At 30.6% G+C, this 53,784-nt stretch overlaps 2 protein-coding genes across 2 annotated transcripts; one reads left to right on the forward strand and one right to left on the reverse strand.

Annotated features, from left to right (window-relative positions):
• The first annotated feature begins 238 nt into the window (after positions 1–238).
• Positions 239–19,331, forward strand: LOC135128726 (heat shock 70 kDa protein cognate 5-like). Its single transcript, XM_064055773.1, has 7 exons — positions 239–440; positions 667–716; positions 770–1,039; positions 1,089–1,397; positions 14,096–15,012; positions 15,073–15,260; positions 18,785–19,331. Exons 1-7 carry the CDS (start codon positions 339–341, stop codon positions 19,025–19,027), a joined length of 2,079 nt encoding a protein of 692 aa, XP_063911843.1. The 5' UTR covers positions 239–338; the 3' UTR covers positions 19,028–19,331.
• A 4,531-nt stretch (positions 19,332–23,862) lies between these two features.
• LOC135128912 (uncharacterized) lies at positions 23,863–50,006 on the reverse strand. Its single transcript, XM_064055991.1, has 6 exons — positions 49,909–50,006; positions 49,350–49,597; positions 49,028–49,166; positions 36,506–37,135; positions 24,463–24,871; positions 23,863–24,410 (listed from the first exon to the last, which is right to left on the reverse strand). Exons 1-6 carry the CDS (start codon positions 50,004–50,006, stop codon positions 24,012–24,014), a joined length of 1,923 nt encoding a protein of 640 aa, XP_063912061.1. The 3' UTR covers positions 23,863–24,011.
• Positions 50,007–53,784: the final 3,778 nt, after the last annotated feature.

Genomic DNA, 53,784 nt, shown 5'->3' on the forward strand with positions numbered 1-53,784 from the left:
GAAAGCCATCTACAAAATATAGTGTAAAAGTACCAAAAAACTATTTTTTTTGTATATTTTTATTAATTTCTTACAGACGACAGACGCACGGTAAATAAAATTTGCATGTTCGTGTTCCACGAACGCCAAGAGACCATTACTCTGCACGTGACTTTTTTACAATCCTTTTTTTAACGATCACTCTAGCAGTAAACGTGACAACGCCTCAAAATCGACCCTCTCACTTTAACTATACCACGTTCTCTTTCTCACTGTCATTCGAGTCTTACTTCGACGCACGTGAAGTTCAAAGTGCTCAAAGCTCTTTCGTCGGCAAATTCCACCCGAATTTCGAAAAAATGTTGTCTGCGGCCCGTATTTTCAGTCGTAAAGCCGTCGAGTGTTCCAAATTGAGCTTCGACATCACCGGCAAAAGGAATTTCAGCCATTTAACCAACAACGTGAGTTCAACTATTAAACAACCTTAAGTTAAAATTACCCGATCTAACATTGCACTTTAAACTTGAAAAGTGTTCTATTTTTACTCTCGAGTCACTATCTGCACCGACAACCCCGAATTAAACCCTCAAATTCCGTTCTGAATTTTTTTCCCGAAAGTGAGGTTATGTCGCCGGCGATGTCGATAATGTTGCGTCATATTCACGTTGTAAAAAATCTCATTTTCAGGCCTCTTCGTTTTCTCTACACCCCAAATATGACATCCAAACCCGCTTCAAGTAAGTATAGTCACAGTTCTTGGAATTGAAAACCCACTAAACGATGTTTTTAGATCCGAAGGCGTCAAGGGCGCCGTTATTGGCATCGACTTGGGCACCACAAACTCCTGCGTTGCTGTCATGGAAGGCAAACAGGCGAAAGTAATCGAAAATTCTGAGGGTTCTCGAACGACTCCGTCGATCGTCGCGTTTAGTAAAGACGGGGAGAGGTTGGTGGGCATGCCAGCGAAAAGACAGGCTGTTACCAACTCCGCCAACACTTTTTATGCCACGAAGCGTCTGATCGGGAGAAGATTCGACGACAACGAAGTCAAGAAAGACATGTAAATCTTATCAGTTGCTTGTTGCACTGTTTTGAGATGTTGTTTGCAGGAATAATGTGTCTTACAAAATCGTGAAAGCGACAAATGGGGACGCGTGGGTGCAAGGAAGCGACGGAAAAATGTACTCGCCGAGTCAAATCGGGGCTTTCGTACTGACGAAAATGAAGGAGACGGCCGAGTCCTACTTGAACACGAAAGTAAAGAATGCCGTTATTACAGTTCCGGCGTATTTTAACGATTCGCAACGTCAAGCCACGAAGGATGCGGGGCAGATCTCTGGGTTGAATGTTTTGAGGGTGATTAACGAGCCCACGGCGGCGGCGCTGGCGTACGGCATGGATAAGACCGAAGATAAAATGTGAGTAATTTTCACAAGATAAAATTAACCATGAAACAAGTAATTTTTACTTCTCAACTATTTTTATGTTTTCTCGGGGTTTCATGATTCCTAAAGTACAAAAAATATGTCCCCGTTTCCGTCTGTTTGTCTGACGTCTAATCCTCCCCACCAACAATAAGATGAAGTCATCTCCATAGTTTACATTGGCAAATATTTTTTAAATTTGAAAAAATAAGGTACTCTTGCACTTGTGGTTTATGAATCCGTCTTGAGTTTTTACCTAGACATCCAGTTTTTTGAAAAAAAAAGTCAAAATTATGTAACATTTTCCAATTTAAGCTTGAAAGTTCAAAAGCGCATGCGCTTAAAAACATCCTTTAGGGTTTAAAGTAGCATGATTTGTTTTGAATTTTTATGCTAGATTTAAGAGATTTTTTGAAAACATTAAACTGTTCAATTTTTCGTTTTTATAAATTTTCGAATTTTCAAGTTTTCCATGTTTCGATTTCTCTATTTCCAAGTTTCATTTTATCAATTTTTCGATTTTTCAATTCCTCGATTGTCCAGTTTTTCAATGACTTAATTTTTCAATGTTTCACTTTTGGGATTTTTCAATTTTTAGATTCAATTTCTCGTTTTATGAAATTTTTCATTTCTCGTTTTTTCTATTTTTCGATTTTTAAATTTTTTTAATTGTCAATATTTTAATGCTGGGCGTTTCTAAATTTCCCATTTCTCAATTTTTCGATGTTTCGGCTTTCTCGAGTCCTCGATTATTCAATTTTTTTATTTCTTCAATTACTAGATTTTTCTATCTCGCCTTTTTTTTAATTTTTCGTCTATTAAATTTTACATTTTTCGATTTCTCGATTTATCGAGATTTCGGCGTTTCAATTTTTTTTATTCAGATTTTAATTTTCCGATTTTGAGCCATTTCGATTTTTAAATTTATCGATTTTCCAATTTTTGTCTTCTCGACTTTTCAATTTCCAGTATCGAAAACTCGAGAAATCGAAAAATCAATATGTAAAATAATTGAAAAATCGAAAAACGAAAGACTGGAAAAATTGAAAATGGAAAACTAACAAATTGAAAAATCTAAAAACTGAAGAATGGAAAATTTGAAAAATCGAAATTCAAAAAATCAAAAATCGAAAATTTGAAATATCGAAGAACTGAAATATGTATTGAAAATCGAGAAATCGAAAAGGAAACAAATCGAAAATTCCATGTTTCAATTTTCAGTTTTTTTAACTTGGGCTACTGTCTTTTTTTTTCATTGTTTCGACTTCTCATTTTTTCTAAATTTTAGTTTGGAGATTTTTTTTTACCGTTTTGGCTTTGTTAGATATTTCGATTCTTCGATTTAGGAAATTTCGTTTCTCGATTTATTTTTCGATTTTTGGATTTTCGAATTTTCGGTTTTCCGATTTCTCGGATTTTCGTTTTTTCGAGTACATATTTGTTTGATCGAATTTTCGTTTTTTTTCCGTTTTTCCATTCTTCAGTTTCTCGATGTTTCAAATACTTTATTTTTCGATTTTTCAGGTTTTTGATTCTTCAGTTTTTCGAGTTTTCGATTTTTCGATTTCCCGATTGTCCAGTTTTTCAATGACTTAATTTTTCAGTATTTGATTTTTGGGATTTCTCAATTTTTAGATTCAATTTCTCGTTTTTTGAAATTTTTCATTTCTCGTTTTTTTATTTTTTGATTTTTAAATTTTTTTAATTGCCAATCTTTTAATGCTGGGCGTTTCTAAATTTTCCATTTTTCGACTATTCGATCTCGGTTGTTTTCATTTTTCAATTATTCGATTTTTCAATTTTTCGACATTCGATTTGTAGATTTTTCGATATTTTGATTTTCCCATTACTCAATTTTTCGATGTTTCGGCCTTCTCGACTTCTCGATTATTCGATTATTCAATTTTTTTATTTATTCAAATATTAGATTTTTCTATCTCTCCTTTTTTTTTAATTTTTCGTGTATTAAATTTTACATTTTTCGATTTATCGAGATTTCGGGGTTTCGATTTTTTTTATTCAGATTTTAATTTTTCGATTTTGGACCATTTCGATTTTTAGATTTATCAATTTCCCATTTTTTGTCTTCTCGACTTTTCAGTTTCGAGTAAAATAATTGAAAAATCGAAAAACGGAAGAATGGAAACATTGAAAATGGAAAACTAACAAATTGGAAAATCTAAAAACTGAAGAATGGAAAATTTGAAAAATCGAAATTCAAAAAATCAAAAATCGAAAATTTGAAATATCGAAGAACTGAAATATGTATTGAAAATCGAGAAATCGAAAAGGAAACAAATTGAAAATTCGATGTTTCAATTTTCGATTTTTTTTACTTGGGCTACTGTTTTTTTTCATTGTTTCGATTTTCATTTCTTCTAAATTTCAGTGTTGAGATTTTGTTACCGTTTTTAGATACATATTTAGATTCTTCGATTTAGGAAATTTCGTTTTTTTATTTTTCCATTTTTCCATTCTTCAGTTTCTCGATCTTTCAAATACTTTGCTTTTCGATTTTTCGGTTTTCGTATTTTCGGTTTTTCAAGTTTTTCGATTTTCAATTCTTCAATTTTTCGATTAATCAGGTTTTTGATTCTTCAATTTTTCGAGTTTTCGATTTCCCGATTTTTCAATTTTTTGATATCTCAGTTTTTCGACTCTTCAATTTTTTAATTTTTTGATTCTTCAATTCTTTGGTTTCTTAAATTGTTACAGTTTTCTATATCTCCTGTTTTTAATTTTTTAATTTTCGCCTATTAAATTTTACATTTTTCGATTTATCAGTTTTATTAATTTTTCGGTTTCTCGATTTATCGAGGCTTCGATGTTTCGATTTTTCAAATTTTAATTTTTTTATTTTCGATTTTGGACCATTCGGTTTTTAAAATAATTGAAAATTCGAAAAACTGAATGGAAAATTTAGAAAATCGAAGAACTGAAACATGAATCCGTTTTGAATTTTTATCTTCCGCTTCGAAATTTTTGAAAAAAATCAAAATTGTACAATTTTTCGTTTTCCCAATTTTTCAAATTTTTAGTTTCGTTTCTCGATTTTTTAAGTTTTTTTTTAATTTTTCGGTATTTCATTTTTAGAATTTCAATTTCTCGATTTTTTTATTTTTCAATTTCTCTATTTGCTGATATTTCAATTTTAGGATTTTTCAATTCTTTCGAGTTGTAATTTTTTCATTTTTCAAAATTTCAATTTTTGGCGTTTTTGAAGTTTCGATTTTTTCAACTATTCGATTTTTCGGTTCAGTTCTTCAGTTTTTTGATGTTTTATTTTTTCAATTTCTTAAATCTTACCCTTTTCGATTTCCCGTTTTTTGATTTTTCAGTTTTAAAATTTTTCGATTTTTCAATTTGTCGATACATATTTGGTGTCTTGGGATTTCTCAATTTTTCGATTTTTCAGATTTTTGATTTTTTAACTTCTTGATTTCTTAAATTTTAGATTTTTCGATTTCTTTTTTTTTTATTTTTAGATTTTCTACTTTTCAATTTTTCGTTTTTTAAATTTTACGTTTTTCAATTTTTCAGTTTTTAATTTTACGATTTCTCAGTTTTATGTTTCGATTTTTGAATTTTTCGATTTTTTTTTAATTCCAATTTTTTGATTTTTCGGTTTTCGACCATTTCAATTCCTCGATTTTTAAGTTTATCAATTTTCCATCTTTTGACTTCTCGACTTTTCGATTTCTTGATCTTTTGATTTTTCGATTTCTCGATGTTGAAAATCGAAAACTCCAGAAATCAAAAAATCGAAAAGTAAAATAATCGAAAAATTGAAAAACTGAATAATGGACAAATTGAAAATCGAAAAGTAAAAAAATTGAAAAGTCTAAAAACTTAAGAACGGAAAAATCGAAAAATTAAAAAAAACAAGTCGGAAAAATTGAAAAATCGAGGAACTGAAAAATTGAGAAATCGAAAAGGAAACGAATTGAAAATTCACATATAGAAAATTAAATGTTTCGATTTTCAATTTCTCGGTTTTTCAAATTTTCGATTTCTCGTTTTTTTTTATTTTTCGATTTCTGTATTTGCCGATATTTCAGTTTTACGATTTTTCAATGTTTTCGATTTTTTAATTTTTTTAGTTGTCAATATTTTAATGTTGGCCGTTTCTAAATTTTCCGTTTTTCGATTAATGGATCTCGATTTTTTTCATTTTTCAACTATTCGATTTCTCAATTTTTCGATATTTTGGCTTTCCCGACTCCTCGATTATTCAGGTTTTTGATTTATAAATTTTTTGATATCTCAGTTTTTCGACTCTTCACTTTTTTAATTTTTCAATTCTTCAATTTTTTGTTTTCTTAAATGATTAAATTTTTCTGTTTTTCCTTTTTTTGATTTTTTAATTTTTCGTTTATTAAATTTTACATTTTTCGATTTCTCGATTTATCGAAATTTCGGTGTTCCGATTTTTTAAATCAAATTTTTCAAATTTTAATTTTTCGATTTTGGGCCATTTCGATTTCTCATTTTTACATTTATCAATTTTCCATTTTTTGTCTTCTCGACTTTTCAATTTCTTGATCTTTTGATTTTTCGATTTCTCGATGTTTCAATTTCGAGTATTAACTCGAGAAATCGAAAAATCAATAAATAAAATAATTGAAAAATCGAAAAACGGAGGAATGGAAAAATTGAAAATGGAAGAGTAACAAATTGAAAAATTTGAAACATCGGAAATTCAAAAAATCAAAAATCGAAAATTTGAAATATCGAAGAAGTGAAATATTGAAAATCGAGAAATCGAAAAGGAAACAAATTGAAAATTCGAATCTGGAAAATTCAATGTTTCGATTTTCGATTTTTTTTAACTTCGGCTATCGGTTTTTTTCATTGTTTTGATTTTCAATTTTTCGATTTTCCAATTTTTCTGAATTTCAGTTTTGAGATTTTTCCATTTTTCAATTTTTCATGTTTTTTTTTAATTTTGCATTTTTTGGTTTTACGATTTTTTAATTTTTTATACGTCAATTTTTTCTTTTTTTCTAATTTTCCATGTTTGGAGTCAATCTGGACTTGTTGGATGTTTAATGTTTAAAATTTCAAGATTTCTGGATTTTTTTTAAGTTTTCGGTTTGTCGATCTCTGGATTTTTTGATTTTTCCATTTTTCGACTTCGATTTTTCGATTTTAGAATTTGCGATTTTACCGTTTTGCTTTTTTGACCTTCGATTTTACGAAATTTCGTTTTTCGAATTTATGATTTTTCAATTTTTTTTTTTCAATTTTTCAGTTTTTCCATTCTTCAGTTTCTCGATGTTTCAAATACTTTGCTTTTCGATTATTCGTTTTTCAAGTTTTTAGATTTTCAATTCTCCAATTTTTCGATTTTTCAGGTTTTTGATTTTTCAATTTTTCGAGTTTTCGATTTCCCGATTTTTCAATTTTTTGATATCTCAGTTATTCGACTCTCCAATTTTTTAATTTTTCGATTCTTCAATTCTTTGATTTCTTAAATTCTTAAATTCTCTATTTCTCCTGTTTTTAATTTTTTAATTTTTCGTCTATTACATTTTTTCGATTTATCAGTTTTATTAATTTTTCGGCTTCTCGATTTATCCAGGTTTCGATTTTTCAAATTTTCGGTTTTTTTGTAATTCAAATTTTTCAATTTTCGATTTTGGACCATTTCGATTTCCCGGTTTTTAAAATAATTGAAAATTCGAAAAACTGAATGGAAAATTAGGAAAATCGAAGAACTGAACAAGAATCCGTTTTGAATTTTTATCATAGACTTCGAAATGTTTGAAAAAATCAGAATTTTTCGTTTTCCCAATTTTTTAAATTTTCAGTTTCGTTTCTCGATTTTTTAAGTTTTGATTTTGAAATTTTTCGGTATTTCATTTTTAGAATTTTTCCATCTTCAAGTTCTCGATTTTTTTATTTTTCAATTTCTCTATTTCAATTTTACGATTTTTCAATTCTTTCGAGTTATAATTTTTTTCATTTTTCAATATTTCAATTCTTGGCGTTTTTAAATTTTCGATTTTTTCAACTATTCGATTTCCCGATTTTTCGGCTCCTCGACTTTTAGATTCTTCGATTTTTAGAAATTTTGATTTTACCATTTCTCGATTTTTCGATGTTTCGGTTCCCAACTTTTCTATTTCTCGATTTTTCGATTTTCAGAATTTCAGTTATTCAGTTTTTTGATGTTTTAATTTTTTAATTTCTTAAGTCTTACCTTTTTCGATTTCTCGTTTTTTGATTTTTCAGTTTTAAAATTTTTCGATTTTTCAGTTATCGATTTTTCGATTTTGGTCCACTCGGATTCTCGATTTTTCTATTTTTCTATTTTTCAATTTGTCGATATTTGGTATCTTGGAATTTCTCAATTTTTCGATTTTTCAGGTTTTTGATTTTTTAATTTCTTGATTTCTTCTTAGATTTTTCGATTTCATCTTAGATTTCTCGATTTTTCTTTATTTTTTTGGATTTTTTATTTTCCAAGTTTTCGTTTTTTAAATTTTACGTTTTTCAATTTTTCAGTTTTTATTTTTTTGATTTTTCGATTTTGGACCATTTCAATTCCTCGATTTTTAGGTTTACAAAACCACCCAAGGAAACAAATTGAAAATTCAAATATTTGTAGAAAATTCGATGTTTCGATTTTCAATTTCTCGGTTTTTCGATTTTTGGCCTTTTCGATTTATAATTTTTACATTTATCAATTTCCCATTTTTTGTCTCCTCCACTTTTCAATTTCTTGATCTTTTGATTTTTCGATTTCTCAATGTTTCAATTTCGAGTATTGAAAACTCGAGAAATCGAAAAATCAATAAATAAAATAATTGAAAAATCGAAAAACGGAGGGATGGAAAAATTGAAAATGGAAAAGTAACAAATTGGAAAGTCTAAAAACTGAAGGGTGGAAAATTTGAAAAATGGGATATTCAAAAAATCAAAAATCGAAAATTTGAAATATCGAAGAAGTGAAATATTGAAAATCGAGAAATCGAAAAGGAAACAAATCGAAAATTCGAATCTGGAAAATTCAATGTTTCGATTTTCGATTTTTTTAACTTCGGCTATCGGTTTTTTTCATTGTTTTGATTTTCAATTTTTCGATTTTCCAATTTTTCTGAATTTCAGTTTTGAGATTTTTCCATTTTTCAATTTTTCATGTTTTTTTTTAATTTTACATTTTTTGGTTTTACGATTTTTTAATTTTTTATACGTGAATTTTTTCTTTTTTTCTAATTTTCCATGTTTGGAGTCTGGACTTGTTGGATGTTTAATGTTTAAAATTTCTAGATTTCTGTATTTTTTTTAATTTTTCGGTTTGTCGATCTCTGGATTTTTTTATTTGCGATTTTACCGTTTTGCTTTTTTGACTTTCGATTTTACGATATTTCGTTTTTCGAATTTATGATTTTTGATTTTTTTTTCAATTTTTCAGTTTTTCCATTCTTCAGTTTCTCGATGTTTCAAATACTTTGCTTTTCGATTATTCGTTTTTCGTATTTTCGGTGTTTCAAGTTTTTAGATTTTCAATTCTCCAATTTTTCGATTTTTCAGGTTTTTGATTTTTCAATTTTTCGAGTTTTCGATTTCCCGATTTTTCAATTTTTTGGTATCTCAGTTATTTGACTCTCCAATTTTTTAATTTTTCGATTCTTCATTTCTTTGATTTCCTAAATTCTTAGAATTTTCTCTTTCTCCTGTTTTTAATTTTTTAATTTTTCGTCTATTAAATTTTTTAGATTTATCAGTTTTGTTAATTTTTCGGCTTCTCTATTTATCCAGGTTTCGATTTTTCAAATTTTCGGTTTTTTTGTAATTCAAATTTTTCAATTTTCGATTTTGGACCATTTCAATTTCCCGGTTTTTAAAATAATTGAAAATTCGAAAAACTGAATGGAAAATTAGGAAAATCGAAGAACTGAACAAGAATCCGTTTTGAATTTTTATCATAGACTTCGAAATGTTTGAAAAAAATCAGAATTTTTCGTTTTCCCAATTTTTTAAATTTTCAGTTTCGTTTCTCGATTTTTTAAGTTTTGATTTTGAAATTTTTCGGTACATTTTTCAATTTTAGAATTTCAATTTCTCAATTTTTTTTATTTTTCAATTTCCCTATTTGCTGATATTTCAATTTTACGATTTTTCAATTCTTTCGAGTTATAATTTTTTTCATTTTTCAATATTTCAATTTTTGGCGTTTTTGAAGTTTCGATTTTTTCAACTATTCGATTTTTCGGCTCAGTTCTTCAGTTTTTTGATGTTTTAAGTTTTTAATTCCTTAAATCTTACCCTTTTCGATTTCCAGTTTCTTGAATTTTCAGTTTTAAAATTTTCGATTTTTCAATTTTATCGATTTTTCGATTTTGGTCCATTCCGATTCTCGATTTTTCTATTTTTCAATTTGTCGATACGTATTTGGTATCTTGGGATTTCTCAATTGTTCGATTTTTCAGATTTTTGATTTTTTAACTTCTTGATTTCTTCTTAGATTTTTCGATTTCATCTTAGATTTTTCGATTTTTCTTAATTTTTTTAGATTTTTTATTTTCCAAGTTTTCGTTTTTTAAATTTTACGTTTTTCAATTTTTCAGTTTTTATTTTTTTGATTTTTCGATTTTGGACCATTTCAATTCCTCGATTTTTAGGTTTACAAAACCACCCAAGGAAACAAATTGAAAATTCAAATATTTGTAGAAAATTCGATGTTTCGATTTTCAATTTCTCGGTTTTTCGATTTTTGGGCTTTTCGATTTCTCATTTTTACATTTATCAATTTCCCATTTTTTGTCTCCTCGACTTTTCAATTTCTTGATTTTTTGATTTTTCGATTTCTCGATGTTTCAATTTCGAGTATTGAAAACTCGAGAAATCGAAAAATCAATAAATAAAAATAATTGAAAAATCGAAAAACGGAGGAATGGAAAAATTGAAAATGGAAAAGTAACAAATTGGAAAGTCTAAAAACTGAAGGGTGGAAAATTTGAAAAATCGGAAATTCAAAAAATCAAAAATCGAAAATTTGAAATATCGAAGAAGTGAAATATTGAAAATCGAGAAATCGAAAAGGAAACAAATTGAAAATTCGAATCTGGAAAATTCAATGTTTCGATTTTCGATTTTTTTAACTTCGGCTATCGGTTTTTTTCATTGTTTTGATTTTCAATTTTTCGATTTTCCAATTTTTCTGAATTTCAGTTTTGAGATTTTTCCATTTTTCAATTTTTCATGTTTTTTTTTTAATTTTACATTTTTTGGTTTTACGATTTTTTAATTTTTTATACGTGAATTTTTTCTTTTTTTCTAATTTTCCATGTTTGGAGTCTGGACTTGTTGGATGTTTAATGTTTAAAATTTCTAGATTTCTGGATTCTTTTTAATTTTTCGGTGTGTCGATCTCTGGATTTTTTTATTTTTCCATTTTTCGACTTCGATTTTTCGATTTTAGAATTTGCGATTTTACCGTTTTGCTTTTTTGACTTTCGATTTTACGATATTTCGTTTTTCGGATTTATGATTTTTGATTTTTTTTTTCAATTTTTCAGTTTTTCCATTCTTCAGTTTCTCGATGTTTCAAATACTTTGCTTTTCGATTATTCGTTTTTCGTATTTTCGGTTTTTCAAGTTTTTAGATTTTCAATTCTCCAATTTTTCGATTTTTCAGGTTTTTGATTTTTCAATTTTTCGAGTTTTCGATTTCCCGATTTTTCAATTTTTTGATATCTCAGTTATTCGACTCTCCAATTTTTTAATTTTTCGATTCTTCATTTCTTTGATTTCTTAAATTCTTAGAATTTTCTATTTCTCCTGTTTTTAATTTTTTAATTTTTCGTCTATTAAATTTTTTCGATTTATCAGTTTTATTAATTTTTCGGCTTCTCGATTTATCGAAGTTTCGATTTTTCAAATTTTCGGTTTTTTTATAATTCAAATTTTTCAATTTTCGATTTTGGACCATTTCGATTTCCCGGTTTTTAAAATAATTGAAAATTCGAAAAACTGAATGGAAAATTAGGAAAATCGAAGAACTGAACATGAATCCGTTTTGAATTTTTATCATAGACTTCGAAATGTTTGAAAAAAATCAGAATTTTTCGTTTTCCCAATTTTTTAAATTTTCAGTTTCGTTTCTCGATTTTTTAAGTTTTGATTTTGAAATTTTTCGGTATTTCATTTTTAGAATTTTTCCATCTGCAAGTTCTCGATTTTTTTATTTTTCAATTTCTCTATTTCAATTTTACGATTTTTCAATTCTTTCGAGTTATAATTTTTTTCATTTTTCAATATTTCAATTCTTGGCGTTTTTAAATTTTCGATTTTTTCGACTATTCGATTTCCCGATTTTTCGGCTCCTCGACTTTTAGATTCTTCGATTTTTAGAAATTTTGATTTTACCATTCCTCGATTTTTCGATTTTCAGAATTTCAGTTTTTCAGTTTTTTGATGTTTTAATTTTTTAATTTAAGTCTTACCTTTTTCGATTTCTCGTTTTTTGATTTTTCAGTTTTAAAATTTTTCGATGTTTCACTTATCGATTTTTCGATTTTGGTCCATTCGGATTCTCGATTTTTATATTTTTCTATTTTTCAATTTGTCGATATTTGGTATCTTGGGATTTCTCAATTTTTCGATTTCATCTTAGATTTTTCGATTTTTCTTTATTTTTTTAGATTTTTTATTTTCCAATTTTCGTTTTTTAAATTTTACGTTCTTCAATTTTTCAGTTTTTAATTTTTTGAATTTTCGATTTTGGACCATTTCAATTCCTCGATTTTTAGGTTTATCAATTTTCCATTTTTTGACTTCTCGACTTTTCGATTTCTTGATCTTTTGATTTTTCGATTTCTCGATGTTGAAAATTCAAGTATCGAAAATCGAAAAACTGAATAATGGACAAATTGAAAATCGAAAAGTAAAAAAATTGAAAAGTCTAAAAACTTAAGAATGAAAAAATTTAAAAAAAGTCGAAAATTTGAAAAATCAAGGAATTGAAAAATTGAGAAATCGAAAAGGAAACAAATGGAAAATTCAAATATTTGTAGAAAATTCGATGTTTCGATTTTCAATTTCTCGGTTTTTCGATTTTTCAAATTTTTATTTTTGGAATTTTTGATATTCGATTTTTTTTAATTTCAATTTCTCTATTTTCCTATTTTTATATCTTTCGACTTCTATTTTTCGTTTTTCGAATTTTTGATTTTCCATTTTCGAATTTTCGGTTTTCCGATATCTCGATTTTCGCTTTTTCGACAGTATATTTGATACTTCGATTTTTTGTATTTTTCAATTTTTTCGTTTTTCAGTTTTTCGATTTTTCAATTTTTCGACATCTCAGTTTTTCGAGTCTTCAATTTTTCCTCGGTTTTTCAATTTTTGGATATCTGAATCTTTAAGTTTTTTCCGTTCTATTTGTTGGTATTTTAAGTCTTTGAATTCTTACATTTTAAATTTTTCGATTTCTCGTATTTTTAATTTTAGACTGTTTCGAATTTTCAATTTTTCAGTTTTCAAATGTTTCGATTTATCAGTTTTATTAATTTTTCAATTTCTCGATTTATCGAGAGTTCGATTTTTCGATTTCGAGCCATTTTGATTTCGCGATTTCAATTCCTCGTTTTTTAGGTTTATCAATTTTCCATTTTTTGACTTCTCGACTTTTCGATTTCTTGATCTTTTGATTTTTCGATTTCTCGATGTTGAAAATTGAAAAACTGAATAATGGACAAATTGAAAATCGAAAAGTAAAAAAATTGAAAAGTCTAAAAACTTAAGAATGAAAAAATTTAAAAAAAGTCGAAAATTTGAAAAATCAAGGAATTGAAAAATTGAGAAATCGAAAAGGAAACAAATGGAAAATTCAAATATTTGTAGAAAATTCGATGTTTCGATTTTCAATTTCTCGGTTTTTCGATTTTTCAAATTTTTATTTTTGGAATTTTTGATATTCGATTTTTTTTAATTTCAATTTCTCTATTTTCCTATTTTTATATCTTTCGACTTCTATTTTTCGTTTTTCGAATTTTTGATTTTTCAATTTTCAGTTTTCCGATATCTCGATTTTCGTTTTTTCGACAATATATTTGATTCTTCGATTTTTTGTATTTTTAAATTTTTTCGTTCTTCAGTTTTTCGATTTTTCAATTTTTCGACATCTCAGTTTTCGACTCTTCAATTTTTCCTCGGTTTTTCAATTTTTGGATATTTGAATCTTGGGATTTTTAAGTTTTTTCCGTTCAATTTTTTGGTATTTTAAGTCTTTGAATTCTGAAATTTTAAATTTTTCGATTTCTCGTATTTTTAATTTTTGACTTTTTCGATTTTTCAATTTTTCAGTTTTCGAATGTTTCAATTTATCAGTTTTATTAATTTTTCAATTTCTCGATTTATCGAGAGTTTGATTTTTCGATTTCGATCCATTTTGATTTCGCGATTTTTCGATTTCTAGATGTTTCAATTTTGATGTTGAAAATTTGAAAATCGAAAACTCGAGGAATCAAAAAGTCGAAAAGTAAAATAATTGAAAAATCTAAAATCTGAAGATTGAAAAAATTGAAAATCGGAAAGTAAAAAGTTGAAAATACTTTATAGAGGTCATAAACAAAAATTAAAAAATCAAATTTTGTAATTTTTCAAAAAAGCAGAATTTGTTGGGGTGTATAATTAATTATCTTTTTTCGCAAAAACTGCATCAAAACTAATTACAAATAATTCAGAATCGCCGTCTACGACTTGGGTGGCGGAACCTTCGACATCTCCATCCTGGAAATCCAGAAAGGCGTCTTCGAAGTAAAATCCACCAACGGCGACACCTTCCTCGGCGGCGAAGACTTCGACAACGTCCTCGTCAACCACTTGGTCGCCGAGTTCAAGAAAGAACAAGGCATCGACGTCACCAAAGACGCCATGGCCATGCAGCGCCTCAAAGAAGCATCCGAGAAGGCCAAAATCGAGCTCTCCTCGTCGCTCCAAACCGACGTAAATCTACCATACCTCACCATGGACGCCTCCGGCCCTAAACACATGAATCTCAAACTCTCCCGTTCGAAATTCGAGGGCCTCGTCGGCGACCTGATCAAACGCACAGTCCAGCCGTGCCAGAAAGCCCTGAAAGACGCCGAAGTCGCCAAGTCCGACATCGGCGAAGTCTTGCTAGTCGGAGGAATGACGCGAATGCCCAGAGTCCAGTCGACCGTGCAGGACATCTTCGGGAAACAACCGAGCCGCGCCGTCAATCCCGACGAAGCCGTAGCCGTCGGAGCGGCCGTCCAAGGCGGCGTTTTGGCGGGAGACGTCACCGACGTGCTCCTCCTGGACGTGACGCCGCTTTCACTGGGTATCGAGACGCTGGGTGGCGTCTTCACCAGGTTGATTTCGAGGAATACGACGATCCCGACGAAGAAAAGTCAGGTGTTTTCGACGGCGGCTGATGGACAGACTCAGGTGGAGATTAAGGTGCACCAAGGGGAGCGCGAGATGGCCGCCGATAATAAGTTGTTGGGGCAGTTTTCGTTGATTGGGATCCCGCCGGCGCCACGAGGGGTGCCCCAGGTGGAGGTCACCTTCGATATTGACGCCAATGGGATCGTACACGTGTCGGCTAGGGATAAGGGGACAGGAAAGGAGCAACAAAGTAAGTCGTTTAGGGTCGATTTCGAGCTTTTTTTTGACTAACTAAGATTTTTAATTGCAGTCGTTATTCAGTCGTCGGGCGGTTTGAGCAAAGACGAAATCGAAAATATGGTCCGCAAAGCCGAAGAGTACGCCAAAGAGGATAAAATTAAAAAAGAAAGAGTGGAAGCGATTAATCAGGCTGAAGGAATCGTGCACGATACGGAAACGAAGATGGAAGAATACAAAGATCAACTACCAAAGGAAGAGGTAGGTGTATAATTACAAGCGGGATTTGTCAAAATAAACCAATTTTTACTTCCCGAGCGTAAGCAAAGGAAGTATTGTAATCGAGTCCGTCGGCCGACTCTCTACTTTTACGTTTTCTCGATCTTTCATGACCCCTAGAAGACGAAGAAATAGGTCTCCCATTTCCGTCTGTCTGTCCGTCTGTCCGTCTGTTTTTATAATGTTTCAATTTTTCCATTTCTGAACATATCATTTTTTCAAATTTCGATTTTTTGATGTTTCGTTTTCTCGATTTTTCAATCTTTCGATTCCTCAATTTTTCGATATTTTAATTTTTCAATTTTTATTTTCCGTTCTCTCGATTTTTCCATTTTTCACTTCTTCGATTTTTCAATTTCCCGATATTTAGTTTTTCTATGTTCAATATTTTAAGTTTTTCGATTTTTCAATATTTTGATTTTTCAGTTCTTCGATTTTTCAATATCTCAATTGACTTTTTGATTTTCCCTTTTCTCGATTTCTCGATTTTTCAATTTCTCGTAATTTAGTTTTTAAAATTTTACATTTTTCGGTTTCTTGATATTTCGATTTTTTCAGTTATTCGATTTTTCAATTTTTCAAGTTTTTAAATTTTCGATTTTTCAGTTTTTTTTGGTGTTTCGATTTCTCGATTTTTCCACTTCTCGACTTCTCGGTTTTAGATTTTCCGATTTTTAAAATTGTTGATTTTGATTTTTCAATCTTTCGATTTTTGAATTTTTCGATTAATCAGTTTTTTTATTTTAAAATTTTTCAGTTTTGAACCTTTCGATTTTGACCTATTTCAGATTCTCAGTTTTTCAACTTTTCGATTTCTCGACTCTTCGATATTTCTATTTTACAATTTTTAAATATTTGATTTTTCGATTTTTTGATTTTTCAATTATTGGATTTTCTAATTTTTCAGTTTTACGATTTTTTTAATATTTCGATTTCTTGACATTTCGGTCATTCGATTTTTAAGATTTTTCCACTTTTCGATTTTTAGGTTTCTCAAGTTTTTAATTTTTACTTCCCGAGCGTAAGCAAAGGAAGTATTGTAATCGAGTCCGTCGGCCGACTCTCTACTTTTACGTTTTCTCGATCTTTCATGACCCCTAGAAGACGAAGAAATAGGTCTCCCATTTCCGTCTGTCTGTCCGTCTGTCCGTCCGTCTGTCCGTCTGTTGTCCCGGATTTTTATTAGACAGATAATCTCCGAAAGTACTCGACCGATTGTTGTGAAATTTTGTACTTATATTAAGAATATCATGTAGATGGTAAAACGCTAACCAAAATTTGTCTAATCATCCCCACCACTAATGCGATGACGTCACTTCAAAATTGTACATAGTAAATGGGTTTTAAATTGTATAAAATAACATAGTCCTACACATGTAGTTTACAACTCTGAATCGACTTTTCACCCGAAACGTCCAGATTTTTGGAAAAAAAATCAAAATTATAAAACAACATTTTGAAATTTATTTTTAATCTGCTAACCAGAATGCTTTGAAATGTTGCAGATGTTTTAAGGCTATAAAGAGCATCATAAATCTTTAGTCAAAAAATATTTGCTTATCCCCTCCAAAAACTTGATGACGTCAGCTCAAAAGTTTGTGGAATAAATCATATCTAAAATCTACAAAATATGATGAGTCTGTACTTGTGATCTATCACTCCATTCATATTTTTTGGATTTGCATATACAGGGTGACTCAAAAAAATTAATGAATGCGTAAATATATTTTATTGATTTAATCAGGAACTACAAAACCGAATGCTCTGAAATCTTGCAGATGTTTTAAGGTCATAAAGAGCATAATAAATGTTTAGTCAAAATATATTTGCTTATCCCCTCCAAAAACTTGATGACGTCAGTTCGAAAGTTTGCCGAATAAATCATATCTAAAATGTACAAAATATGATGAGTCTGTACTTGTCATTTATCACTCCATTCATATTTTTTGGATTTGCATATACAGGGTGATTCAAGAAAATAAATTAAAGCGTAAATTTATTTTACTGATTTACTCAGGAACTACAAAACCGAATGCTTCGAAATCTTGAAGATATTTTAAAATTATCATAAGCATGGTAAATTTTTGATCAAAACGTATTTGGTCGTCCCCCCTAAAAAATTTATGACGTCACCACAAAATTTTGCTGAATAAATCCTATCTAAAATGTACAAAATATGGTGAGTCTCTTCTTGTGATTTATCATTCCATTCAAATTTTTTCGATTTGCATATACAGGGTGACTCAAAAAAATTAATGAATGCGTAAATTTATTTTATTGATTTAATCAGGAACTACAAAACCGAATGCTTTGAAATATTGCAGATGTTTTAAGGTTATAAAGAGCATAATAAATTTTTAGTCAAAATATATTTGGTTATCTTCTACAAAAAACTGATGACGTCAGCTCAAAAGTTTGCCGAATAAATCGTATCTAAAATGTACAAAATATGATGAGTCTGTACTTGTGATTTATCATTCCATTCATATTTTTGGATTTGCATATGCAGGGTGACTCAAAAAAATTAATGAAGGCGTGAATTTATTTTATCGATTTAATTAGGAATTACAAAACCGAATGCTTTGAAATCTTGGGAATATTTTAAAGTTATTATAAGCATGGTAAACTTTTGTTCAAAATGTATTTGTTCATCCCTCCTAAAAAAATTGATGACGTCACCCTTAAATTTTGCTGAATAAATCCTATCTAAAATGCAAAAAATATGATGAGTTTGTACTTGTGATTTATCATTCCATTCATATTTTTTGGATTTTCTTAAGAGGTGGTTCAAAAAAATTAATGAAGTCAATTTATTTTATTGATTAAATTAAAGGCGACACTTATTATTAGTATTACACCCCAACCAACCCAATTTGGTAGACACAAAATTTGTTAAAGGAAAAACTCGGTTGAAACATAAGGGTAGCACGCTTATTTACATCGACTTTAACATTACAGACCTGCATTTGTTTTATGCGATCACTTGGTTCCGCGAATGTGAAATAGACATGTTTATAATCAACCAATTGTGAATTTCACCGTCAAGAATTAAAATAAAACCCAATGTTTTATATAATAAGCGGAAGTCGAAGCAATAAAACCGATGGTCGTTTTGTTTACAGTTTCTCTGTTTGACTCTCGCGTATGCTGTTACGCTTGTCATCTTAAATTAAGAATGTTTATACATAAACGATTTTCAGTTGCCGTATACGTGAGTAAATTGTTTCGTTATTTTATTGATTATTACAAATCAATATTCAAAACGACCCATTTCATTTTCCCGAAAATTTGAGAATATAATAATTTTATTCTTAGTATTACACTACATCTATCCCAACTGACATACGTGTCCTTGCAAAAATGTTGATGACGTCATCGCAATTTTTTTTAAATTCCCACTACAAAAATGTAATGAGAAAAAAACACAATAGGCATGCAGTCGTCAAGTTTCCGACAGCGGGGGAAGTACTGTCTAAACTCTTTAGACCAATTTTTTTTTTTTTCAGTGTGACAAACTGAAAGAGGAAATCGGCAAAGTCAGGGAATTGTTGGCCAAGAAAGACGTCGCTGACCCCGAAGAAATCCGCAAAGTCACGAGCACACTTCAACAGTCTTCACTCAAATTGTTCGAAATGGCGTACAAGAAGATGGCCGCTGAACGTGAAGGTAGCAGCAGCAGCGGCAGCAGCGGGAGCGCTTCCTCGGAGCAAACGGAAGAAACGAAAGAGAAGAAAGAAGATAAAAATTAAGTTAGCTAATAGACATTAGTACATAAATTGTGATCATGCCGAATGTGGTACCGTTTTAGGTTCTTGTACTGTCATTTGGCGAGTAAATGCATGTTCCAATTAAAGAGACGGATTTTGTTCTTATTGGAGCCTCTTTAATTGGAATAAGTTGGAGAAGTTGTTGGTGCATGTTGCGTGATTGGAAGGACGGAAGTTTTATTATTTTCAAGTTGCTGTTACAATAGTGATACCTGTGACTAATTTGTATCTCGTTTGTCGATTTTGTTGTAAATTTTAGCGGATAATAAATAATGGTTTTGTATGATGGGTTGTTTTATTTTTTATTGGGGAGGGTGGATTTGGTTGTTTAACGATATTTTAATTATTTAACATTCACGAGTCTTTCAAATTTAAGACATCAAACGCAAAGTGTTTTAAATTCTTTTGTAAATTATACATCAGGAATTACCGAGGTTTCTCCACATGAGGTCCACAAGAACCATCAGTGTTTTTCACATTTTCCAAAAAAAAAATAACTATGGACCCTCCAGAGTCTTTCAAATCCTTTCAGTTTTAAACACTAGAGGTCGATGAAAGTGTTAAAAATTCTTTAAAAAATAAAATCCTAGGGATTTCCAAAATTTTTTCACATTCATTAAAAAAAAAGTATGAAACCCCCAAAAGGGTTTCAAATTTTTTCACGTTTTCAACATCAGAGGCCCCCAGAGTGTTTTAAATTCTTTTCAAAATAAAACACCAGAGACTCCCGAGATTTTTCCACCTTCAAAAAATAACACTGCAAATTTTAAACATCAAGCGCCCGCAAGAGTGTTTTAAATTCTTTCAAAAATAAAACACCAGGCACTTCCGACATTTATTCACATTCTTCAAATGAAAAGAACTAAAGACCTCCACGAACCTTTCAAATTCTTTAAAATTCTAAACACTCGAGGTCCACAAGTGTTTAAAATTCTTTAAAAAATAGAACACCAGGAACTGTCAAATTTTTAACACATTCTTCAAAATAAAAAGAGAACGCAGAGCTCCCCCCCAAGAGTTTTAAGAGATCCTGAATTAGGGGCCCCCAAGAATGTTTTTAATTCTTTCAAAAATAAAACACCAAGAACTGTCGATATTTTTCACATTAAAAAAAAAAGAATGCTACGGATCCTCAGGAGTCTTTCAAATTCTTTCAAATTTTAAACACTAGAGGTCTACGAAAGTGTTAAAAATTCTTTAAAAATAAAATCTCAGGAATTTCCACCATTTTTTCACATTCATTAAAAAACAAGCGAATAAAACCCTCAGAAGGGTTTCAAATTTTTTCACATTTTCAACATCAGGGGCCCCCAGAGTGTTTTACCTTCTTTTCAAAATAAAACACCAGGAACTCCCGAGGTTTTTTCACCTTCTTCAAAAAATAACACAATGCAAATTTTAAACATCAAGGGCCCACAAGAGTGTTTTAAATTCTTTCAAAAATAAAACACCAGGGACTTTCGACATTTGTTCACATTCTTCAAATGAAAAGAAACTGAAGACCGCCACAAACCTTTCAAATTTTAAACATCAGACGCCCCAAGAGTGTTTTAAATTCTTTGGAAAATTATACACCTCGAGGTTTTTTTCACATTCTTAAAAAGAAACACACGAACCCCCGAAAGAATATCAAATTCTTTCAAATTTTAAACACCCGAGGTCCACAAGTGTTTAAAATTCTTTAAAAAATAGAACACCAGGAACTGTAAAATTTTTAACACAGTCTTAAAAAAAAGAGAACGAAAACCCCCCAAGAGTTTTAGAAAATCCGTAAAATTTTAAACACTAGGTGCCCCCAGAGTGTTAAATTCTTTCAAAAATAAAACACCAGGGACTTCCGACATTTGCTCACATTTTGAAAAGAAACTGAAGACCGCCACAAACCTTTCAAATTCTTTCAAATTTTAAACATCAGACCCCCCAAGAGTGTTTTAAATTCTTCCTAAAATTATACACTAAGGGCTCCCGAGGTTTTTTTCACATTCTTAAAAAGAAACACAACGAACCCCCCAAATATTATCAAATTCTTTCAAATTTTAAACACCAGAGGTCTACGAAAGTGTTAAAAATTCTTTAAAATATAAAATCCCGAGGATTCCCAAAATTTTTTCACATTTTGAACATCAGGGACCCCCAGAGTGTTTTGAATTCTTTTGATAATAGAACACCAGGGACTCCCGAGATTTTTTCACCTTCTTCGAAAAATACCACAATGCAAATTTTAAACATCAAGCCTCCGCAAGAGTGTTTTAAATTCGTTCAAAAATAAAACACCAGGGACTTCCGACATTTGTTCACATTCTTCAAATGAAAAGAAACTAAAGATCGTCTGATCGCCACGAACCTTTCAAATTCTTTCAAATTTTAAATATCAGACGCCCTAAGAGTGTTTTAAATTGTTTCGAAAATTATACACCAGGAACTCCCGAGTTTTTTTCACATTCTTAAAAAGAAACACAACGAACCCCCCAAATATTATCAAATTCTTTCAAATTTTAAACACCCGAGGTCCACAAGTGCTTAAAGTTCTTTAAAAAATAGAACACCAGGAACTGTCAAATTTTTAACACATTCTTCAAAAAAAAGAGAACGCGGAGCCCCCCCCCCCAAGAGTTTTAGGAGATCCTGAAAATTTTAAACATTAGGCGCCCCAAGAATGTTTTTAATTCTTTCAAAAATAAAACACCAAGAACTGTCGACATTTTTCACATTAAAAAAAAAATCACATTTTTTTCACATTCTTAAAAACATTAGGAACCCCCAAAAGATTTTCAAATTCTTTCAAATTTTAAATACCCCAGGTCCACGAGTGTTCAAAGTTCTTTAAAAAATAGAACACCTGGTTTTTCGATTTGAGTTTCTGGAGTTATCAACTTTCAGACCCGGTTCACGAAAGCTTAATTAAATTTTTGATTGCGACTACATTTTTAGAACGGCGTTAAAGTACCACGTGACCGACTCTACGCCAATCAGACGTGGCTAACCGCCTCGTTAAATGCGTGATTAATTTAATCTCAGTTAAGATATTTTATAAACTCGATTTGCAATTTTTCGTTTCGATTTTTTATTTTCTTTATTTTTTCAATTATTCGACTTTTCAATGTTTCGATTTTTTTTTTGTTTCTGCAATTGCAATTTTTTCAATAATTGTTCATTGCTTCAACTTTTCGATTGGCGATTTTTTATTTTTCATTTTTCTTGTTTCTTCAATTTTTAGATTTAAAATTTGTTGACCTCAGGTTTTGGATTTTCCACCTTTTGGACGTTTCAGTTGTTAGATTTTGCAATTTCTTGTTTGCAGTTTGACGAGTTTTTAATTTTCTTTTTTAATTTTTTTTATTTTTTATAATTTCCTCAGATTTTTTTTAATTTTTGTTTTTTCAATTTTAGGTTTTTCAGTTTCATGATTTTTTCAGTTTTTCGCTTCTTCAATGTATCCTGTATATTTCAAAATTTTTACATTTTTCAATTATAATTTTTCATTGTTTCGGTCCTTCAATTTTGATTTTTTCAATTTTTCGATTTGCGATTTTTCAATGTTCAGTTTATATACATATGTATATTTTTTCAATTTCAGTTTTTTTGTTTCTTCAATTTTACGATATGAAATTCTTCGAGTTTTCGCTCTTAAATTTTTTGGTTTTTGGATTTTTCCAACTTTGAATGTTTCAATTTTTAGATTTTGCAATTTCAGGAGTTTTCAATTTGTCTTTTCGGTTTTTTATTTTCTTGTTTTTTTTTTTTTAAATTTTCGGCTTTTCAATGTTACAAATTTATCTTTTTTCAGTGTAAAATTTTTTAATTTTTGATTTTTCAGTTTCGTGATTTTTCAATTTTTCGTTTCTTCAATGCATGTAGTTTTTATTTTAAATATGTAATTACGATAATTCGTAATTTAAAAAAAAATCACTTTTCAATTTTGCGATTTTAGAATTTTCCCATTTTTTAATTATTGGATTTTAACACTTTTTAATTCATTCGACTTTCCAAATTTTCGGTTCTTCAGTTTTGATTTACAATTTTTCGATTTGCAATTGTTCACTCTTTTTGGTTTCTTCAGTTTTACGACAGCAAGTTTTCATTTTCAAATTTTTCAGTTTTTCGATTTTCCAACTTTTGTATGTTTCAATTTTTAAATTTTGCAGTTTTTCATGTCTTCAATTTTTCGATTAGCAATTCTACGTTTCAGTTTTTTATCAACTTTTCGGTTTTGTCGAATTTTTTCACATTCTTCAAAAAAAAGGGGCCAAAGACCCCTAAGAGTTTTATAAAATCTTTCAAATTTCAAACATTAGGCCCCCCAAAATTATTTTTAATTCTTTCAAAAATAAAACACCACTATAGAATTTTTGAATTTTTTTCACATTTATCAAAAAAGAGATTAAAACTCCCAAAAGTCTTTCGATTTTTCAATTTCTGGATTTTTTACATTTTATATTGTTGGATTTTTCAATTTTACAAATTTTTTTATGTTTCCATGTCTTGATATTTCGGTTATTCGATTTTTAAAATAACTCGACTTTTGGATTTTTAAATTTCTTAATTTTTCAAGTTTTCGTTTTATCAATTTTGCAATATTTTAATTTTGGCAACATAAATTTCTGGATTTTGACTTTTTGGTATTCGATTTTCAGAATTTTCAAGTGTAGTAGAGATTTTGTTTTTAATTCTTTGATGTACCATGTGATCAGAAATGAGTCTGTTGGCAATCCTAGATTTTATATTTTTTATTTAAGAAGTGTTTAAACAAATTCAGGACAAACTGAGTTCTAGTTTTTAAATGCAACCCTTGTTTCAGAAAATACAGACGCGCCATAGACAAAAAAACAGATGGATTTATTGATATGATGTAATATTTCACAAAAGTGACACCTCTCAATGGCTTAATTGTACACATTATAGTAATAAATTAGCTAATCGAAAACAAAATGCCCGTACATATAGGAGCACCATAAATACAAAGATCTTATTGAATCCCTTCAACATAGACAGTGTCATCAAGCGTATGCAGCCAGTTGAAAATCATCATATTCCTCTCGTACTTGGACAGGGGTTTCCCTCGTTCTCGTTCCACGTCGCGTATTGTCAGGGGCAGATTTTTGCTGGCTCTTTGTTTGGCAGCACGGAGAACCGCAGCATTGGTACTGTTCGGGGGCGGCGGATTCGCCTTGGCCGAGGGACTCGATCCAGGCACCGTGAGGCGAACTGGGCCGGCGTTTTGAGTGGAGGTCTCCGTGTTAACGACGCTAGCGGTGGCGGCAGCAGGCGCCACCTCCAGCCTATCTAAGTTAAATTCGCTCTGAGAGAGTCGCTCGAGGGCCTTGTAGGTCGTGAGGAGTCTTCGTCTGATGTAGTTCTGGCGCACCTGCAAACAAACCCATCGCAACCTCAAATTCGACTTTGACACAAGTTCTTACTTTCTTGTTGACGGAACGAATGAAGTCGGCGGCGGTGAAGACTGGCGGCGGCGGCGGCGTCCCGGCTTGCTGCTGCGCGGTGCTGGACGTCTGGCCGCCGTGCGGGGACGGCAGCTGGGAGGTCGAGGCTATGTCTCCCACCGCCACCCACGTGGAGCAAGATCTGGAGGTGTGGTCTAGTCGGGCATTCTCTAAGATGAAGCCTGATCTCTGCAAGGAGTTGAGCGCCAGCTCCGAGACGGCGCTGCGAAGGCCGGGGACGTTCGAGCTGTCTTCGGGTGAGGGTAATTGACTGATGTCGCTGGTACTGAAGCTCTTCTGGAGCCCGACGGCGGAGGACAAGGCGGCGCAACTCCGGATCAGTTCGGTCTCTTCTTCGAACCAAAGGATTTCCGGTATGTCGGCCGGCCTGGAATTCGGCGCAGTAATGAGTACTTTGAATAACGAGCAGCGGTTTTGTGCTTTTCTGACTACCCATTGTTGTCTACGAGTATGGTTTTGTTTTTGTAGCGGGACTTATTAGATTCCTAGTGGTTGTTTGAGAGATTTCAGCTAGTGTTTGAATAGATGGTGAGCAGGACTAACTACTAAAATGCTAGTTTACGATACCTACATGGTGACATAATTATGCTTCAGTTTCCCAACCAAAACGAAAAAGTACGAAATACAGATTCTCGAAAAACTCAAAACTGCGTGGGAGCGGCAACTGTAGCCAAAACTTCGACGAATCCGGAACTAAAATTCAAATCAAGCATTAATTCAGAGGAAAGTTGGCTCAAAATAAAAGCCTAACTTTTAGTAATATGTGAAACAAAAATCTTGTAACGACTAGCACTATTTCCCTCAGGTCTTTCACAATCTTTTATCGGTTTAATCTTTACAATCCTAACGATGTTTGATATTTGCCAAGAGACGAAAAACAAACATTGGTGGTTCTGATTATCGTGCTATCAATTAATTTTATGTGTATTAAATTTTTTGTGTATTCACCAGTGACGTGCACTGAAAATTTTCTTTTGAAGTCCAAGACTGAGATTGATTTTAAAAAAATATCGATATACTTTTTAAAATGGTCAAATTTTCTTCAGATTTGTTTCTCTTTACTACTTTATTTAACTTCTCATATACAGGGTCGCTAAAAAGTGTGGAAGCAGTTGAATATCGCGAGAACGGTTTGCTGAATCTTTTTCAAATTTGGACTGTCCCTAAGAGTACTCATTCTATATGTTTCATACTATTTTCTCCAATTTTACATTTCATTTTGCACTATTCAAAAATTATATTAGTGCCCAATCATAAAATTAAAAATGAGAGAACTGAGTATACATAAACTGAAATAAAGGTGTCAGCGTAGCAGATTGATTTATTGCAACTAAGCTCCGCCCCCTTGGCTCACGACGAATAAAAAAATCATCACAATTGAGATAGGGCCGGTGGGTGGGGCTTTTCTTTTGTTTTATTTTTTAATTAATACATTTAGTTTTCTTTGTATAACACGATTACTTAAGAACATATTTCACAAGGTAATTTCTCGTAGAAAAATAAGTATCTTACAATTAAGCTCCGCCCCTCGGCTTACGACGAATAAAAAAATCATCAGAATTAAGATATTTTTTATTCTTTTCTTAATATACATAGTATTCTTTGAACAACCCGATACTCAAAAACATGTTTTTAATTTCTTGCAAAGAAATAAGTATTTTGCAGTTAAGTTTCGCCCTTTTGGTTCACGGTGAATAAAAAAGTCATCACAATTGAGGTAGGGCGGGTGGGCGGGCTTACATTTTGCCTTTTTGTTTTAATATGTATAGACTTCCTTTCACAACACAAACTTAAAACATGTTTAAAATGGTAAATTTGTATAAGGAAAAATCGATTTTGCAATTACCATTTTCAACATGTTTTCAGTTTCTTGTTATGGAGAAAAAACAATATATATTAAGAAGAAAAAAAAAAGCAAAACATAAGCCCCACCCACCTATCCTATCTCAATTGGGACGCTTTTTCTTTGTTCGTCGTTAGTCAAGCGGGGCGGAGCTTAATTGCAAAATCCGTATTTTTCTACAAGAATTACCATGTGAAACATGTTTTTCAGTGATTGTGTTGCTCGAAGAAAACTATATCTATTAAGTAAAAAAAAAACAAACAAAAAAACAAAAGATAAGCCCCACCCATCCGTCTGGATCTCAATCGTGATGAATTTTCCATTCATTGTCAGACAGAGGGGCGGAGCGTAATTATAAAATCCGTAATATTTCCTGTTTTATACATGTTTTAAGTTTCTTGTTGCGAAAAAACCACTACGAATATTAAGAAAAAAAGGCAAAATATAAGCCCCGCCCACCCACCCCATCTCAATTGTGATGACTTTCTTTATTCATCGTGAGTCAAGAGGGTGGAGCTTAAAATCCTTATTTCTCTACGAGAAATTATTATGTAAAACATGTTTTTGAGTATCGTGTTGTTCAAAGAATATTATGTATATTAAGAAAACAAGCATAATATAAACCCCGCCCACCCACCCCGTCTCAATTGTGATGATTTTTATATTCTTAGAAACTTAAGACGCGTTTAAAATGGTAAATTTTTGGAACGAAATATGGATTTTTCAATTAGGCTCCGCCCCTAGGTCAGCCGACGAATGAAAACTTCAATACTATTTAGATCAGGGCAGGTATAGGTGGGGGTTAGTTTATGGCTTTTTTTTTCTTAATGTACATAGTATTCTTTGAATAACACGATACTCAAAAACATGTCTTGCATGGTAATTTCTTGTGGAGAAATAATAACGATTTTGCAATTAAATTTGTCTCCTTTGGCTCTCGCCGATTAAAAAAAATCATCACAATTGAGACAGGGCGGGTGGGCGGGGCTTATATTTTGCCTTTTTGTTTTAATATGTACATATAGACTTCTTTTCACAACAAGAAACTTAAAACATGTTTAAAATGGTAAATTGGTATAGGGAAATATCGATTTTGCAATTACCATTTTAAACATGTTTTCAGTTTTTGGTTATGGAGAAAAAACAATATATATTAAGAAAAAAAAGAGCAAAACATAAGCCCCACCCACCCACCCTATCTCAATTGGCACGCTTTTCCTTTGTTCGTCGTTAGTCAACGGGGGGCGGAGCTTAATTGCAAAATCCGTATTTTCCTATAAGAATTACCATGTGAAACATGTTTTTCAGTGATGGTGTTGCTCGGAGAAAACTATATGTTTTAAGGAAAAAAAAAACAAATAAAAAAACAAAAGATAAGCTCTACCCATCCGTCTGGATCTCAATCGTGATGAATTTTCCATTCTTTGTCAGACTGAGGGGCGGAGCGTCATTACAAAATCCGTAATATTTCCTGTTTTAAACACATTTTAAGTTTCTTGTTGCGAAAAAACCACTACGAATGTTAAGAAAAAAAAAGGCTAAATATAAGCCCCGCCCACCCACCCCATCTCAATTGTGATGACTTTCTTTATTCATCGTGAGTCAAGAGGGTGGAGCTTAAAATCCTTATTTCTCTACGAGAAATTATTATGTAAAACATGCTTTTGAGTATCGTGTTGTTCAAAGAATATTATGTATATTAAGAAAACAAGCAAAATATAAACCCCGCCCACCCACCCCGTCTCAATTGTGACGATTTTTATATTCTTAGAAACTTAAGACGCGTTTAAAATGGTAAATTTTTGTTAAGGAAATATGGATTTTGCAATTAGGCTCCGCCCCTAGGTCTGCCAACGAATGAAAATTCAGTACTATTTATATCACGGCAGATATGGGTGGGGCTTAATACGTGGATTTAATTTTTTTCTTAATGTAGAAAGTATTTTTTGAATAACACAATATTCAAAAACATGTCTTAATGTTAATTTCTTGTAGAGAAATAATACGGATTTTGCTATTAAATTCCGCTCCTTTGGCTCTGGACGATTAAAAAAAAAATCATCACAATTGAGATAGGGCGGGTGGGCGGGGCTTATATTTTGCCTTTTTTCTTAATAAACGTAGTCGTCTTTTCAGAACAAGAAACTTAAAACATGTTAAATTCTTGTAGACAAATATGGATCTTGCAATTAAGCCCCGCCCCTCGATCTGACAACTAATGACAAATTCATCGCAATTGAAAATTGAGACAGGGGCAGGTATGGACGGGGCCTAATCTTTCGCTTTATTTTTTTCTTAATATACATAGTATTCTTTGACGAACGTGATACTCAAAAACATGTTTTTAATTTCTCGTAGAGAAATAAGGATTTTGCAGTTAAGCTCCGCCTCCTTGATTCACGACGAATAAAAGAAAATCATCACAGTTGAGATAGGGCGGGAGGGCGGGGCTACATTTTGGCTTTTTTCATTAGTATTTGTAGACTTATTTCGACAACAAAAAAATTAAAACATCAAGTTTATAAATCCCACTTAAATGCTGTTTCCAAGTAATTTACCAAATATTCTAGAAACAGCAATACTCCTATTTAATGATTGTAAATAGTTAATACAAATTAAAACCCGAATAAATTAATTGAGTTACTGCTCCTGGACACTGTCGGAACTGGACCCTACTCCAGTGCAATATCGCGAGTGGACGCACGGTTTCCATGGCAACGGTGTAAACAAAACGTCTGCACATCTTGAGATGTAACTTTTGATTCACTTTATACAAGTGGAGCGAGATAAAAAATTTAGTTTTGATAATTATGACACAAATTTCCGGATAATTTTTTAAATATTGAAAATCTAACTAACCGTTCCTCAGATAATCAACTGCTTTCGTACTTTTGAGCAACCCTGTAAATTTACAAGATTTCATTAAGTATGGATCATGAACTTTAAGAACCAGAAATGTGGTAATAGGTACCTAATGATTTATTATTAAAGTTTGGTCGTTCATATTTATAGGTCCTTTTGTAACCACCTGTGTGGATGTTTTATTACTTCGGCTATTTTGTACAAACGGCACAAAATTTAGACGTTTCACTATATACCGGGTGTCTGGAAAATGGTGAATTAACTCTTCGCTACGCTTTTAACAATCAACTGAAAGTCTGAGAAAACAGTAAAAAAAATCCTTCTCACATTTTGGTGGAGTTATAATAATTTTAAAATTGGTTCTTTTGCTCTCTACTTTGGTCTTTTATTTTTGGAAAATTTTGACCTGATCTGATTTTGAGTTCATTTTGGGACCCCGTTTTCTACGTATTCCTGTTTGGAAAGAATTTGAAAGTGCTTTGAAGCTTCTAGTGTCTTTTGTTATAATAATTTAATTAAATTTCTTAGAGGATACGTCATCTGCTAAAATCAGTCTTACCTTAGCAGATACTAGCCCCACCCACCCACCCTCTATTTCCTTGTAAGATATGTCATTTGCCAAAATCACTTTTATCTTAGCAGTTATTAGCCCCGCCTAGCCACCCTCCCTTTTGTTAGAGGGTATATCATTTGCCAAAATCAGTTTTATCAGAACGTATTGAAGAGCTAATCCGCCATTTTCTAACACCCGGTATACCGTTTATAATGTTCTTAGACGAAGGTAGGCCATGTAAATCTAGTGATTTGTAAGGAAATATGGATTTTGAAATTTAGCTCCGCCCCTAGGGCTGCCAACGAATGAAAATTTAACTACTATTTAGATCAGGGCAGGTATGGGTGACGCTTAATCTTTGGCTTTATTTTTTTCTTAATATACATTGTATTCTTTGATTAACACGATAGTCAAAAACATATCTTACAATGTAATTTCTTGTAGAGAAATAATAAGGATTTTGCAATTAAATTCCGAATTTCGCTCCTTTGGCTCTCGACGATTAAAAAAAAATCATCACAATTGAGTCAGGCCGGGTGGGCGGGGTTAATATTTTGACTTTTTTCTTTATATACGTAGTCGTCTTTTCAGAACAGGAAAATTATGTTTCAAATGGTAAATTCTTGCAGACAAATATGAATCTTGCAATTAAGCCCCGCCCCTCGACCTGACAACTAATGACAAATTCATCGCAACTGAGAATTGAGATCGGGGCCGGTATGGGTGGGGCCTAATCTTTCGCTTTATTTTTTTCTTAATATACATAGTATTCTTTGATGAACGTGATACTCAAAAACATGTTTTTAATTTCTCGTAGAGAAATAAGGATTTTGCAGTTAAGCTCCGCCTCCTTGATTCACGACGAATAAAAGAAAATCATCACAATTGAGATAGGGCGGGAGGGCGGGGCTACATTTTGCCTTTTTTCATTAGTATTTGTAGACTTATTTCGACAACAAGAAACTTAAAACATCAAGTTTATAAATCCCACTTAAATGCTTTTTTCAAATAATTTACAAAATATTCTAGGAATAACAATACACCTATTTAATGATTGTAAATAGTGAATACAAATTAAAACCCGAATAAATTAATTGAGTTACTGCTCCTGGGCACTGTCGGAACTGGACCCTACTCCAGTACAATATCGCGACTGGACGCACGGTTTGCATGGCAACGGTGTAAACAAAACGTCTGAGTCAGCCATGATTTGGTCCCCGTCTCCGGCTTTCACAACATCTTTGGATGTAACTTTTGATACACTTTATACAAGTGGAGCGAGATAAAAAAATTAGTTTTGATAAATATGACACAAATTTCCGGATAATTTTTTAAATATTGAAAATCTAACTAACCGTTCCCCAGATAATCAACTGCTTTCATACTTTTGAGCAACCCTGTATATTTACAAGATTTTACTAAGTATGGATCATGAACTTTAAGAACTAGAAATGTGGTAATAGGTACCTAATGATTTATTATTAAAGTTTGGTCGTTCATATTTATAGGTCCTTCTGTAACCACCTGTGTGGATGTTTTATTACTTCGGCTATTTTGTACAAACAGCACAAAATTTAGACGTTTCACTATATACCGGGTGTCTGGAAAATGGCGGATTAACTCTTCGATACGCTTTTAACAATCAACTGAAAGTCTGAGAAAACAGTAGAAAAAAAATCCTTCTCACATTTTGGTGAGTTATAATGATTTTAAAATTGGTTCTTTTGCTCTCTACTTTGGTCTTTTATTTTTGGAAAATTTTGACCTGATCTGATTTTGAGTTCATTTTGGGACCCCGTTTTCTACGTATTCCTGTTTGGAAAGAATTTGAAAGTGCTTTGAAGCTTCTAGTGTCTTTTGTTATAATAATTTAATTAAATTTCTTAGAAGATACGTCATCTGCTAAAATCAGTCTTATCTTAGCAGATACTAGCCCCGCCCACCCACCCTCTATTTCCTTGTAAGATATGTCATTTGCCAAAATTAGTTTTATCTTGGCAGATACTAACCCCGCCCACCCGCCCTCAGTTTTCTTAGAGGGTACCTCATTTGCCAAAATCACTTTTATCTTAGCAGTTATTAGCCCCGCCCACTCACCCTCCCTTTTCTTAGAGGGTATATTATTTGCCAAAATCAGTTTTATCTGAACGTATTGAAGAGTTAATCCGCCATTTTCTAACACCCGGTATACCGTTTATAATGTTTTTAGACGAAAGTAGGCCATGTAAATCTAGTGATTTGTAAGGAAATATGGATTTTGCAATTTGGCTCCGCCCCTAGGGCTGCCAACGAATGAAAATTTAACTACTATTTAGATCAGGGAAGATATGGGTGGCGCTTAATCTTTGGCTTTAATTTTTTCTTAATATACATTGTATTCTTTGATTAACACGATAGTCAAAAACATATCTTACAATGTAATTTCTTGTAGAGAAATAATAAGGATTTTGCAATTAAATTCCGAATTTCGCTCCTTTGGCTCTCGACGATTAAAAAAAAATCATCACAATTGAGACAGGGCGGGTGAGCGGGGTTTATATTTTGACTTTTTTCTTTATAAACGTAGTGCTTTTTTCAGAACAGGAAAATTATGTTTCAAATGGTAAATTCTTGTAGATAAATATGAATCTTGCAATTAAGCCCCGCCCCTCCATCTGGCAACTAATGACAAATCCATCGCAATTGAGAATTGAGATCGGGGCAGGTATGGACGGGGCCTAATCTTTCGCTTTATTTTTTTCTTAATATACATAGTATTCTTTGATGAACGTGATACTCAAAAACATGTTTTTAATTTCTTGTAGAGAAATAGGGATTTTGCAGTTAAGCTCCGCCTTCTTGGCTCACGACGAATAAAAAAATCATCACAATCGAGATCGGGTGGGTGGGCGGGGCTACATTTTGCCTTTTTTCCTTAGTATTTGTAGACTTATTTCGACAACAAGAAACTTAAAACATCAAGGTTATAAATCCCACTTAAATGCTGTTTCCAAGTAATTTAGAAAATATTGGTAGGAATTACAATACTCCTATTTAATGATTGTAAATAGTGAATACAAATTAAAACCCGAATAAGTTAATTGAGTTACTGCTCCTGGGCACTGTCGGAACTGGACCCTACTCCAGTGCAATATCGCGACTGGACGCACGGTTTCCATGGCAACGGTGTAAACAAAACGTCTGAGTCAGACATGATTTGGTCTCCGTCTCCGGCTTTCACACTATCTTTAGATGTAATTTTCGATACACTTTATACAAGTGGAGCGAGATAAAAAATTTAGTTTTGATAAATATGACACAAATTTCCGGATAATTTTTTAAATATTGAAAATCTAACTAACCGTTCCCCAGATAATCAACTGCGTCCATACTTTTGAGCAACCTGTATATTTACAAGATTTTACTAAGTATGGATCATGAACTTTAAGAACTGGAAATGTGGTAATAGGTACCTAATGATTTATTATTAAAGTTTGGTCGTTCATATTTGTAGGTCCTTTTGTAACCACCTGTGTGGATGTTTTATTACTTCAGCTATTTTGTACAAACAGCACAAAATTTAGACGTTTCACTATATACCGGGTGTCTGGAAAATGGCGGATTAACTCTTCGCTACGCTTTTAACAATCAACTGAAAGTCTGAGAAAACAGTAAAAAAAATTCTTTCTCACATTTTGGTGGAGTTATAATAATTTTAAAATTGGTTCTTTTGCTCTCTACTTTGGTCTTTTATTTTTGGAAAATTTTGACCTGATCTGATTTTGAGTTCATTTTGGGACCCCGTTTTCTACGTATTCCTGTTTGGAAAGAATTTGAAAATGCTTTGAAGCTTCTAGTGTCTTTTGTTATAATAATTTAATCAAATTTCTTAGAGGATACGTCATCTGCTAAAATCAGTCTTATCTTAGCAGATACTAGCCTCGCCCACCCGCCCTCTCTTTTCTTAGAGGGTACCTCATTTGCCAAAATCAGTTTTATCTTAGCAGTTATTAGCCCCGCCCACCCACCCTCCCTTTTCTTAGAGGGTATGTCATTTGCCAAAATCAGTTTTATCTGAACGTATTGAAGAGTTAATCCGCCATTTTGTAACACCCGGTATACCGTTTATAATGTTTTTAGACGAAGGTAAGCCATGTAAATGTAGTGATTTGTAAGGAAATATGGATTTTGCAATTTGGCTCCGCCCCTAGGGCTGCCAACGAATGAAAATTTAACTACTATTTAGATCAGGGCAGATATGGGTGGAGCTTAATCTTTGACTTTAACTTTTTCTTAATATACATAGTATTCTTTGAGTAACATAATATTCAAAAACATGTCGTATATGATAATTTCTTATAGAGAAATAATAAGGATTTTGCAATTAAATTCCGCTCCTTTTGCTCTCGACGATTAAAAAAAAAATCATCACAATTGAGATAGGGCGGGTGGGCGGGGCTTATATTTTGCCTTTTTTCTTAATAAACGTAGTCGTCTTTTCAGAACAAGAAACTTAAAACATGTTAAATTCTTGTAGACAAATATGGATCTTGCAATTAAGCCCCGCCCCTCGATCTGACAACTAATGACCAATTCATCGCAATTGAGAACTGAGATCGGGGCAGGTATGGGCGGGGCCTAATCTTTCGCTTTATTTTTTTCTTAATATACATAGTATTCTTTGATGAACGTGATACTCAAAAACATGTTTTTAATTTCTCGTAGAGAAATAAGGATTTTGCAGTTAAGCTCCGCCTTCTTGGCTCACGACGAATAAAAAAAATCATCACAATCGAGATCGGGTGGGTGGGCGGGGCTCCATTTTGCCTTTTTTCCTTAGTATTTGTAGACTTATTTCGACAACAAGAAACTTAAAACATCAAGTTTATAAATCCCACTGAAATGCTGTTTCCAAGTAATTTATAAAATATTCTAGAAATAACAATACTCCTATTTAATGATTGTAAATAGTGAATACAAATTAAAACCCGAATAAATTAATTGAGTTACTGCTCCTGGGCACTATCGGAACTGGACCCTACTCCAGTGCAATATCGCGACTGGACGCACGGTTTCCGTGGCAACGGTGTAAACAAAACGTCTAAATCAGCCATGATTTGGTCCACGTCCCCGGCATTCACAACATCTTTGGATGTCACTTTTGATACACTTTATACAAGTGGAGCGAGATAAATATGACACAAATTTCCGGATATTTTTTTAAATATTGAAAATCTAACTAACCGTTTCCGAGATAATCAACTGCTTCCATACTTTTAGCAACCCTGTATATTTACAAGATTTCATTAAGTATGGATCACGAACTTTAAGAACTAAAAGTTTGGTCGTTCGTATTTGTAGGTCTTTTTGTAACCACCTGTGTGGATTTACTTTGACTGTTTGTACAAACAGCACAAAATTTGGACACTTTACTATATACCGGGTGTTTGGAAAATGGCGGATTAACTCTCGGCTACATTTTTAACAACCAACTGAGGAGTCTGGGAAAACCGAGAAAACAATAAAAAAATTCTTTCTCACATTTTGGTGGAGGTATAATGATTTTAAAACTGGTTCTTCAGTTGTCAAAATCAGTCTTATCTTACCAGCTATTAGCCCCGCCCACCCACCCTCTCTTTTCTTAGTGGATATGTTATTTGCCAAAATCAAACTTATCTTAGTAGCTATTAGCCCCGCCCACCCACCCGCTGTTTTCTTAGAAGGTATCTCATTTGCCAAAATCAGTTTTTTCTGAACGTACTGAAGAGTTAATCCGCCATTTTCTAGACACCCGGTATACCGGTTAGGATGTTTTTAGACGAAGGTAGGCCATGTAAATCTAGTGATTTGGTTGGCAACCAGTTTCGTATAATGCAGAGATCCCTAATGATTATCATGTTAGGTTAATTTGTTGTTAATGTACGGTTAGAAAATCTGACAAAAACAGTAACACTGTTGCCAATAGATAATTTCACACTTTGTACTTTTCATTCCAATAAGTACGATTCAAAGCACTGTCAATATAATTAAATTTAAAATTCACATTTGAATAATGAATAATTAAATAATAAACTTTTAAGGTTAACTATCCGTATCAACATTTTTGATTATATTATATTATAACTATAATTATTAAAGACTAAATTAATGACGAATTCTGTATACTTACTTACATGATGTTAGACATTTTTTTCTAAATAAAATATGGAATGCTTTACTCAAAATTTTGGGAAGTACATATGCAGTGAGATCTAAAACTATGGAATAATGAATATAAAATGATTGAAATTTGAATGACAGAAGTCTGAAATATTGTAAGTTGGTAATATGATTACTAAATAACAATAAATGTGGCAAACCAGCCTCAAGTGAACGTCAGTTTCACGCACTGACAGTCTGTCAATGAATCAGTTTAGCCAACGTGAAAAAAAAAATTATGGCTCACTTTTGTCTAAAAACATCTCGAAATTTACAACTTCTCACTCATGAGGTCTGTACCTTCAACATACAAAAAAACAAATAAATAAATAAATAAATAAATAAATAAATAAATAAATGGAAAAAAGGCACGTCCCTTTCGGACACTCTTCCATCTTAAGCTCAAACCAGTCCAGCGGCACCCACACTCTTCGCACACTTCCAGCGACCTCTCCACCCTCCCGCTCGTGCTCTCCGTGCCAACACACCAACCAACCAACCGACCGACCTCCACGGCGATCGATCCCGACCTCTCCGGTTTGTTTTTGTTTTGGTAGCACACTAACCTGTCCTGCAGCCTGTTGTCGGGGTTGGGGCTGTGCCCCCTGGCGAACTGGCTATCACACTTGCCGAAGCTGAGAAGGCGGCGCCCCGCTTGTGCGTCGGACGCGACTGAAGACACTGAGAACAAGGACAAGTCCGTGGTGACGGATTCGTGCGACGGCGATCGCAGAATTCGACATGCAACAGTTAGCACCGGGGTCTGCGGAGTCAGTTGATTCTCGCCGGAGTCCGTCGTCGTCATCGTGGGGCCAACAACGGGTGGATCGCGGCGCGGCTTCTTTACATGGTTTTCGCCTTTTTCGCGATTTTGCCCACTTTGGGAATGCCACCACTTCGCACATACACGCCCGAGTAAATCAATATCGGGACGGCAGCGCGGCGGCGCCGACGTGGAATTCATCAAACGCACTCGGAGGAGCTTAATTTGTTTACGGTTTTTTTTATTTTTCGTGTTTTGGGGCGAGTGGGGGGTTTGGGGTGCGATTTTTGGGCTGGGGAGAGGCCGGTTGTGGAGATGGTGGAGATGTGGCGGGTCCGGAGGTGGGCTGGACGTCACCACGTGTGACGCAGTTTGAATTGATGTTGTTTGAGCGTGGGTTTTCAATTGTGGGAAATAATTCCTGGTTAATTGCCTGAAATTGCGTTTTTTCGATTTTATTTGCTAGTGGAATTTTTTCCTGCAAAATTTATTGGATTGGGTTCCGTATTTAAGAGATTATTTTTTTCGACAACTCTCGTATCTGAGATCTGTCTTTGCGCACGCATTCTTTCTCTTTCAGAGATATCCGTCAGTTTAAAAAAGTGCCAAAGGGGAAGTTTTTCATGAATTTTTTTTATTAAAAAAACATACGTGTAAAGTTAGAATAAATAAGAAATCAGAACTTTGGACTGGAGTGTTTTGGAAATTATGGCGTTACTAGGCCGTAAGTCTGGCAGACTGAAGAAGAAAAATGTTCATGTTAAGGATGATAAAATCTAATAGTTGTTGAGAATCAACAGGAAATTTCTAGAAAAAAGAAGAAACAATCTTTGATACCTTTTGAGAACTTATTTAGGGTTTTAATTTTTAATTATTTTGGGACTTACAGGAAGTGGGGTCAAAAAAATCAAGAAACTGAAAAATCGAAATCCGAAAAGTCGAAAAATTGAAAGATCGTGTCATCGAAACGTCAAAAAATCGAAAAGTTAAAATATTCAAAAATTGAAAAGTTCCCAAAACTGAAATGTTAAAAAATAGAGAAATCGAAAACTTGAAAAATCGAGCAATCTATAAATCGAAAAGTCGAAACATTTTCAAAATGCAATAAGCGAGAAATTCAAAAAATTGAAAAATCAAAAAATCTAAAACAGAGAAATCGAAAAATTGAAAGATCGAAATATTGAAAAATCCTAAAACTGAAATTTTTGAAAAATTGAAAAATGTACACCTTAAAAAATCCAAAAAACTGAAACATAAAATAGCTGGAATCTTAAAAATTTTATACATTTAAAAATTTGAAGAAATATTGAAGAACTGAAAAACCGAAAAATCAAGAAATCGATAAACCAAAATTTAAAAAATCGCCAAAATTGAAATATCGGAAAATTGAAGAATCCAAAAACTGAAAAATCGAAACATTTTGAACATTGAAAGATCAACAATTTTCAAAATGGAAAAATTGAAAAACCTAAAAATCTAAAAATCGAGAAGTCGAAAAATCTGAAGATCGATAAATCGAAACATCAAAAAACTGAAAAATCTAAAATTTAAAAATTCGAAAAATTGAAACATTGTAGGACTGAAAAATTTAAAAATCAAGAATTCGGGAAATCGAAAAATATAAAACTTTAAATATTGAAAAATTGTAAAGTTCTTAAAATTGAAATGTTAAAAAATAGAGAAATCGAAAACTTGAAAAATCGAGAAATCCAGAAATCCAAAAAATTCGAAAATTTTTCAAAATCAAATAACCGAGATGTCAAAAAATAGAAAAATTGAAAAAATCGAAAAATTCGAAAATCAAAAAACTAAAAATATCAAAGATCTGAAAAATCGAAAAATCTAAAATTAAAAAAATTAAAAAACCGAAAAATCTAAACCAGAGAAATCGAAAAACTGAAACATCGAAAAATTGAAAAATCAAGATTTCGCAACAACAAAAAATCGAAAAATTAAAGATCCAAACATTTAAAAATCCAAAAATTAGAAAATCGAAAAAGTAAAAATCGAGACATCGAAAAATTGAAGAATCGAAATACTAAAAAATCCCAAAACTGGAATTTTGAAAAACTGAAAGATGTAAGATTTAAAAAATAAATAATTTAAAAACTGAAAAAGAAAATAACTGGAATCTTTTAATTTTTAAACATTTAAAAAATTGAAAAAATAGAAAATAGAAATATTGAAGAACTGAAAAATCGAAAAATCCAGAATCGAAAATCGAAAATTACAAAATCGCCAAATAGAGGAAAATTGAAGAATCAAAAAATTGAAAAATCGATAGATTGAAAAATTCCAGAATTGAAATCACGGAACCGAAAAATTGAAAACACGAAACATGAAAAATCAAGAAATCGCAACATCAAAAACTAAAAACTTGAAAATTCTAAAATTTAAAAATCGAGAAATCGAAAAATTGAAGAATCGAAACATTGAAAAATCCTAAAACTGAAATTTTTGAAAAATTGAAAAATGTACACTTTAAAAAATGCAAAAACTAAAAAATAAAATAGCTGGAATCTTAAAAATTTTATACATTGAAAAATTTGAAGAAATATTGAAGAATGAAAAACCGAAAAATCAAGAAATCGATAAATTAAAACTATTATTATTATTATTATTATTATTATTAAACCAAAATTTAAAAAATCGCCAAAATTGAAAAATCGGAAAATTGAAGAATCCAAAAACTGAAAAATCGAAACATTTTAAACATTGAAAGATCAACAATTTTCAAAATGGAAAAATTGAAAAACCTAAAAATCTAAAAATCGAGAAGCCGAAAAATCTGAAGATCGAGAAATCGAAACATCAAAAAACTGAAATTTTTGAAAAATTGAAAAATGGAAAACCTGAAAAGTCGAAAAATTGAGCAATAGAAAAATCCAAAAAGTGAAGTCGACAAATTGAAACCTTAAAAAAATTAAAAAATAAAAGATCAAAAACCTGAAAAATCGAAAAATTAAAGAATTGAAGAACAGGAATATCGAAACCCTCGAAAGTCAAGAAATGAGAAAATCGAAAATTTGAAAAAACAATTGAAAAACGGAAAATCTAAAACCGGCAAGTCGAAAAATCGATTGATTAAGAAATGAAAACATTTGAAAAATTTGAAACTTGAAAAACTGAAATATCGAAGAACTGAAATGAAAAATCGAGAAATCGAAAAATGTAAAATTTAAAAATTGAAAAGTTAAAATTTAGAAATCGTTAAAACATTGAAATATCTAAAGTTTAAAAAACGGAAAGTTAACGATCCAAAAAGTGGAAGGTTAAGAAATCGAAAAATCCAGAACTCGAAAAGTCGAAATACTAAAAAATCCCAAAACTCAAATATCGAAAAATTGAAAAATAGAAGAATCGAAAAACTGAAATATCAGAAAATTGAACGAAATTTCCAAAAATTAGGAAATTAAAGCATTGAGAAACCGAAAAGTCAAAAAAGCAGAGTCGAAAAATTGAAAAATAAAAAACCTGAATAATCGAAAAATTGAAACTTTGGGAACTGGAGAAATTGGAATTTAAAAAAATAGATTAATTGAGAAATTCAGAAACGTCAAAATTAAAAAATATTGAAGAACTGAAAAATTGAAAAGTTAAAATATCGTAAAATTGAACAATGAAGAAATCCAAACATTAAACAATCAAAAATTAAAAATCGAAAAACTGAAAAATCAACGAATGAAGAAATCGAAATTCGAAAATTTAAAAAGTTGGAAAATTGAAAAATCGGATAATTCAAAAATCGAGAAACCAACAAATCGAAAAATTGAGAAACCGAAATAGGCCAAAATCGAAAAATCGAAAAGTTAAAAATTCGGAAAATTGAAAAATTAAAATATAGACCTGGAAACTCGAGAAATTGAAATATAAAACAATCGAAAAATTGAAAAATCTAAAGTTTAGAAGAAGAAAAACTGAAAATCCAAAAATAAAAAATCGAAAAATCTAGAAGTTGAAGAATCGAAATATTAAAAATCTCCAAACTGAAAGACATATCCAAAAATTGAAAAATCGAAAACCAATAAAGCGAAGTCGAAAAATCGAAAAATTGAAGAACTGAAAAATCTAAACTTTGGGAAGTGGGAAAATCAAAAATAGATTAATTGAGAAATCGGAAAACTAAAAATTCAAAAAATCGAGAAATAGAAAAATGTAAAATTTAAAAAATTGAAAAATCGGACAACTAAAAAATTGAAAAACCGAGAAATCCAAAAATCGAAGAAGCAATTGAAAAATTGATAAATCGAGAAATTGAACAATCAAAACAACGAAACATCTGAATTCGATAAATTGAGAAATCAAAAAATTGAATAATTGAAAAATTTTAAAAAAGAAAAACTGGAAAATCGAAAATTAAAAAATTCTAAAAATTGAAAAATTGTCAAATGTAGAAGAACTGAAAACTCGAGATATCGAAAACCCTAGAATTTTAAAAACTGAAATATTAAATACATCGAAAAGTTGAAAAATTGAAAAATCGAAGTATAAAACAGTCGAAAAATTGAAAAATGTAAAGTTTAACAATAAATTGAGTATCCAAAAAGTAAAAAATCGAAAAATCAAAAAAAATACATCAAAATTCAAAAATCCAAAAACTGAAAAATAAAATAGCTGGAATCTTAAAAATTTTAAACATTTAAAAATTTGAAGAAATATTGAAGAACTCAAAAACCGAAAAATCAAGAAATCGATAAACCAAAATTTAAAAAATCGCCAAAATTGAAATATCGGAAAATTGAAGAATCCAAAAACTGAAAAATCGAAACATTTTAAACATTGAAAGATCAACAATTTTCAAAATGGAAAAATTGAGAAACCTAAAAATCTAAAAATCGAGAAGTCGAAAAATCTGAAGATCGAGAAATCGAAACATCAAAAAACTGAAAAATCTAAAATTTAAAAATTCGAAAAATTGAAACATTGTAGGACTGAAAAACTGAAAAATCAAGAATTCGAGAAATCGAAAAATATAAAACTTTAAATATTGAAAAATTGTGAAGTTCTTAAAATTGAAATGTTAAAAAATAGAGAAATCGAAAGCTTGAAAAATCGAGAAATCCAAAAATCGAAAAGTCGAAAATTTTTCAAAATCAAATAACCGAGATGTCAAAAAATCGAAAAATTGAAAAAATCGAAAAATTCGCAAATCAAAAAGCTAAAAATATTAAAGATCTGAAAAATCGAAAAATCTAAAATTTAAAAAATTAAAAAACCGAAAAATCTAAACCAGAGAAATCGAAAAACTGAAACTTCGAAAAATTGAAAAATCAAGATTTCGCAACAACAAAAAATCGAAAAATTAAAGATCCTAACATTTAAAAATTCAAAAATTAGAAAATCGAAAAAGTACAAATCGAGACATCGAAAAATTGAAGAATCGAAATTCTAAAAAATCCCAAAACTGGAATTTTGAAAAACTGAAAGATGTAAGATTTAAAAAATAAATAATTTAAAAACTGAAAAAGAAAATAACTGGAATCTTTTAATTTTTAAACATTTAAAAAATTGAAAAAATAGAAAATAGAAATATTGAAGAACTGAAAAATCGAAAAATCCAGAAATCGAAAATCGAAAATTAAAAAATCGCCAAATAGAGGAAAATTGAAGAATCAAAAAATTGAAAAATCGATCAATTGAAAAATTCCAGAATTGAAATCACGGAACCGAAAAATTGAAAACACGAAACATGAAAAATCAAGAAATCGCAACATCAAAAACCAAAAACTTGAAAATTCTAAAATTTAAAAATCGAGAAATCGAAAAATTGAAGAATCGAAACATTGAAAAATCCTAAAACTGAAATTTTTGAAAAATTGAAAAATGTACATTTTAAAAAATTCAAAAACTAAAAATTAAATAGCTGGAATCTTAAAAATTTTATACATTTAAAAATTTGAAGAAATATTGAAGAATGAAAAACCGAAAAATCAAGAAATCGATAAATTAAAACTATTATTATTATTATTATTATTATTAAACCAAAATTTAAAAAATCGCCAAAATTGAAAAATCGGAAAATTGAAGAATCCAAAAACTGAAAAATCGAAACATTTTAAACATTGAAAGATCAACAATTTTCAAAATGGAAAAATTGAAAAACCTAAAAATCTAAAAATCGAGAAGCCGAAAAATCTGAAGATCGAGAAATCGAAACATCAAAAAACTGAAATTTTTGAAAAATTGAAAAATGGAAAACCTGAAAAGTCGAAAAATTGAGCAATAGAAAAATCCAAAAAGTGAAGTCGACAAATTGAAACCTTAAAAAAATTAAAAAATAAAAGATCAAAAACCTGAAAAATCGAAAAATTAAAGAATTGAAGAACAGGAATATCGAAACCCTCGAAAGTCAAGAAATGAGAAAATCGAAAATTTGAAAAAACAATTGAAAAACGGAAAATCTAAAACCGGCAAGTCGAAAAATCGATTGATTAAGAAATCAAAACATTTAAAAAATTTGAAACTTGAAAAACTGAAATATCGAAGAACTGAAACGAAAAATCGAGAAATCGAAAAATGTAAAATTTAAAAATTGAAAAGTTAAAATTTAGAAATCGTTCAAACATTGAAATATCTAAAGTTTAAAAAACGGAAAGTTGAAGATCCAAAAAGTAGAAGGTTAAGAAATCGAAAAATCCAGAACTCGAAAAGTCGAAAATTCAGAAAGGTCAAAATTAAAAAATTTTGAAGAACTGAAAAATTGAAAAGTTAAAATATCGTAAAATTGAACAATGAAGAAATCCAAACATTAAACAATCAAAAATTAAAAATGGAAAAACTGAAAAATCAACGAATGAAGAAATCGAAATTCGAAAATTTAAAAAGTTGGAAAATTGAAAAATCGGATAATTCAAAAATCGAAAAACCAACAAATCGAAAAATTGAGAAACCGAAATAGGCCAAAATCGAAAAATCGAAAAGTTAAAAATTCGGAAAATTGAAAAATTAAAATATAGACCTGGAAACTCGAGAAATTGAAATATAAAACAATCGAAAAATTGAAAAATCTAAAGTTTAGAAAAAGAAAAACTGAAAATCCAAAAATAAAAAATCGAAAAATCTAGAAGTTGAAGAATCGAAATATTAAAAATCTCCAAACTGAAAGAAATATCCAAAAATTGAAAAATCGAAAACCAATAAAGCGAAGTCGAAAAATCGAAAAATTGACGAACTGAAAAATCGAAACTTTGGGAAGTGGGAAAATCAAAAATAGATTAATTGAGAAATCGGAAAACTAAAAATTCAAAAAATCGAGAAATGGAAAAATGTAAAATTTAAAAAATTGAAAAATCGGACAACTAAAAAATTGAAAAACCGAGAAATCCAAAAATCGAAGAAGCAATTGAAAAATTGATAAATCGAGAAATTGAACAATCAAAACAACGAAACATCTGAATTCGATAAATTGAGAAATCAAAAAATTGAATAATTGAAAAATTAAAAAAAAAAACTGGAAAATCGAAAATTAAAAAATTCTAAAAATTGAAAAATTGTCAAATGTAGAAGAACTGAAAACTCGAGATATCGAAAACCCTAGAATTTTAAAAACTGAAATATTAAAACATCGAAAAGTTGACAAATTGAAAAATCGAAGTATAAAACAGTATAAAGACAGTCGAAAAATTGAAAAATGTAAAGTTTAACAATAAATTGAGAATTCAAAAAGTAAAAAATCGAAAAATCAAACAAAATCCATCAAAATTCAAAAATCCAAAAACTGAAAAATAAAATAGCTGGAATCTTAAAAATTTTAAACATTTAAAAATTTGAAGAAATATTGAAGAACTCAAAAATCGAAAAACAAGAAATCGATAAACCAAAATTTAAAAAATCGCCAAAAATGAAATATCGAAAATTGAAGAATCCAAAAACTGAAAAATCGAAACACTTTAAACATTGAAAGATCAACAATTTTCAAAATGGAAAAATTGAAAAACCTAAAAATTTAAAAATCGAGAAGACGAAAAATCTGAAGATCGAGAAATCGAAACATCAAAAAACTGAAAAATCTAAAATTTAAAAATTCGAAAAATTGAAACATTGTAGGACTGAAAAATTAAAAATCAAGAAATCGAGAAATCGAAAAATATAAAACTTTAAATATTGAAAAATTAAAATATCGAAAAATTTAAAAATCCAGAACTACAAACATCAAAAAATCGAAAAATTAAATATTCCAAAATTGAAAAGTTCTTAAAATTGAAATCTTAAAAAATAGAGAAATCGAAAACTTGAAAAATGGAGAAATCCAGAAATCGAAAAGTCGAAAATTTTTCAAAATCCGAGATGTCAAAAAATCGAAAATTGGACAATCAAAAAACTAAAAATATCAAAGATCTGAAAAATCGAAAAATCTAAAATTTAAAAAATTAAAAAACCGGAAAATCTAAACCAAAGAAATCGAAAAACTGAAACATCGAAAAATTGAAAAATCGAGACATCGAAAAATTGAAGAATCGAAATACTAAAAAATCCCAAACTGGAATTTTGAAAAACTGAAAAATGTAAGATTTAAAAAATAAATAATTTAAAAACTGAAAAAGAAAATAACTGGAATCTTTTAATTTATAAACATTTAAAAAATTGAAAAAATAGAAAATAGAAATATTGAAGAACTGAAAAATCGAAAAATCCAGAAATCGAAAATCGAAAATTACAAAATCGCCAAATAGAGGAAAATTGAAGAATCAAAAAATTGAAAAATCGATAAATTGAAAAATTCCAGAATTGAAATCACGGAACCGAAAAATTGAAAACACGAAACATGAAAAATCAAGAAATCGCAACATCAAAAACCAAAAACTTGAAAATTCTAAAATTTAAAAATCGAGAAATCGAAAAATTGAAGAAACGAAACATTGAAAAATCCTAAAACTGAAATTTTTGAAAAATTGAAAAATTTACACTTTAAAAAATCCAAAAAACTGAAACATAAAATAGCAGGAATTTTAAAAATTTTATACATTTAAAAATTTGAAGAAATATTGAAGAACTGAAAAACCGAAAAATCAAGAAATCGATAAACCAAAATTTAAAAAATCGCCAAAATTGAAATATCGGAAAATTGAAGAATCCAAAAACTGAAAAATCGAAACATTTTAAACATTGAAAGATCAACAATTTTCAAAATGGAAAAATTGAAAAACCTAAAAATCTAAAAATCGAGAAGTCGAAAAATCTGAAGATCGAGAAACCGAAACATCAAAAAACTGAAAAATCTAAAATTTAAAAATTCGAAAAATTGAAACATTGTAGGACTGAAAAATTTAAAAACCAAGAATTCGGGAAATCGAAAAATATAAAACTTTAAATATTGAAAAATTGTAAAGTTCTTAAAATTGAAATGTTAAAAAATAGAGAAATCGAAAACTTGAAAAATCGAGAAATCCAGAAATCGAAAAGTCGAAAATTTTTCAAAATCAAATAACCGAGATGTCAAAAAATCGAAAAATTGAAAAAATCGAAAAATTCGAAAATCAAAAAACTAAAAATATCAAAGATCTGAAAAATCGAAAAATCTAAAATTAAAAAAATTAAAAAACCGAAAAATCTAAACCAAAGAAATCGAAAAACTGAAACATCGAAAAATTGAAAAATCGAGATTTCGCAACAACAAAAAATCGAAAAATTAAAGATCCTAATATTAAAAAATCCCAAAACTGGAATTTTGAAAAACTGAAAAATGTAAGATTTAAAAAATAAATAATTTAAAAACTAAAAAAGAAAATAACTGGAATCTTTTAATTTTTAAACATTTAAAAAATTGAAAAAATAGAAAATGGAAATATTGAAGAACTGAAAAATCGAAAAATCCAGAAATCGAAAATCGAAAATTAAAAAATCGCCAAATAGAGGAAAATTGAAGAAGCAAAAAATTGAAAAATCGATAAATTGAAAAATTCCAGAATTGAAATCACGGAACCGAAAAATTGAAAACACGAAACATGAAAAATTTGTTAAATCGAAAAGGTGAAAAGTCGAACAATTGAAAAACTGAGAAATCAGAAGAAGCCAAGATTGAAAAAATAAAAATCAAATAATTGAAAAATTTTAAATTGAAAAATATGCATAAATCTAAAAATTAAAAACTGGAGAAATCGGGAAGATGAACAATCATAAATTCCAAAGAATGAAATCTCAATAAATCGAGAAATTGAAAAAGTGAAAAAACGAAAAATTTTAAAACCGAAAAATTGAAAAATCGCAATATCAAAAATTTTAAAAATCGAAAAATTGAAAAGTAAAATAACTGAAATCTGAAAAAATTTAAAACTTTGAAAAATTGGAAAACAGAAATATTGAAGAACTGAAAAATCGAAAACAGAAAATGCCAAAATTGGAATATCGAAAAACTTTAAAATCGATAATTTGAAAAATTCCATCAAGAAACTGAAAAATGTAAAAAATTCGAAAAATTGTAATATCGAAGAACTGATAAATGGAAAAATTGAAAAATTGAAAAATTGAGGAATCGAAAAAGTAAAAAAATCAAGAAATCGATAAATTTTAATTTTAAAAAACGAAAGGTTAAAATATCGAAAAATTGAAAAATTAAAAAATCTAAAATTTAAAAATCGAAAAATTGAAAAACCGAAAAATCGAGAAACCGGAAATCCAATTTTAAAGATTGCAAAAATTGAAAAATCGGAAGACCAAAAAATTGAGAAATTGGAAAATTCCAAAACTGAAATGACGAAAAATTGGGAAATCGAAATTGAACACTCGAAACATCGACAAATTGTAAAATCGAAAAACGGAAAATTAAAATATTGAAAACTTTAATATTGAAAAAATCCATAAATTGAAAAATTGAAAAATCGAAAATCGAGAAAATGAACAATCAAAAACTCTAAAAAAAAATCGGAAAATTGAAAAATCGAAAGATCAGAAACTTTAAAAATTCGAAAATTGAAAAACCGAAAAATATGAAATTTAAAAATTCGGAAAATTGAAATATCGAAGAACTGGAAAATAGAAAAGTCGAGAAATCGAGAAGTCGAAAAATATAAAATTTTAAATATTGAAAAATTAAATATCGAAAAATTAAAAAATCTAGAATTTAAAGATAGAAAACTTGAGAAATTGAAAAAGTGAAAAATCGAGAAATCGAAAAATTAAATTTTAAAAATTGCAAAAAATCGAAGAATCGAAGAACAGAAAAATTGAGAAATTAAAAAATTCCAAAACTGAAATGATGAATTGGAAAATCGAAAAACTGTAAATTTGAAACATCAAAAAATTATAAAATTGGAATGTTGAAAAATTGAAAAATTTCTCAATTTTTCTCAATTGAAATAGGCCTATAGCCAAAATACGAATAGTTAAAAATTGAAAAAATTGAAACATTTAAAATAAAAAATCGATAAATCGAGAAACAGAAAAATCCAAAAATTTATAGACCGAAAAATTGAAAAATCGAAAAATGAAATATTTTAAAATTCGAAAAAAAAAACTGAAAGATCTGCTAATCGAATTTAAAATTTCGCAAAACTGAAATATCGAAGAACAGAAAAATCGAACAATCGAGACATCGAGAAATTACAAAATCTGAAATTTTAAAAAGTACAAAATCAAAATAAGGAAAAGTTGAAAAATCGACAAATTGATGAGTCGAGTAACTGAAGTGTTGTTAAAGCTGAAACATCGGAAAACTCAGAAATCAAAAAATTAGGAATCGAAAAATTGCAAAATCCCAACACAAAAATATCTAAAAAGTGAAAATTCGAGATTTAAAAAAAATAGAAACTTCGAAAAATTGAAAAATCGAGAAATTGTTATATGTATCTACAATTTAGATTTTTTTTTTAAATCTCGATGTCCAAGATAAAAATGCAACACAGATTCATAAAGGACTATGTTAGTTTCAAGACTGTGTTACATTGCAAGATTTCAAAGCATTCGATTTTACTATTGCAAAATTTGGAGATGACGTCATTCCGTTGTTGGGGGGGATGAGCAAACAAATTTGACTAAAAAGTGTTAACTGAAGAAAAATAATGATACTAAAGATGGCGAAATCTAAGAGAACGAATGTTGAATTGCAAGTTGTTATTTAGAGCCAACAGAAAATTTCTAGAAAAAGAGGAAACAATCTTTATTTAGAGTTTTAATTTTTAATTATTTTGGGATTTAAAGGAAATGGTGTGACTCAAATTAAAATAATGTTAGTTTTAGTTAAAACACATTTTGACGTTTACTGCTTTTATGAAAAAAAAAGAATCTTCACAGATTTTGGTGCTTTTCCTTGTCGATCTCAAACAATCTAATTTACGACAGATTTTTCATAAGCTTTTATCCTCCGAGCAATCTTGTTGTAACGTCTCACACATGGCACATCACTCTATCTTTGTCAACGAGCCGGTGAATGATGTTTAAATTCATTCTAAATCCTGAACCAACACCCTCGTCTGCCAGACTATGAATATATAAAATGTTAATCTTCTTTGTCGAACTGTTGAACGTTCCTGAATCATAAATCACATATCAGAGTATTACTATTTGCATAACATCATTTGTATAAAGCAAATGACAGTCTGTCTTCTACACGTGTTCCGGGAGATGAAAAATTTCTTTCCGCAACAATTTCTCAAAATCCGCTCCACAGGCAATCAATTTTACTCCTGTTTATTACTATACTGTAATTGTACCCCTTATTTGAAATTTTAGAGAGATCGTTTCACACCACTTCTCTCTCCAGCATTCTTTAGTATTCACCGCCACCACCACCGGACTTGCCCCCGAAGAAGGGTTCCCGCAGTGGCCGCGCCGGAATTTACGACGTCCATTAAACCGGTGAGGAGCCACCCCCAGATTGTCGAACAAAGCGCGAGATGATAACTTATTGTCACATAAACGTCCCCATGCCGCTCCACATTTTATTACGTAAGCCGGCCGGCTTTATTTTGGCGCGGCCATTAAAAAATGATCGACCCTCATTTGAATAGTTTGACTTTTACGATCAACTACTCAACAAAGGAAGCCTTTGTGTGTAATTTATGCCGGATAAAATTTTAATGGAAACGTACGATTTCGCTAAAGAGTTATATAACATCGGAGCTGCATTTTACAGCCGGCGGTGTCGTAAACTTGTCTCCGGGGCCCCGCGTTTAATTGAATTGTTCTTATGCGTATCGCGGTTTGCTGCGCAAAAGAAACGGATTTTGTTTGTTTTTCGGATGTGGATTTTCTGTGCAGGAGGGTGATTACTGGTCTGTGAGCCGGAATCCGATTTCAAGGAAGCTTCTGGGTTGAAGTCGGTGGTGTTCGGTTTTACTCAGAGATGGCAGGCCGTGCTCTATTTTCATCACGATTACGTTTTTCTAAATAAAAGCTTTGTGTTTAAATTACCTCAAAGGTTGTTTTTATCATTCGAATTTCATTTTTTTGTTGTTGTTGTTAGCGAGTTTTATTCCCATTTATTCTTGTTTTTTGGTGCGAGCTGTTTTAACTCTAACCACTTTTGAATGTCTCGTTTTTTTTTTTTTAATTTTTTTGTAAGAAATAATTATGGAGACGAACTCAAATAAACGTCGATCAGGTTCAGGAAGACCCTGAATTTCGGCTGTTGAACCAGATGAAACCTTGGTTGATGTGTTATGGAATCACCATTTTAGCAATGCCGTTGACACTTCACCAAAGAGGTTTTTTTTTAATTTTCCAAAGATTGCCATGCTTCACATTGACGATTTTGGAAAAGCAGTTTGACGAAATAAAGTCGGAAATAAATTTTCAAAATCGTAATCTACAGAAAACTCTCTTTGGAGGGTATATTATTTGCCAAAATCAGTCTTACCGTAGCAAGTACTATCCCCGCCCACGCGACTTCAATTTTCGAAAATGGTCAAAAAAAGTCGAAAACTTCATTGGGGACAGTACCGAAAAACTGGGAAATTTACCTAAAAATCCATAAAAAAATTCTAGAATAGAAATGTCAACAAGCTAATTCGAAAAATACAGCGCAGAAGCCATATCTGCTTTCATTTCTTCGATAACTCCATTGGTTTTTCCAGATTCGTCCTTTGAAACACTCAAAAATATGCAAAATACCCCAATTTTCGAACTTTCACTAAATATATTTTCTTGTAGATTTCGAGCCGCAGAAGTCATATCCGCTTTCATTTCTTCGATAACTCCATTGGTTTTTCCAGAATCGTCCTTTGAAACATTAAAAAATATGCAAAATACCCCAATTTTCGACCAATTTTTAACAAAATTTTCGAAATTTCACTTAATACGTTTTCTTGAAGATTTCGGGCCGCAGAAGTCATATCCGCTTTCATTTCTTCGATAACTCCAATGGTTTTTCCAGAACCGTCTTTTCAAACATTCAAAAATATAAAAAATACCCCAATTTTCGACCAGTTTTAAACAAAATTTTCGAAATTTCACTAAATATATTTTCTTGTAGATTTCAGGCCGCAGAAGTCATATCCGCTTTCATTTCTTCGATAACTCCATTGGTTTTTCCAGAATCGTCCTTTGAAACATTAAAAAATATGCAAAATACCCCAATTTTCGACCAATTTTTAACAAAATTTTCGAAATTTCACTTAATACGTTTTCTTGAAGATTTCGGGCCGCAGAAGTCATATCCGCTTTCATTTCTTCGATAACTCCAATGGTTTTTCCAGAACCGTCTTTTCAAACATTCAAAAATATAAAAAATACCCCAATTTTCGACCAATTTCAAACAAAATTTTCGAAATTTCACTAAATATATTTTCTTGTAGATTTCAGGCCGCAGAAGTCATATCCGCTTTCATTTCTTCGATAACTCCATTGGTTTTTCCAGAATCGTCTTTTGAAACATTCAAAAATATAAATTTTCGACCAATTTTCAACAAAATTTTCGAAATTTCACTAAATATATTTTCTTGTAGATGTCAGGTCGCACAAGTCATATCCGCTTTCATTTCTTCGATACCTCCATTGGTTTTTCCAGATTCGTCCTTGAAACACTCAAAAATATGCAAAATACCCCAATTTTCAAAATTTCACCAAATATATTTTCTTGTAGTTTCGGGCCGCAGAAGTCATATCCGCTTTCATTTCTTTGATAACTCCAATGGTTTTTCCAGGAACACTTTCGTAAATAAATGGTTGTTATTTAAAAATCTAAAAATTTAAATCGAGAAACTGAAAAATTAAAAATCGAAGAACTAAAAGTTGAAAAATTTTGATCGTGATTTCGTGATTTCGTGATTTCGTGATTTCGTGATTTCGTGATTCATGATTCGTGATTCGTGATTAGTGAAAAGTGATTAGGGAATAGTGAATAGTGATTCGTGATTAGTAATTGGTGCTTCGTGATTCGTGATTCGTGATTCGTGATTAGAGATTCGTGAGTCGTGATTAGTGATTAGTAATTGGTGATTAGTGATTCATGATTCGTGATTCGTGATTAGTGATTCGTGATTCGGGATTAGTGATTCGTGATTAGTAATTAGAGATTAGTGAGTCGTGATTTGTGATTAGTAATTGGTGATTCGTGATTCGTAATTCGTGATTCGTGATTTGCGATTAGTGATTCGTGATTTGTGATTCGTGATTGGTGATTGGTGATTAGTGATTATTGATTCGTGATTCGTGATTCGTAATTCGTGAGTCGTGATTAGTGATTAGTGATTAGTGATCACTTAATCACTTAATTACTTAATTACTCACTCACTCACTTAAAAAAAAATGTATAATGAAGCATCTAAAAATTTAAGAATTTTGGAAATAGAAATAGAAAAATTGAAAAACTTGGAAATTAAAAATTCGGAAAGGAAAAGCCGCAAGATTGCAAACCAGCAAAAAATAAAATCACTAAAAATAAAAAAATTGTTCAAGAATCGGAAAAAACAAACTAAAACCGAAAAATTATAACAATGAAACATCGAAGAGTTTAAGACTTTGGGAAATAGAAAATAGAAAAATTGAAAAATTGTAAAAAAAAATAGAGAGAAAAATTGAAGAATGGAAAATCGAAAATTTGAAGAACTGAAAAATTAAATAATCGAAAAATTGAAAAGTTGAGACACCGAGAAAATTAATAATCAAAAATGAAAAACTTAAAAATTTTAAAACTGCAAGATTGAAAAAGTAAAAAATTTAACAATTTAACACGTTTCTAAAAAATCGTAAGATTGAAGAAACGAAAAATTGAAACATCAAAACTTAAAAATCAAACTACTAAAAATCGGAATACTAAACATAAAAATTAATTTATTTAGTTTAGTTTGATTTATGTGATGAACACTTTCGTAAATAAATGGTTGTTATTTAAAAATCTAAAAATTTAAATCGAGAAACTGAAAAATTAAAAATCGAAGAACTAAAAGTTGAAAAATTCCAAACCACGAAAATTGAAAAAATACTTCAAAAATTGGAAAAAATAGGAACATTGAAAAATAAAACTGCAAAACTTAGAAATTAAAAAATCCGAAAGGAAAATCAGAAAGAAAAAATCCCAAGATTGCAAAACACCAAACAAATTAAATTACTAATCACTAATCACTAATCACTGATGACTGATCACTGATCACTGATCGTGATTTCGTGATTTCGTGATTCATGATTCGTGATTCGTGATTCGTGATTCGTGATTCATGATTCGTAATTCGTGATTCGTGATTAGTGATTTGTGATTCGTGATTCGTAATTCGTGATTAGAGATTCGTGATTTTGTTGAAAATTGGACGAAATTTGGGGCATTTTGCATATTTTTGAATGTTTAAAAGGACGATTCTGGAAAAACCAATGGAGTTATCGAAGAAATGAAAGCGGATATGACTTCTGCAGCCTGAAAACTACAAGAAAACGAATCAAGTGAAATTTCGAAAATTTTGTTAAAAATTGGTCGAAAATTGGGGTATTTTGCATATTTTTTAATGTTTCATAGGACGATTATGAAAAACCAATGGAGTTATCGAAGAAATGAAAGCGAAGAATGAGTGAGTGAGTGAGTGAGTGAGTGAGTAAGTGAGTAATTAAGTAATTAAGTGATTAAGTGATCACTAATCACTAATCACAAATTACTAATCACGAATCACTAATCACGAATCACGAATCACTAATCACTAATCACTAATCACTAATCAC

The sequence above is a fragment of the Zophobas morio genome, unplaced genomic scaffold (genome assembly GCF_036711695.1).
Source record: "Zophobas morio isolate AGI-343-1 ecotype UQ-CSIRO unplaced genomic scaffold, CSIRO_AGI_Zmor_V1 ptg000014l, whole genome shotgun sequence".
Classification (NCBI taxonomy): domain Eukaryota; kingdom Metazoa; phylum Arthropoda; class Insecta; order Coleoptera; family Tenebrionidae; genus Zophobas; species Zophobas morio.

Bases quoted from the DNA above. Each gene is read 5' to 3' on its own strand.
- LOC135128912 (XM_064055991.1), bottom strand. From the start codon at position 50,006: ATGAAAATAGAGCACGGCCTGCCATCTCTGAGTAAAACCGAACACCAC. The intron at 49,598-49,908 runs GTAATCACCCTC...GCCAAAATAAAG, and splicing joins GGATTCCGGCTCACAGACCA to CCGGCCGGCTTACGTAATAA. The intron at 24,411-24,462 runs GTAAGAACTTGT...GTTTGTTTGCAG, and splicing joins TTCGTTCCGTCAACAAGAAA to GTGCGCCAGAACTACATCAG.
- LOC135128726 (XM_064055773.1), top strand. From the start codon at position 339: ATGTTGTCTGCGGCCCGTATTTTCAGTCGTAAAGCCGTCGAGTGTTCC. The intron at 717-769 runs GTAAGTATAGTC...CGATGTTTTTAG, and splicing joins GACATCCAAACCCGCTTCAA to ATCCGAAGGCGTCAAGGGCG. The intron at 1,040-1,088 runs GTAAATCTTATC...TGTTGTTTGCAG, and splicing joins AACGAAGTCAAGAAAGACAT to GAATAATGTGTCTTACAAAA.